The sequence below is a fragment of the Vulpes vulpes genome, chromosome 10 (assembly GCF_048418805.1).
Source record: "Vulpes vulpes isolate BD-2025 chromosome 10, VulVul3, whole genome shotgun sequence".
NCBI lineage: Eukaryota > Metazoa > Chordata > Mammalia > Carnivora > Canidae > Vulpes > Vulpes vulpes.
The window spans coordinates 19,835,878-19,896,825 of NC_132789.1; the positions used below are offsets into that span (position 1 = coordinate 19,835,878).

The 60,948-nt window shown below is 40.1% G+C and overlaps 1 protein-coding gene across 1 annotated transcript; it reads left to right on the plus strand.

The window, feature by feature from the left end:
• The first annotated feature begins 34,416 nt into the window (after positions 1-34,416).
• Positions 34,417-56,943, plus strand: LOC140594088 (piwi-like protein 1). Its single transcript, XM_072722458.1, has 19 exons — positions 34,417-34,452; positions 35,039-35,198; positions 35,793-36,007; positions 36,767-36,885; positions 37,515-37,595; positions 37,905-38,102; positions 40,163-40,274; positions 43,319-43,439; positions 43,652-43,769; positions 44,146-44,260; positions 44,735-44,922; positions 46,079-46,151; positions 48,265-48,465; positions 48,605-48,708; positions 51,357-51,427; positions 51,826-51,982; positions 52,640-52,765; positions 53,846-53,993; positions 54,145-56,943. The coding sequence occupies exons 1-19, from the start codon at positions 34,417-34,419 to the stop codon at positions 54,259-54,261; spliced, it is 2,460 nt and encodes an 819-aa protein (XP_072578559.1). The 3' UTR covers positions 54,262-56,943.
• Positions 56,944-60,948: the final 4,005 nt, after the last annotated feature.

The window sequence follows — 60,948 nt, forward strand, 5'->3', positions numbered from 1 at the left end:
ACGAAATAGAGATATAACTTCAATACTTTCAGGTCAAATCACAGCATCAGGAAAAGGTTGAATATAAATTAAGGATAAAATCCAATATATTTGGGTGGGACTACATTTTCTTCTTGAGAAATCATAGAAGGACACATTAATTATACTTGGTATGAAATTTCTCAAGTAAAACAGAAAATCCTGACTTTGCTAAGGACACACATAACCAAAGCACTGGCTTATTCTATGTTTTATTTTAAACTTTTGGAAATAATTTTGATTAAGGGATTAAATGGCATTGTGCCTATTCTGAAGGATATATGACAGAGAAAGGATTTTATGAGGGACCAGGCATGTAAGAATATTCATTCTTCAAAAAAACAAACAAAAAAAGCAAAACAAAACAAAACAAAACAAAGATTCATTCTTTAACATGTTCAATGCAGACTTCTTGAGGGTAAAGTGTGCACCACCCAGTGCCAGTCACTGGGCTACTGACCAAATAAGAGCTCATTTTGGAACTCCCCAATTAGTGAAAGGGAAGGACATGTGGATACGTAAATTAGCCTGACAACACTAAGATTTGTTGAGCATGCATGATGTACCAGGAAATGTGCTAAATCCTTTACAATGATTATTTATTTTAATCCTTATAGTATCCCCGAGAGAGGGACTGTTGCTTATTGCAGTAAAATTGAGATTAAGATATGAAACTCGCTCAAGGTTTCACAGCCAGAGAGGTGTACCAGAGATGATAGATCGTATTAGAAGGATATGAAACAAATGTTATAGGAGAGGCCAGGGTAATAATAAGTGCCTGTGGGAGTCAATGAAAGTGTCCTACCTCACAGATAGAAAATTTGAACTAGATCTTAAAGAGAGAATACGAGGTTTGCTAGTAGTGAAGGCAGATAAGGGGAATGTTTCCATCTAATAAGATTTTCTAGAACTATAGCCTTCTGGTCTTCATTTTATCATTTATAATATGTGATAGTGGAATAATCTGATTTCTAAGTTTTTTTGAGTTCTGGAATTTTAGGATGATGTTTTGTTTACTCTACATAAAAATAAAAGAGACTTCTGAGTAAATGCTGAAACATCTGAGACTTTTGACAATATATCACTGACCCTCCAGAAAGAAGAAAGATTTCTTTTATCCTGCACATGGATAAAACATCATCTGTTTTCTTCAAAGATAGCTAGTTACATGTGGAACTTCTCCTCCCTTAAAAGAGATGGGAGAAAGTACGATATGACATATGGGGGGACAGCCTAGCCAGTCTGTAGTAGCTGATAATTAGGGTTCTGTATTCCATAAACCCAACTGCTTCTGGTTAGGGCTCTCTTATCTTTTTTTCTAGTTACTTTAGGAAAACTTAATGTTTTAGACCTCAAAGGATTTCCTTTTGTTGTATGAGAAAAGCCAGGATATTCCTGGCCCCTAGAGAGGTGTTGCACAGTGCTGGGGGGTGACAGCCACTTAAACTCCCAGGAAAAGCCAATGGAGATGGGAAGATAGCAAAGGAAACACATACAAAATGGCCTTGATTGTACATAGTTTCTGAGAAGGGGAAACTGGACAGTCAAAATGTAATACTTCTTTTTTTCATAGTCAGCATCAGTGACTTTAACTGAAACAAAAATGATTTTAAAATATTGCTAGCCAAGTGTGTTTCACTCATTCATTTGAAGCCCTATGATCTTCCTAGAGAAAATAATCATGTAACTGAAGACACACACAATATTCTGATATAATTTTTAAAAGTTATCCTATGGAACTATACTCAACATACCCATGTGTTTTCATACACCAATAATTGAATTTGTGGTTTGAAATGACAAACCACATGTCATGCTGTCTTACTTCTACTATATGAAGCAGTTTATTTCATCTATAAAAAACAAGCAGTGAGAAATATTCAGGAAACTCTTTTACAAATTTAAAGAAATAAAAATATTTATTATATTGTCACATTGTCATTTAAATGCTCAAATTTTCAGAGAAGAGTGACAAAATTGTCTTCTTACCCATAAACCCTGTCCTTTATGATTTCTGTACTATATTACGATATTTTTCTTCTAAAATTAGGATATAGGAGGGAAAGAAAAGATGAATAAGCAATACATTTATTAGTATTTAGTAACATGTAATACAAGGAATCCAGAATGACGATCAAAAATCACAAAAGGAAGAGTCAGCCACAGGTTTCTGGTGAGTTATTCAAGTGAGTGCAGTGCTCCCACAATCATCTCCGTCCAGGTTGAACTGTTGCGAAGGGCAATTAATTCCATTTCCCACTTTTAGTTTTTCTTATGTTAAATTTAGAAGGCAGCCTGCCAGCTATGATTAAGATTTTCTCAGAAAATAGTTTCTAGAACCTAATACAAGACTGTTAAACCACTGCGTAAGCATAATGGTTTAGATCAGTTGTATGCAACTTCCATGTGCACATTTCCCAAAGCAAGCTTATGAAAGCACACATTTCCAGGTACCCATACCATCCAAGGTGTCTGATTTGGTAAGATCTAGAGTAAAACCTCGGAAGTGAAATTTTCATCAAGCGTCCCAAGAGGATTCTGACACAGATTTGTGTTTAGAATACCGTTTGGGAAATTGTTTTGGAGCAGAATGAAGAACAAAGTATATTTTTATATGTAAGCACAATGGGAAGGAAACAAGGAATTTAAAACATGAAGGAGGAAAAGGGGACTCTCGTATTGTACATAGTTAAAAGTCTGTGATTCTCAGATAATCATAACTTTTCCATATGTTACCAGCATGATAGCCTCCAAAGCTTATGCTGTCTTCACTATACCAAATGAAGCTTAAGGAGTGAGTGAGACGGGGAAAAAGAAATTATTTAAGCAATAGCTCAGGGAGAAGCTAACGAGTTTTTGTTAGCGTCCAAAAAGGCAAGTGCCCATAGTATGGTCAGGAATAAGAAACGGGGGGTGGGGGGGGGCGAAAATAGACAAGAAAAAAGCAAAAGAATGTAATTGTTCGTGTGACCCATTGTGTGCATGTGTACACACACGTACCACAACATGCCACCTACCACAACATACCACTTACCACAGCACACTACAACCCTTCACCACCTGGAAGCTGATGGCTACAGTACAGTCATTATGTGCATTATGTCATGCTCCCAGAGGTTTTCCTAAATCCAGTGTTATGTACTTTCTCTTTAACACTTTGCACACATAATGCCAACAAATCCAGCTCCTTAGGAAGTGCTCACCTTGATATTCTGAATATTTTATACAAAAAATACTTTTATTTATTTTTTTAAGACACTTTTATTTTGACCAAAGTTTCCATTTATATTCACATGGTGAATTACATGTTGAGCTACTTAGCCAATGATCATGAGTCAATTATGGTTTATGGAAATTCACTTGGAATTGTCTATCTGAGAATTATGAAACTTTAAAAATTGTCACTTCCAATTGCCTGAATTTAGAATGGGGAAAACTGAGGCTTCTGCTGTTCTACTTCTCTTCTATTCTTCTTTTGAACTTGTAAACCTCTTCTTTGTAGAAATTTATTAACAAGTACCGTTATATAATGCTTTCTCCAATAAATGAGAAATACACACACATACACTCACACACACCTTTTCATTTCTATTATCCATGGCAAAATTTTATCTTGGGTAGTATACTTACTTCCTGGTATCCTCTTTCCCCACATCCTCCTCTCTGCACTCTTATCTAGTAGTAGGTGTTAGAATATTGCTACTTGATGATTAATATTTTCAATGAAAGAGATTAAAGTTGGAAATCTTGCAGAGCTTTTGTATTTATATTTCTATTCTGAGATTTTGGAAATAGACACAAATTCTCAAGTTTCATTTGAAAAACGTTTTAATCATGGAATAAAGACAAGTGTATCTGAGATTATGGTCTTACTATTCAGTAATAAGAATACTCTTAACTATCTGATGGATGAAAACTAGTATTCTAACTCAACATATTTATAGTACAGAGTTTTACTTATTTCTTTACTGATCGCTATGCCAAATCCTGAACTCTGTTCCAGTTGTTTTACTGTGTAATGACTCTTAACCTTTCTACTAATTGGACTGGCTCATATGCTTTTTAGCCTGTCTTCCCTCAGATCCTCATAGCACACTTTTGGAAGCCTGACACTAACAGAGGTCATGTAAAATATGTTAGGTAACTGGTGGTGATATAATCCTGCATAGCCAAACTGAACAATACGTAGAAAAAATGGAATTTAACTTCAATTACCATTTATGAAAATCTGGTTCATTGATGTTTACTTATAAAATACCTCCTCCAAATCCTTTAGTCTGAATATGGACAATCACCTTTTTACACCTTTAAATAGATTCTTCCTATCTGGATAGCTCACACCTAATTCTGATTAAAAAAATTATCCATCTGTGAATTCTACAGGTGTAACTTTTAATACTTACCCTTTATTATTTAATACTTACCCTATATTATTTCCAGCAGTCTCCTCCCTGCTCCCAACGTGTCAGAAACAAGTAATTTAGTTGCTATGACTTTTCCATTTGTCTAAAGGCAAACCTATCAACCCCTATAAACATGTGTGTTTTATCTTGCTCCCTGTTTGGTATACCATGGATATGTGGGAGAATCAAGATTAGACTTTTGTTGATCTGACTTCTTGATAATAAGGTGTTAGGAAAGCAATAAATGTATTGGAAAAAGAACTTTAAATCATATTTAAGCTTACTAAAGCCTTTCAATAGAACATATTTAATTCTGGTAGTAATAAACTGGATGGGATTTCATTGTAAAGCAGAGCAGAATTCAGCATATACTGTGTCAGCTTTACATGACAGATTATTAATAAACTGCCACTGTTACCACTCGATGCCAGTCTTTGGTGTTGGCATTTTTTTAAACTTGAAACTCAAATGTATTTTTTTAATCTTATTAAAAGATTAGATGTATTTTTTAATCTTATTTTTAAAAGATGTATTTTTTAATCTTATTTTATGAACCAGTTTCTTCTTTTCAATACATTTTTTTCTCTTCTCTGTAGAATTATTGTGTGATTCAATTAATGGTTCCAATTTCATTATACTTATATGTTCTAAAAAACCCTAAGGCATTGTATAACTTCACATAGATCAACTTTAGTTATTTGTTTGTTTGTTTGTTTGTTTTCATTTGATGAAGGTGAAGACAAGGCAGAGTAAGAATTAAGAAAGAGGATGTACTTTCAACTTGGTACCTAACAAAAATGAGCCATTTGGTAGAATTCATTTTCTCAACTAACTTTCCCCAGTATGTTTGCCTTTTTCTCTCTTTTCTTCTCCTATCCCTGTTCTAGATACACTTTTTTAAAAGATTTTATTCATTTATTCATGAGAGACACAAGAGAGAGAGAGAGGCAGAGACACAGGCAGAGGGAGAAGCAGGCTCCATGCAGGGAGCCCAACTTGGGACTCTATCCCGGGTCTCCAGGATCACGCCCTGGGCTGAAGGCGGCACTAAACCACTGAACCACCCAGGGACCCCCGATACACATTTTATATTGTCCATTAATTCAACAAAACACTTAAATATTTGTATGAAATAGTCATTTTGCTAGTGTTGGAAAAATAATAAGTAGTGGGCAAAGCCTACAGGAAATAGACAGTTCAAGAGAGCTTATAGGGTCTAAGGTTATCCTTTAGATACAAAAGGGCCATTTTGTATCTAAAATTTTTTATGCTTTACAACTCCTTGTCACTCCATCAAAACTTTAGCTATCTATCAGAGAGAAGTTAAGAGTTACTTTAAAATAAGTTGCAATCAGTGGGTTAAAGGACATAGCATCTGATGATGGGGTAAAAAGTGTGTATAATGTCATAGAGAGGGCAAAATGAATAGCAAAACATGCAGGTGATGCGCTGAGTTTTATCTAAGTAGTATATATTATCCTCATTGTCTTAATTGGACGGGTAATGTCAAACCTTTGGACAAAGCTGAAAAAGATTCATACCTAGTAAGGTATGCACTGGTATTTACTGGAAATAAAAGAAATAGAGACTAGAAGAACAATAAAAAATGATCAATCAATGAAACTAAGAGCTGGTTTTTCAAAAAGATAAAACAGGCGTGTCTGGCTGGCTCCATCAGTAAAGCATATGACTATTAATCTTGGGGTCATGAGTTTGAGTCCCACATTGGACATACATATTACATACATAAATAAACATATATATATATATCAGGGCACCTGGGTAGTATAGTCAGTTAAGCCTTTGACTCTTGGTTTCAGCTCAGGTCATGATCTCAAGGTCATGAGTGCAGAGCCTGCTTGAGATTCTCTCTCCTCCCACCTGTGTGCTCTCTCTCTCTCTTTCTCTCTCAAAACAAATCTTTAAAATGTACGTGTATTTTTGAAAGATAAAACTCTCAAACCTTTAGCTACACTAAACAAGACAAAAAGATTTCAATAAATAAAATTAGAAACTAAAGGAGCCATTACAACTGACACTACAGGAATGCATATGATCAGAAAATAACTGCCATATACAATTATATGCCACCAAATTTGATAACCTAGAAGAAATGAATACATTTCTAGAAGCATAAAACCTACCAAGAATGAATCAAAAAGAATAAATAATATGAATAGGCACCAATGTGTTACACATTAATACTCCATAATGAACAGTGGGCACTGGCTCAAATGTCCCATACTGGTTTTTGCCTTTGAGTCATTCTACATGGTGTTCCTTCTGCCTTATAGGGTTTACCACTTCCCAGCAGTGGGTCCTGGGCAAGTTTCTCAGGCTCATTGACCTCAACTATCTCCCATAGAGAATGGGAAACACATTGGTTGTGATGCTTACCTCATAAGGACATCACAAGGATCAGATGATGTGTGAAAGCATTTTACAAACTGCCAAGTCCTCTGCCCATATGAGCTAATAGAATATAAAACAATGGATGCCAAGGAGTTAAGACAGGGAGGGAACTTAGAAGATAGAAATAACTGCTGTGTGGAAATGGTAGACGTGATTTTTGCTCAACATTCTGGCAAGAGAAACTTTATAAAAGTACAAATTAATTAATAGAGCAAATTGGGGTAAGGGATAGGGAAGAAGGTAATTGAGAAGGGGAGGCCTGGATGTGTTTGGATCCTCTGAAGTCTAGAGAGAGGAAAGTGTTTGTTATCCAGCAGACAATTCCTGCAAGCAACCTGGAGCAATTTTTGCCTGACCCAGACAGATTCAAATCTGGCCTGTGCCGTTTTGACATTAAGATTCAGTTTCCTCACCTGTAAAGTGGACATAATAATGGTACCAACCTCAGAGCATTGTGGAGATACTTTAATTCATTTTTTTTGTCACTCAAAAAGATTTCTTAATAATACGGCATTGGACTATAACCAAAATATGAAATAAATATACACAAGTTTATATTGATATAAACAAATGAACAAATAGGGGAGAAAAGGCTAATTTTGCTTTAATAGAATTCCAGATAGGGGCACCTGGCTCAGTGGTTGAATAACTGCCTTTGGCTCAGGTCATGATGCTGGGGTCCTGGGATTGAGTTCTGCATCAGGCTCCCCACGGGGAACTGGCTTCTCCCTCTGCATATGTTTCTGTATCTCTCATGAATGAATAAATAAAATCTTAAAAAATAAAAAATAAAAGAATTCCTAATAATAGACTCCTCACTTCAGGAGGTGAAGGAAAATCCTCCCCACCCCCTACCCCAAAGGTGGGGTAGATTTAGAGCACACTTCTAAACAACAGAGTGTAGAGAGAGGGAAACAGTGACTTGGGGCAGCAGACTGGCACACACAACTTTAACTGAGTGACAAAAGTCAGTGATGAAAGTCAGCAGTAATGCTGTGTGAATCTCATGCACCCCCAACTGAGATGGGATGGAAAGGCACAGAAGCACTTCACCACTGTGGTAGTCTTTCCAAAATTCCATATTCCCAGCCTACTCATGACAGAAATATCAGACACACCCAAATTGAGGCTCCTGCAACAAAGTAGCTGACCATGGGATCCCTGGGTGGCGCAGCGGTTTGGCGCCTGCCTTTGGCCCAGGGCGCGATCCTGGAGACCCGGGATCGAATCCCACGTCGGGCTCCCGGTGCATGGAGCCTGCTTCTCCCTCTGCCTGTCTCTGCCTCTCTCTCTCTCTCTGGGTGTGACTATCATAGATAAATAAAAAAATAATTAAAAAAAAAAACAAAATAGCTGACCAACACATCCCTTCAAAACTGTCTATCGAGGTCACGGAAAACAAGAATGAGAAGCTGTCCCGCACAAGGCTGGTTCAACACTTGTAAAACAATCGATGTGATTCATCATATCAGCAAGAGAAAAACCAAGAACCATATGATCCTCTCATTAGATGCAGAGAAAGCATTTGACAAAAATACAGCATCCATTCCTGATCAAAACTCTTCAGAGTGTAGGGATAGGGGAACATTCCTCGACATCTTAAGCGCCATCTACGAAAAGCCCACAGCAAATATCATTCTCAATGGGGAAGCACTGGGAGCCTTTTCCCTAAGATCAGGAACAAGACAGGGATGTCCACTCTCACCACTGCTATTCAACATAGTACTGGAAGTCCTCGCCTCAGCAATCAGACAACAAAAAGACATTAAAGGCATTCAAATTGGCAAAGAAGAAGTCAAACTCTCCCTCTTCGCCGATGACATACTCTACATAGAAAACCCAAAAGCCTCCACCCCAAGATTGCGAGAACTCATACAGCAATTTGGTAGCGTGGCAGGATACAAAATCAATGCCCAGAAATCAATGGCATTTCTATACACTAACAATGAGACTGAAGAAAGAGAAATTAAGGAGTCAATCCCATTTACAACTGCACCCAAAAGCATAAGATACCTAGGAATAAACCTAACCAAAGAGGTAAAGGATCTATACCCTAAAAACGATAGAACACTTCTGAAAGAAATTGAGGAAGACACAAAGAGATGGAAAAATATTCCATGCTCATGGATTGGAAGAATTAATATTGTGAAAATGTCCATGCTACCCAGGGCAATTTACACATTTCATGCAATCCCTATCAAAATACCATGGACTTTCTTCAGAGAGTTGGAACAAACCATCTTAAGATTTGTGTGGAATCAGAAAAGACCCCAAATAGCCAGGGGAATATTAAGAAAGAAAACCATAGCTGGGGGCATCACAATGCAAGATTTCAGGTTGTACTACAAAGCTGTGGTCATCAAGACAGTGTGGTACTGGCACAAAAACAGACCCATAGATCAATGGAACAGAATAGAGAATCCAGAAGTGGACCCTCAACTTTATGGTCAACTAATATTCGACAAAGCAGGAAGACTCTCCCTGGAAAAAAGACAGTCTCTTCAATAAATGGTGCTGGGAAAATTGGACATCCAAATACAGAAGAATCAAACTAGACCATTCTCTGATACCATACACAAAGATGAACTCAAAATGGATGAAAGACCTAAATGTGAGACAAGATTCCATCAAAATCCTAGAGGAGAACACAGGCAACACCATTTTTGAACTTGGCCACAGCAACTTATTGCAAGATACATCCATGAAAGCAAGAGAAACAAAAGCAAAAATGAATTATTGGGACTTCATCAAGATAAGAAGCTTCTGCACAGCAAAAGAAACAGTCCACAAAAGTAAAAGACAACCTACAGAATGGGAAAAGTTATTTGCAAATGACCTCTCAGATAAAGGGCTAGTATCTGAGGTCTATAAAGAGCTTATTAAACTCAACAGCAAAGAAACAATCCAATCATGAAATGGGCAAAAGACATGAACAGAAATCATACAGAGGAAGACATAGATATGACCAACAAGCGCCGCATCACTGGCCATCAGGGAAATATAAAACCAAACCACAATGAGATACCACCTCACACCAGTGAGAATTGGGGAAAAGTCACAAGACAGGAAACAACAAATGTTGGAGAGAATGTGGACAAAGGGGAACCCTCTTACTCCGTCAGTGGGGATGTGAACTGGTGCAGCCACTCTGGAGAACTGTGTGGAGTTTCCTCAAAGAGTTAAAAATAGACCTGCCCTACGACCCAGCAATTGCACTGTTGGGGATTTACCTCAAAGATACAGATGCAGTGAAACGCTGGGACACCTACACCCCAGTGTTTATGGGAGCAACGTCCACAATAGCCAAACTGGGGAAGGAGCTTCGGCGTCCATCAAAAGATGAATGGATAAAGAAACCGTGGTCTGTGTATACTATGGAATATTACTCAGCCTTGAGAAACGACAAAGACCCACCATTTGCTTCGACGTGGATGGACCAGGAGGGTATTATGCTGAGTGAAATAAGTCAATCAGAAAAGGACAAACATTATGTGGTCTCATTCATTTGGGGAATATAAAAAGTAGTGAAAGGGAATAAAGGGAAAAAGAAAAAAAATGAGTGGGAAATATCAGAAAGGGGACAGAACATGAGAGTCTGCTAACTCTGGGAAACGAACAAAGGGTGGTAGAAAGGGAGGTGGGCAGGGGTGGGGGTGACTGGGTGACGGGCAGTGAGGGGGGCACTTGATGGGATGAGCACTGGGTGTTGTTCTATATGTTGGCAAATTTAACACCAATAAAAAATAAAATAAATAAATAAATCATCCTTTTGTTCCAAGGATGGAACACACACACACACACACACACACACACACACACACACAAAAGGACAAACATTATATGGTCTCATTAAGTTGGGGAATATGAAAATAGTTAAAGGGCATGAAGGGGAAAGGAGAGAAAATGAGTGGGGAAATATCAGAGAGGGCAAGAGAACATGAGAGACTGCTAACTCTGGGAAACGAAGAAGGGGTGGTGGAAAGGGAGGTGGGTGTGGGGGTTGGGGTGACTGGGTGATGGGACCTGAGGGGGGGCACTTGATGGGATGAACACTGGGTGTTATGCTATATGTTGGCAAATTGAACTCCAATAAAAAGAAATTAAAAAAATAAACAAACGAAACAAAAGAAAAAAAACCAAACAGCAGGTTTCCCTTTTTAATGGCTGAATAATATTCATATATTTTTTCTTTATTCATCTATTTGTTTATGTATAGTATGTTGTTTCCATGTCTTAGCTATTGTAAATAATGCTTCAATAAACATGGAAATACAGAAATCTCTTTCAGAGAGGGATTTTATTTTATTTTGGTTATGTAACCATAGGGTGGTTGCTGGATCATATGGAGTTCTATTTTTAATTTTTTGAGGAACCTCCATCCTCCATATTGCCTTCCATAGTACCCATATTGAATTACATTCCCAACCAACTTGCACAAGGATTCCCTTAACTTCAAATCCTTGCCACCAGCACTTGTTATCACTTATCTTCCTGATAGCCATTCTGACAAGTATGAGGTAACATTCACTGTGATTTTGATTTGCACTTTTGTGATGATCAGTAATGTTAAGGACATTTTCATGTACATATTGGCCATTTGCATATCTTCTTCAGGGAAAACAGTCTATTCAAATCTTTTACCCATTTTAAATCAGATTGTTTTTTGCTGTTGAATTTTCTTATATATTTTAGATGTTAAGTGCTGTTTGCAAATACCGTTTTCCTTGCCATGGGTTGCTTTTCATTTTGTTGTGCAAGAGTATTTTAAGTTGATATTATCTCACTTTTTTTTGGTTTTATTGCTTATAATTTTGGTGTCATATATAATGCGTCATTGCAAAGACCAATATCAGGGATATTTTTTCCCTGTTTTTTTCTAAAACTCTTACGGTTTTAGGTCTTCATGTAATTGTTAATCACCTGAAACTAACTGGAATTTAAATAAAACCTTTAAGAAAAGATACCCAAAAAACGAAGCTTGTTTTAAGATATATGTTTCAAGAAATTCGTTTAAGGAAAGTGCAAGTGAGGGACGCCTGGGTGGCTCGGCGGTTGAGTGTCTGCCTTCAGCTCAGGGCGTGACCCAGGGTCCCGGAATCGAGTCCCTCATCGGGCTCCCTGCGGGGAGCCTGCTTCTCCCTCTGTGTCTGTGCCCCTCTCTCTCGCTCTCGAATAAGTAAATGAAATCTTTTTTTAAAAAGGAAAGTGCAAGTGAGAAACACCATTAAATAAATAAATAAATAAATAAATAAATAAATAAATAAATAAATGTTTAATTATGTCAGCACGTTGATGTTATCCATAGTTCTCCACATTTAAATTTTAGCAATATTGTAGCTAATATAAAAGACTAGGTGGGCATATTGCAACTCTACCCCTTAATGGGTGTGTGACCATATAGAAGCTGCTTAATTACTCATGTGTTTCTTTTTCTGTATGAACAAAACATGAAAATAGACATCTACATTCTATACCTTAGTAGGAATGAAATAGCATAGGTAATATTTACATGAAATAACATAGGTGAGAGCCCCTTCCCCTCCCTATACTGATAGTACTTGGCACAAGCAGGTAGTAAGTAATTGATATATTGTTCCCCTTTGTCTTCTTATGCTCTGTGTCAGAAAAAAACACTCATTGAAGAAAAGTTGTGTTGAGAGAAAGGATCTTTTCAGCAGTATGAGTTTTAGGTAAGACTTTTGTTATACTGTTGGAACTGCAATTAGTGGATGAGAAGGGCTCATACGTACTTAGCTAGTACCGGGCCATCTCTACACCATACTACTGTCTTCTCCACACAATTCCATAACTGCCTCAAAAAAGGAAAGGATATGCCAAACTTTTCTCTTGCTATGAAAAAGTTTTTTTTTTTTAAGATTTATTTATTTATTCATGATACACATGGGGGCGGGGGCGTGCAGAGACACAGGCAGAGGGAGAAGCAGGCTCCATGCCGGGAGCCCAATGCGGGACCCGATCCCGGAATTCCAGGATCACGCCCTGGGCAAAAGGCAGGCACCAAACTGCTGAGCCACCCAGGGATCCCCTGAAAAAGTTTTAATTGAAAACCAGGATTCTGGGCTGAATACAGCTTCAGCAGATTCCCCATTAAATTAGAAGGGGTTTTTCATTTAAGTCCTAGTGTTGATATGTCACTATGCTCTGTCACTTTGAAAAGCGATAGTGCTTTGTTATCAGCACTGAGCCCTGACAGGCTTTTGATGTAGACTTAGACTAAAATAGATTGCCAGAATGATGAAGGCGCTGCTTACCTTCTAACACCTCCAGGCTGTGGATGTGGGCAAAGGTGCTGACCTATTGCTCTGTCCAGCCCAGTGGGTTTGATCATCTCCAGCTGAATATTTTCACATTTTAGATTGTAAGTTGAAATTGTAGAAGGGTTGATAGGTTTTCAACAGAAGCATGAATGTTACTGATAGCATATGATTTATGCCATCTAGAGACTTAATTTCTTAGGCAAATTGTTAATAATTAATTCTTGCCCTTTAACTTATACATTCTATTTAGAAAGTCTTTAAAGAAAGAAAACCGTACTTGGTGAGTTATAGAGGAAGTTGGCCTGCCAAAAAACATAGTCATTCCTTGAATTAAACACCATGTGCCAACCTTCTGCCAAGCACTGAGTTAGGTGTTGCAAACAGAAAGACAATTAAGAGTACCCGTCCTCAAGCAGAGAGATATATACAGAGGTAGATACTTATAAAATAATGCAGCAAGTGAAATATTATGCATAGAATATTACTGAAGCACAAAAAGCAATTATCTTGATATCTCTTAGGAAACAGGTAACAGAAATAGTGCATGTGTAACCAGTATCCTTGTTCCTAATGACCAGATCAGCACATTCAATGTATAGCTGAATGTTTAGATTGATATGACATTACCTTTCTTGGCTAGGAACAAGATTTCTCTTAGGAGAGGCTGAACACGCATATTCAAATAGAGTTTGCTATCAGAAAAGTGGAAAGGTTTTTGAGGGCTCAGAATTAGTATTTCTTCTTACATTTGCCACCCCACCCCCAGACACGCACACAGTTTAACTCTCTGTACACCATAGTGTCCCATGCCTTTCTGCTGTTGGCCATATAGAAAATAAATACTTTTTGAAAAAGCTTTGCTCTATAACATTTCCAGGCTCCTTCATGTGGGCTCACTTTTCTACTCAGCATGTTTCTCTACATTAAACTCTGGTAGATATGATAAGCAAGTAGCTAAAGAGCATTTAAAAGAGTTTACACTGTGAATGGAAAAATACAGATTTTACTGCCTTTGTTGCCTTTTAAAACTAAACCTCTTCTTGAATGTATTTGTATAGGATTTTCATAGCCCTCCCCTCTGGAGCAATGTTTTAGCAATGCTGCTCTGAGTTTTAATCACTGGATATTTGGTTTTTTCTTCCACACTAATTTCAAATCACAAACTAACATTCAAATTGAAAACAGTAATAGGTTTACAGTCTTTCAATTTACTTTTAACTTCATGCTATCTAAAAAAAAAAAAAAAAAACTTCATGCTATCTTTTCAGAGCATCTGATCAAGTTTAACACCATTGGATAGTTTAAAACTCAGTTTGCAGTAATCCACAGCCCTCAGAAATATTTGACTTCTACCTAAAAGTAAATAAAGGTAAAAAGTCTCTACATCTTCAATAAAAGTTTTCAAAAATGAATCAGCCACATGTTTTGAGTCCCATCTCTGTGAGCAAATTTCCAGAATAAATCATTTCTGGGCTTGGCTGAATTCCAGAGCACTGCAGGTCTCAGTCCAGAGGGCTGCATATATATGCAGATTGGCCATTCAAAGTTAAGGAAATACCTGCTTTCTATATTTATAGATGCTGCCACTTATATTTTGCATTTTATATGATCATTTCCTTGTCTACCTTAAACTATTAAGTTCATGAGTATGGGAATCTCTTCATTGTATTTCCAGCCATAGCTCACTCAGTACCTAGACCAACAGTAGGCACTCAAGGAATACCTGCTAAATCGCCAAATCCCGTGTTTAGGACTGTGAGTGAATAATGGGAACAGAGTTGTACTCAGATGTTAAAGATGACTTCGTATATATTGATCCCTAGATATATGAAGTCAAAAATAACAACAATAAGGAGGGCTTAGATAACTAAAAGTGTTCCTAGAGTAGTATAGCAAATAGGTTCCAGGGAGCTTCATGGACGCTTTCCCCTACCTCACTTATTAACTGGCATTAAGGTAGGAATGTATAGCACAATGCTTCCTTTAAGCAACAAACTTTCAGAAGTATTGCTCCAAGACACAACTCACATAGCAAATAAAGTATAATGTCTTAGAATGGTCTTTAGGACCTGAATTTCTAATTGAGATCTTGTTTTAACATTTTCCTAACTCACACACACACACACACACACACAAACAGGGCATATGCAATATATACTTCTGTGTGTGTAGGTATATATATAAGAAATAGCAATGCTATCTATATACAATTGATACATATACTAATATATATGAGTAACTATATATTTATACATTATATAAGTAACATGTTTGTAATATTTAAATATTACATATGTGATATCTATGTAATACAAACTTATTTATTATAGAAGTCATAACTAAGTTATTAAGCTGTTATCCCTTTTGACAATAAATATCATCTCTCTTGGTCTTACTTACTCTCTATTTCCCAGTTGGGCTTTTAGGCATTTGATGGTGAGAGAATGAGTTAATTTTACCTCTCTAAACAAAGCCAACTGGGAAATGGCTTGGATGCCACCATGGAGGTAATAGAAGATGCCCAATTTTGGTAAATAAAAAACATGTGACTAGATGTCTCCTCATTATTTCAATATTGTATAAATAATACTCTTAAAAATATCAAACAGATCATAAGAATATCTTATAATATTTCAACTCCAATTTTATAGAGAAACACAAACTGTAGCTGTCAGAATGATCCTCTTTCCTAAGCAAAACAACTAACGTAGCAACAAGGTGTATGAGGAGATCAGCAATTTATAAAAGGACTACCTTTTGCTTCTAGTTTTAAATTCTTCACTGGGTCAAACTGTGACTTCATGGCTACTTATTTAATGTGTGTTTGTGTGCATAGGTCTGTGTTTTCTTTCCAGTTATGTTGCCAGTTTATTCAGCAATTTTACCATTTTGACAAAGCTTATGGATTTAAGACGTTTTATAGCAGAATTATTTATTATGAACAAAGTTTCATCTTAATAAAGATGTACTTGTATGGACAAGTACATTTTAATTTTTTCAAGATACATTAATGAAAAAATATTCTGGATCTGTTTTCATTCTTTCTTTTATTCTACACTCCTTCCCCACAAAAAAGTATGCACATATACATAATTATTTTTTACATAATTATTAAGACAAAATTAATATGATTCAGTCAGAGTTCAGGTATGACATTTGTTAATTCATATGGCTAGTGCTCGAAAGGAAATATTATTTATATAAAGGTAGTCTTATAGGGCTAAGCAACAAAAGAAAACCGAATTGAATATGGCAAATAACATGGAATTAAGTACTGTTTCAAGCGTAATTTTTTTTTAAATGTGGTCATTCTGCACTGTTATTCATTCTGTTCAAAGAAAAAGCAACCTTGAGTAATGTATTTTTAAAATCAGCAACTTAATTAGAGGAAAATTTTTAAACAGGCAAAACAAAACAAAACACCCAGAGTATGAAAATCAAAACAGGAAATTACGTTACAATAAGAGGTAATCAAATCATTCCTTTAAGAAGCGTAGAGGCGGCGGCCAAATGGCAGCGCCTGAGGAGCCGGATATAACCCAGGAGCAGACAGAGAAACTGCTGCAGTTTCAGGATCTAACTGGCATAGCAACTATGGATCAATGCTGCCATCCCTTGGAACAGCATTACTGGGACATAGAGGCTGCTGTACAGGACCGATTGAATGAACAAGAGGGTGTGCCAGATGTTTTCAACCCACCTCCATCCTGACCCCTGCAAGTTAATACAGTTGAGCACAGGCTCTACAGTTAGGCTATTGCAAGACCACAGCCAAGGGGGCTGCCTGGATGGGGTTATTACTTAATAATGCTTCCATTCCGATTTACCTACACAATACTTGATATATTTAGGTTTGCCCCTCGCAGCTGGGTCACTGACCCCGTTGGGGACATTGTTTCATTTATGCTCTCTTTTGAAGAGAAATATGGGAGGGCACACCCTGCCTTCCACCAGGGAACGTACAGCCAGGCACTTAACGATGCCAAGCGGGAGCTTTGGTTGCTTTTGGGTTGTCTTCATGGAGATGATCCCCAGGACTCCGATGAGTTCTGTTGCAACACACTCTGGGCCCTGAAGTTATTTCCCTAATAAACACTAGGATGCTTCGCTGGGCATGCTCCGCAAATAAACCTGAGGGATATAGGGTCTTGCAGGGTTTAGGAGGGAACACCTATCCATTCCTGGCCTTGATTATGCTGAAGGATCAGAGAACGACTGCAGTGGGACCCGATGACCTTATTAACCAGCTGACATGTATCATGGATGCAAACCAGACTTACCTCGTGTCAGAACGCCTTGAAAGGGAAGAACGAAATCAGACCCAGGTCCTGCGACAACAGAAAGACGAGGCCTATCTGGCCTCTCTCAGGGCTGACCAGGAGAAGGAAAGGAAGACACGGGAGGAGCCAGAGCTGAAGGGGCGCAAGGAGGAGGAGGAGGTGCAACAGCAAAAGTTGGCAGAGGAGAGAGGTGCGCGGAATCTACAAGAGGAAAAGGAGGGGAAGCTGGAGTATCTGCCCCCAGAGCCTTCCCCTGATGACCCTGAAAGTGTCAAGATCATTTTCAAATTAGCCAATGATTCTCGAGTAGAGAGATGATTCCACTTTTCGCAGTCTCTAACAGTAATCCATGACTACTTCTTCTCCTTGAAAGAAAGCCCTGAAAAGTTTCAGATTGAAGCCAACTTTCCCCGGCGGGTGCTGCCTTGCATCCCTTCAGAGGAGTGGCCCAACACCCCCACACTTCAGGAGGCCAGACTTAGCCACACAGAAGTTCTCTGTTCAGGACCTGAAAGATGAATGACATTTTTCTTCCCTCTCCCCTCCTAATCCCTAAAAGAAATGGAGAAACAAACAAACAAACAAAAACCGAGAGAGAAATTCATATTATTATTATAATACAATATTTTTTTTTAAGATTGCTGTATCCTAAGGGAGGATCAGAAACCATGCAGCCCAAAAGAGTCACCACCTGTGTGTGTGTGTGCGAAGGTCAGCAGTGAACGTTCCCACTGGCAAGCCCACCCTTCCCTACTGCCTCTGCACCACACACCTTCCAAAGAAAGGTCGAAGGACTTCGACCCAGTCATTGTCCCAACTGGGGAAGGGGACATTCCCACTAGTTCTCATTCATCCTTGCTTTTATGAAAAATAAAAGTGGAAAAAAACATCTATCAACCAGCTACTACTGCAGCATCTCCTGACGACTTGCTTCTCCCACCACCAGAGAAGAGGCACAGAAGAGAGATGTTCCTTGAACTTCCCACATTTTATGAATAACTTCTAAATGTTTTTTGTTGCTTTGTAATGACCAAAGGAATGAGACTGACAATGTTGTGCCCCTAAGTAATAAGCAGGTCAGCACAAGGTGGGTGCAGCCCAAAATAGTCAGTCCTGCTCTGCTTGTCCAGGGGTAGGGGGTTTTGTTAAATTTCCTGAGTCCCACAACATAGCTGGGTTTTTTTTTTTTAACTTTATTTGATAAAGAGCCAATTCTTAAGCCCATGAATTCATGCTCTGGGCTCCTTAGCCCACAAGAGTGTAATAAAGGTGACCTGGGCTGGTTTGTGCTTATTTTTGCCATTGTCCCTCTCACATTCCTAGAGAGGTTGTTCTTTTTGGTCCAACTCTTGCTGTCCTTTCTTACCATCTATGCGCCTCGCTTGGAGTATTGGGAGAAATCTGGAGTTCATTGCCCCACAAAGTCTCTGTACAGATATCCCCATATATGCAGTGTGAACTCTGTGTATACTCATTAACTGCAGTTGTCCCTTGGAATCTGTACTAGATGGTTACTATGCAATCTGAACCAAAGGATAGCAGCTCTTCATTCCTCTTCTGATGTGTACGTGCTCTTCCTGCCCAGCCCCGAGTGTTCCTGAATTGCCAATCTTGGTGCCTTATCAAAGGACTAGCAGGGTCAATGGTAGAACCAGCAGAACCCCATGATGGTGCCCTGCCTGTATCAGTGGGAGAAGTGGGTGGTGGTGGTGGTGGTGGTGGTTCAAGGATAGAACTAGAAACCTTGAAGGGAGCCAAGACAGAACTCCAGGTGTGTGTAAACTGCTGGAAGGTACAGTTAGTTTCTGATATAGCCACCTGCTGGAGGCAGGTTTTAATCCTCTCCCTCTATTGCTGTTTTGAGGTAATAGGGGTTTTTTAACCTCTGGATGGATGTCCCTTCTTTGGTTGAGTTTATGGTAATGGGTACATGGGTCATGCCATGTATTATTAACAGATGTCAGCATGAGCTGGCAAATATTCCAAAGTGTTCTATAGCTAGACTGGTGCAGACTTGTAACACAGCAACCTACTGAAGTAACTGGAGCCTAGCATGCTTTGAGGCCAGGCTTCATATCAAGATAAAACATAACGTGGTAGATTTGCAGTCTCCAAAGGCTTTCTCTCTTGCTTCCCTAAAATCTAAGGGCAACTCTTTCTCTTTTAGGTAGCAGTGATGTACGTGGCTTCTCCTCTGCATCCCACAGTGGTTGGGGTAAACATGGGTAAGGGACAGAATAAGGAACCTCACAAGGCACCACCTAGGGAGCCCGGGAATTACCCAGTGGTCTTGGCACAGATGTCTAAAACACCATCTCTAGGAAAATTTAATTTAATTCTGCTCCTCGCTGCCGATTATTCCATTTTGTTTACTGCTGCCTCAAGGCCAGATGAGTGGGAAGTCACTGTCTATTGGCATGAAAGGTAACTGGAATGGATACCAGGATAAAGCATGTTCTCTATTCAGCCTTATGTGAAGTCTGCTTCATGCTTACAACCATGCAAAGAGGAATTTTCCCACATAACTTTGAGTCTCCCTCCCTGTCAAACTCATAGCTATTTCCCCGGCAGTACACAGAAGGGCAGGATATTAAGGGCCTTCTCTAGGTTGGGTATTGTTTTGGGTGTTTTGCCCACACATCTTTGGGAAGTTGTAAAACTTTTTCCTTAATTTAGTCTGCATCTTATTCTACAACGTGCACCTTATGTCTCTTGGCCTTTCAATACTTGTTCAGGGAAGGAGGTCAGATGCCAGACTGTTAAGAAAAAGTGTATGTCGGTACGGTTCTTGGGATGGCCTACCCATTTACTTTAGGTCTCAGGAAGTTTTATCTGAAGCACATGTTCCTTCCTAGTCCATGTGGAAACAAGCCTGCTTTGCTCAGACCCCATTCCTGTCTCCTTACCGTAGGGCTGCTGCATAGGTGTCATCTCCCTTCCTCCTCCAGGAAGGATGCACATTTTGTCACTTAAAGCCAGTACAATCTGTTACTCCCAAGGACCTCGGAACTCCATGGGACCTGCAAGGGAGAAAATACTGAGAAGCCGATGATCTGCAAGGATTCGCTCATTTCCAGATCACCTCCGGGTTATTTCAGCTGTTTATCAAACAGCAAGCCATCAGCCTAAAAAAAAAAAAAAAAAAAAACACTTGTTTCAAGTTCTCTTCTGCATCCCAAAACTGACGTTGTAGATTCAACTGAATGACATGGGAAATGACCAAGCAAAGACACCCAGTTGGAGTCCGTTGAATTTCTGCAGTTAGTGGGGCATTTCTGGTCTTTTCTTCCACTTCTGCAGAATTTCCTGCAGCAAATACTTCTTTTGTCCTTGCTTGCCTCCACTGTGATGTTTGGATAAAAAATGATCAGAGAATATCTCTTAAAAAATAATAAGGAACCTAGAATCTTCAGCTGAGCAGTCATTATGAAAATTGCTAATGGTGCCAAGGCCAAGGAAAGAGTTTCAGAAAATGACTGTGGGAGGAAAGAGTGATAACCCCCAGAATGCAAAATCAGGGGAGTATTACCTGGTGCTTGAACAAGGAGCTCCACTTTGCAACTGTTTCCTTTTTTTTTTTTTTTTTTTTAGGACTTGTGAGGAATGCAGCAAACAGGAAATCCCTCCACAAAAGATGCAGTGTCCCAACTTGGTACTGCACCTGAATAGTTTACGTGATAATTTACTGAAGAAATCTAGTGTACTTTAAATTTTTTTCATAAAAGTTCCCATTGTGTTGTAGGTTAACATTAAATGTTTTATACAAAAAAATCATTTTTAATCATTAATGATTAAATCATTCTGGTAAAAGATTAATATCAATGTAGTATGAATAAGCCCATTATAAATAGCATGTTGTCTGAAAATGGAAAGAAGAGTTTAGATACATGAACCTGAAAGTCATCACTAGAAACCATTAAGATACCTAGAATTTTCATCTGAATTCACTCATTCTTAATTGATCATTTATCTATCACCAGTAGGTTGGACTTTTGTGGGGTTTGGGATAAAAAAAGAAAAAAGAAAAAAAACCAAACTCTCCTTAAGTAACTTTCATTCAATCAAGAGAAAGAAAAAATATAAACAGGTAATAGCAACATTCTCTATCTGTATACAAAATGCTTATAGATGCTACTTATTTATTATATGCCCATGTCAGAATTTGTTTTTTTTTAATTTTTTTAAATTTTTATTTATTTATGATAGTCACACACAGAGAGAGAGAGAGGCAGAGACATAGGCAGAGGGAGAAGCAGGCTCCATGTACCGGGAGCCCGACGTGGGATTCGATCCTGGGTCTCCAGGATTGCGCCCTGGGTGTAAGGAAGGCGCTAAACCACTGCGCCACCCAGGGTTCCCCCATGTCAGAATTTGTATACATAAACCAAGTCAGGGATGCTGGCCACCTCTTTGAAGTTTTTCACCATTTTACCCAACTCTTCATTCTTGTTTGATAGTTATTAAACACCTGAGGGGAAGAATCTAGTAAAACCAAAATATTTAAATAGTCACACAATGGTCATTTTGACAGAGATGTTGCTGGTCATAAACCAGTCATGTGGGGATCCCTGGATGGCTCAGCGGTTTAGTGCCTGCCCTTGGCCTAGGGCGTGGTCCTGGAGTCCCGGGATCGAGTCCTGCGTCGGGCTCCTGGCATGGAGCCTGCTTCTCCCTCTGCCTGTGTCTCCGCCTCTCTCTCTCTTGTCTCTGTCTCTGTCTCTAATGAATAAATAAAATCTTAAAAAATAAATAAATAAACCAGTCATGTGAATTACACCAAGTTATTTTGCAGCTGATTATACAGCTGTAAGTACTTCTTTTAGTGATTGCATCAAGAGTACTAATATATACATCTGGATTGGAAGACTGAGATGCAGTATTGAGGTGGAAGGCTTATTTGAAATCCATCTGCTATGGATTTTAACTTCACCAGGGTGGTAAAATGATCTGAACCACCTAATCTACTCTAGTATCTTCTCCTAGTTTCATAGGGAACAGCAGGAGAGATACAAAGTTGCGAGAAATCCAAAGTTGGAAACCTTTTCATGTAGTGTTCCTGAATCTCAAGGAAATCCAGCTTATTAGTTTCAAAAGAATCTTTCAGCCACTACTGCATCTGTGCTTCCATCTGGGTGGGGACCTAACTGAAATGTGATTCCATGTTGGAAACCAGTATACAGAAAAGTCAGTTCCCAGCTTCAGAGGAGATTGGCAGAATACAGTTTGGATCCAGGTTCAGTAAGTACAATTTGCTAGTTTATTTTAGTTTCCAAAGCCATCCAACTTTCATTTGCCCTGGCTCTTGATTTTTTAGAAACTTGGCAATAGAATGATCTTATTAAATAGATCCTCCCCTCATATAAGCATCTTCAGATTGAAAGGCCACATAAATTTTGTTTTTCAATTCTAAACGCATACAAGATTTTTATCTGTCCCATTATGGATCAGACTTACCTTTCGTTTCTCCCTAGCTCTCCTGTATTTTTTTCTGTATTCATTTAGATTTAATTTTTTTAAGGCAAGAACCATGTATAAGGTGACTTATTCATGTTCAAAATCTTAGTACTTAATACAAAATCTGGCATATAGTCATTAATCAATAGCATTATAGTTAATAATACATATTATGAGGAAAACATTTTCTATTAACATAGATTACTTTTCAGGCCTATCATATATGACATATATATGTATATACACATGTATACACATATCTGTGATACATATCTCTCTATATGTTACAGTAATAATTGGTATGTGAAGTTGTACCTGCACATATATATATAATCTCTATCAGATTCCCTAGCCATAATATCAACACAGCAAAGAATACATCTTAATAGAAAGATTTATGATTAGTAAATTAAACAGAGAATGGCAATATGACCCAGCAATTTCACTCCTAGGTATCTGCTCAAAAGAATGAAAACTATTACTCAAACAAAAAATTGTATGTAGATGTTCATAGCAAAATTCACAATAGCCAAAAGGTAGAAAGGATGCAAATATCCACCAACTGAGGAACAGATAAACAGAATGTGACATAATACATACAAAGAATATTATTCAGCCATAGAAATAATGAAGTCCTAGCACATGCTACAACACGGATCAAGCTTGAAAACTTTATAATGAGGGAAAGAAACCAGTCATAAAAGTTACATATTATATGATTCCATTTATATCAAAAATCCACCCTGACACATACATAGAGACAGGAAGAAGATCTGTGGTTGCCAGGGGCTGGGCTGGGCACGAAGTGATGGGAAGATAATAGTTGGTTTCTTTCGGGGTTGATAGAAATGTTTGGAGCTAGATAGAAGTGATGGTTTTCACACATTGTGAATGTAAAGTAAATGCTAAATTTCACATTTGAAAGTGGTTAAAATGGTAAATTGTATGTGTATTTTACCATAACAAAAATATTTGTGCCAGAATTGCTGTTTAATCAAACTACATTTTAAAAATTAAAAATCTTGAATTCATTATTTTTTTCTAGAATTATATAGCAGTTATAGCTCACCTGACTTACTTGACTAAAATCATCTTTTTTTTTTAATTTTTATTTATTTATGATAGTCACAGAGAGAGAGAGGCAGAGACACAGGCAGAGGGAGAAGCAGGCTCCATGCACCGGGAGCCCGACGTGGGATTCGATCCTGGGTCTCCAGGATCACTCCCTGGGCCAAAGGCAGGCGCCAAACCCCTGCGCCACCCAGGGTTCCCTTCTTTTTTTTTTTAAGGAAACTTCAGTCTATTGAAATCTCTGTTCTCTATCGATGAAAATATATCAAAATCATTAATTATTTTAGTTCAAATGATTGATTGTTATCCATAGTTCACCTACTCTTTTCTTTTCCATTATAATAACTAATTCAATGCTGTTCCTTTGAGAAAAAGGCAGGTTTTTTTAAATTAAATACTGAAAATCTAAATATTTTTGTGGATACAATTAATTTTTTCAAAGAAAATTATTTTAAAAGTTTTACCTGCCATTGCTTTGTAGTTCATAATCATTAGAATTCATAACATAATCATTACTTTACTGTCTTATGTCACTGGATAGAGATCATCAATATGTAAATTATATATATAATAGATGGAGTTATAAACACTAAAAGTATCGAGTCAATGGAATAATATTACGAAGGAGAGATGATGTTGAAATTATGGTGGTGTAGATGAGCTTCACTGAAAAATATAAACTTTCACATGCATCTAGAAAAATTGATAGGATTTGATAGTTTACCATAGCAGGAGAGAATGATGAACATTCCAGGTGTCCAGGCAAGACAGAAGATGCTTCAGGATTTCAATATCTCCATTGTAAATGATTGAAAATGCCTTGCCACTATTTCCCAGCGTGTAACTGCATCCACTCATACGTGTCCTGTACACTCTGGGATGAGAGATCTTTCTAAAAGACAAATCTATTTGGCCTAATAATTACAATAGCATGCATTTATGCAGTGGTTACTTTGTCCCAGACACTGTTGTGTCTTCACAGTTAAACACTTAATCATCATAACAATTGTGCAAGATTTTTCCTTACCCTGTCAAAATACTTATAAATATTACAAGAAAATCAGATTCTGAATCCTACCATGAGCTGCCTGTATCTTCTGACTCAATGTTCAAACCAAATGACTCAAATACAAGAGAAACAGTAACTTATCCAATTATCTAATAGGTACTTACTGAATGCCACGTCCTCTCACCCCTCCATATGTCTTTGTCTGTGTGATGTCTGTGGACTCAAATGTTCCCTACTACCTTCTTATTTCCTCTGCCTTTTGTATGAATGTACATTCCCTCTCACCTTTGAGCAGTATTCTCTGATGTAAAAATAGTTACACTTTGTTTTTATGCCCAGGTTTTGGCTATTATTTATAAAGCTGTGTTAAAGATTCAAATATAGTTCTTTGTGTAAACATATATTTTCATTTTTGTTGGGTAAGTGCCTATAAGAGGAATTGCTGGATCATTAGGAAAGTCAAGTTTAACTTTCTGAGAAACTGCCAAACCACTCTCCAAAGTGCAGTGGCACATTTCATTTCTTACAATCATTTTGTCCCTCATCTTCAACAAAACTTAGTATTATTGGTTTTATTAATTTCAGCCATTCTGCTGAGCATGTAGTGCTATCATATGTGATCTGGTTTGTGTTTTCCTAATGACTAATGATGTTGAGCGTCCTTTCCTGTGTATTTTCCGTTCGTTTATCTTCTATGGTGAAATGTATGATAAAATCAAAACCCCATTTTAATTAAGTTACTTGGTTTCATACTAAGGAGTAGTAAGATTATTTAGATATTCAACTTACATGTCCTTTATCACATATATGTGTTACAAATATTTCACTTGAATTTACAACCCTGAGGTCAGGAGTCCCTCGCTCCACTGACTGAGCCAGCCAGGCTCCGTAGCCTGCTTTACTTTTTTATACTACTTTGGACTCTTATTTTTCCTGAATCTGTGTGTATATACTTTTTAGCAACTTGGGAAAATTCTGGCTATTTGTTATTCAAATATTTTGTTCTTACTCTGTGTCCTTCATTTTCTAGCAATCCAATTACATGAATGTATGCTCTGTTAATATACCAAGTCCTTTGTTTTTAAGCTTGGTAAGAAAAGTCTTGGGAAATTTTTATACTTAATTTAGCTTCAAAACTAAGGCAGTATCGTGAGGACTCTACTTAATGCCCTGTGTATCACTAGATCTTTCCACACTGGCAAGTGGACACATGAGTTATCCTCAGCCCTGTGAGAGCTCCAGGAACTTTTCTACTCCTTTCCTGTAGCTCTTTCCAAGGCTTCTGGTATTTTCTTCTCATGAAATGTACAGAGCAATACTCAGTGACAGAATTGGGAGATTCTTTGAGGTTTTACAGAGTTGTGTGTCTCTGCAACTACCCACTCCGCTCTCTTATTCTGACCTGTCAAATCTAGTTTTCTTGACTGCTCCCAAAATTTGGTCTCTATCTCTGCAACTTGGCAAGATGGCTTGATTCCATTACAGCTAACCCTCCTTTGTTGTTTGGTACAATTGAAGGGCTCATCTTTTTTGTGGTTCACTTATGCCAGGGGTCATAGTCCTATGTTGCTTGTTGTCCAGTATTTGAAAAATGTTACTTATGTTTTGTCTGCTGTCTAATTGTTTAACACAGAAGAGGTTTTTTTGTTTTGTTTTGTTTTTGTTATTTCCTCCTAACCAAGGTTGAAGTTCTAGTCCAATTCCACATGTTGAGTTTAAGGAATTGATGAAACATATAGCAAGGTGTCAAAACAGGCAAACATGGCCTTAGAAAGGAGCTTATTTTTATATTAAATTTCCCAATTATTTTTTAAGTATAAAATTGAAAGTAGAGAAATAAGTGATTCATTGGGAATTACTATATATTATATTCAAAAAGCAGAAGACTAAAGATGTAATTCTTGGGGAGTCATATGTAAGAGAAGAAAGATTTATAAAAGTAAAGTTATATGTTAAATAAAAGCAGACACAATTTTAAGAAATTTGGAGTTATTCTGAAAATTGATTGGTACTTAAAGGAAGAACCATGTTCTGATGTTTTCCCCTAAAATTTCAGCAAGTTCTAAAAAAAAATAAACATAAAAATAAAATAAAATTTCAGCAAGTTCTTGATTGAAAAATTTTAAAGGGATATTATTTTCCAATGAAATGACAGTTGGTATCAGACATTTGTGCCTGCTGACAAGACAGTGACATGGTACCACAACAAGTGCCTACGATTCAAATGGTGTCTAGACAGGAGGGATCATTTTAAACTTCTTATTTTTCACTGTCATCAAATTCTGTACCATACATTTTCTTTTATGCACAGTGATTAGACATAGATTTTACATAAAAGGAACATAGAGGGGACAATACTGTTGTATACTGTAAATAATTAGAGGAGTCAGTTTATTTAAGTAGATTGTTCAAGTTAAGTAGATGTTCAAGAGTATAGTCTATAGCTCTCTCATGAAGATAAAATCAAAACACTGAACTGTGACTTAATTCTTTGATATATACATGTACACATGCGTGCATATGTAAATGATTGAGATATGATACCAAATTAAATCATCTGTCAATCTAAAATAATTCTAGTAGACTAATTTATTGACTATTCTATTTCACTTCGCTTGATAAATATTGTTAGAGTTGTAAAACTAGAACCTTTAGTTTTATAATTACATTAAAATATATCCTTGACTCTATCTTTGATTGGTAGTTCCCTGGGAGATGAAGGAATTTTGTGATAAAAATATAAGTGAACATCTGAATTTAAAGAAACTTGTGGATTTCTAGAGAATTATAAATTATCCTTAAATTACCAAACTTTAAGTGATCAGAAATCATATAGAGCTAATCATGTCAGCTATTCTGAAAAAGTTGAATAATTTCCTAGTTAAGCCCATTTGGAAATGCACAGAGAAAAAATTTTAAATGCTTTAAATAATTTATTATATCTTTTCGGAAAGAAATTTCTGGGGTAAGTACAGTACATTTCAAAGACATAAGAATCATAAACATGAGTGGGAAATATCAGAAAGGGAGACAGAACATGAGAGACTCCTAACTCTGGGAAACGAACAAGGGGTGGTAGAATGGGAGGTGGGCAAGGGGTGGGGGTGACTGGGTGACGGGCACTGAGCGGGACACTTGATGGGATGAGCACTGGGTGTTATGCTATATGTGGGCAAATTGAACACCAATAAAAAATAAATAAACAAATAAAAAACAAAGACATAAGAATCAAATGATCACGTCTTTACTAATTTATTTTGGCATTAAAACCATGTTCATTGTGCGGAATCAGAAAAGACCCCGAATAGCCAGGGGAATTTTAAAAAAGAAAACCATAGCTGGGGGCATCACAATGCCAGATTTCAGGTTGTACTACAAAGCTGTGGTCATCAAGACAGTGTGGTACTGGCACAAAAATAGACACATAGATCAATGGAACAGAATAGAGAACCCAGAAGTGGACCCTGAAATGTATGGTCATCTAATATTCGATAAAGGAGGAAAGACTATCCATTGGAAGAAAGACAGTCTCTTCAATAAATGGTGTTCAATTTACCAACATACAGAAAAAAATTGGGAAAATTGGGAAAAAAGTTGGGAAAATTGGACATCTACATGCAGAAGAATGAAACTGGACCACTCTCTTTCACATACACAAAGATAAACTCAAAATGGATGAGAGATCTAAATGTGAGACAAGAGTCCATCAAAATCCTAGAGGAGAACACAGGCAACACCCTTTTTGAACTCGGCCACAGTAACTTCTTGCAAGATACATCAACAAAGGCAAAAGAAACAAAAGCAAAAATGAACTATTGGGACTTCATCAAGATAAGAAGCTTTTGCACAGCAAAGGATACAGTCAAAAAAACTAAAAGACAACCTACAGAATGGGAGAGGATATTTGCAAACGACATATCAGATAAAGGGCAAGTTTCCAAAATCTATAAAGAACTTATTAAACTCAACACCAAAGAAACAAACAATCCAATCATGAAATGGGCAAAAGACATGAAGAGAAATCTCACAGAGCAAGACATGGACATGGCCAACATGCACATGAGAAAATGCTCTGCATCACTTGCCATCAGGGAAATACAAATCAAAACCACAATGAGATACCACCTCACACCAGTGAGAATGGGGAAAATTAACAAGGCAGGAAACCACAAATGTTGGAGAGGACGCGGACAAAGGGGAACCCTCTTACACTGTTGGTGGGAATGTGAACTGGTGCAGCCACTCTGGAAAACTGTGTGGAGGTTCCTCAAAGAGTTAAAAATAGACCTGCCCTACGACCCAGCAATTGCACTGTTGGGGATTTACCCCAAAGATTCAGATGCAACGAAACGTCGGGACACCTGCACCCCGATGTTTCTATCAGCAATGGCCACAATAGCCAAACTGTGGAAGGAGCCTCGGTGTCCATCGAAAGATGAATGGATAAAGAAGATGTGGTTTATGTATACAATGGAATATTACTCAGCGATTAGAAACGACAAATACCCACCATTTGCTTCAACGTGGATGGAACTGGAGGGTATTATGCTGAGTGAAATAAGTCAATCGGAGAAGGACAAGCAGTGTATGTTCTCATTCATTTGGGGAATATAAATAATAGTGAAAGGGAATATAAAGGAAGGGAGAAGAAATGTTGGGAAATATCAGGAAGGGAGACAGAACATAAAGACTCCTAACTCGGGGAAACGAACTAGGGGTGGTGGAAGGGGGGAGGAGGGCGGGTGTTGGAGGGGAATGGGTGACGGGCACTGAGGTGGACACTTGACGGGATGAGCACTGGGTGTTTTTCTGTATGTTGGTAAATTGAACACCAATAAAAATTAATTTAAAAAAAAAACATGTTCAATTATGGATCAACTTTGTATACATATTCCTAAGAACTATCCATCATTCCACAAGTTTAGATTAACTTTTAGTAAAATATATACAAAGAAACTGTAGTCTGTATTTTAAAGTTTTTTCCCCAAACCTATAGTAATTTTATTTATGAAGCAAAAATAAAACATTTATCTTTAAATTAAATAGCGTCATAATACCAACATTTTGGGAAGCACTTTATTCTTAATCTACGTAGGACTGGAATAAACATAAACTGTGACCTACTGTATCTTAACCCCTGAGAAACTCATATCCGCATGTACCCAAATGTATGTATAATTTTCAGAAAAGCATTGTTCAAAATAGTTTGACAGTAGGGAGTAATATCCAAACATTTTTCAACAACAGAATGCATAGAGTGTGGTATTATCATTACAATATTATAATTAAGACCTATAACAATAATTTAACCACAACCACACTCAAGAACATAACTGCATCTTATGATAAATTGTGATAAAGATGTAAGACATAGAAATACATATAATGTGATTTTTGGGGGGTAGTTAAGAACAGGTAAATCTAAACTTCATTCTTTGGGATGTACACCTGATAGTAAAACAAACAGAATAAGGAAATTATTACTAAGTTATGATAGGGTTCTTGCAGAATGATGGAAAGTGATTGCTTGAGGGTTTCTTGAGTAAGGCAATGTTCTTTTTCTTGGCCTAGATGTTGTTTATAGGATCACATACATTTTAAATGTTTGCTAAACAATTGTTTGTCAAAGCTGTGTTTGATGCACTTGTGTCTAATAACAAAAAAATTTTAAATATAAAATTTCAGAAATGACCGACCTAACAATATTTGGTATATAACAGGTTTTCAAGCTCTTTACAAGTTTCTGTACAAATGACTTTTTCTCTATGTCAGTTTTATCATTTGCTATGTAAATACTAAGTATCCTCTTCATATTTCTAAGCAGATTAATCTATGATTTAATCTTTTTATTTGAACAAACTTTGTTTAACCGGTGCAGCCCTGTCAATTTCCCCATATGTTGCTTTCATATTTCACTATGAACAATTTATCCCTCTCAAGTTAATATGGAAAAACATGGATTTTATTGATGATACATCTTGTGTTTAATTGTGAAGCACCACTGTGACTAATGAGACTTGTGTTCTTGTTATTTACTTGTAATTTATTAAGATCTGTCTTTGGAAAGGGGCAAATAGAACACATTATGTTGTTGATGACAATATTTGATAGTCAATAATCATTACCTGATTAAAATATAAGAATCAGGGATGGGATACTTATATCTTTTGTAAGTAAAAGCAGGAATATAGGCTGCAGAGAGAAAAAGGACAGAAAATCCAGGCCTATGAGATACTTGGAGATGGATGTCTGAGAGATCCAGATACCCAGATTCACAAAAAACAGTGACATATGGATTATGTGCCATATGTAATTTCTGAAAGAATTCCTATCTACTAAGTATCAATCCAAAAAGCAGTAATTGATGAATAGGATTGAAGTTCTTTCAATAGCCTGCTTTAAATATAGATGGTATAAAATCTGTTTCGTGAGAAACAAGATAATCTGATAGAAAACTAGCTATATGATATTAAGTAAATGGTTCTTATTTCTTCATATAAAAAGCACGTTACCGCCATGTAAAGCAAGTGATTCTTAGGTTGAAAACCTCAACATGCCTGGTTCTTGATGTACAGAATCCTTTCTGCATGAAAGAAAGACCTTGGATCTTTTGGGGTTTTTATTTGAGGATTCCAGTGTTCAGTATATTAGGAGAAAGTCTACCAGTGTAGCTGACGCAATAAGTTCACAATCTCATGTAGGCAGCTGCATCTCTGGGATGGCCAGCCCCAGGCTAATTGCCAACCAAGCAAAGAGTTCATTTTTGCCTGCGTTCTTCCAATGAGGATACAACTAGAATGAGTGCTGGTGTTGGGGGAGGCTAAACTCCACATCTACGCATCTTAGGTTCTCCCCGGGGGGACTCATTACCAAGAGGATATCATCAAAAGAAAAAATTTATAAAGGTTTGCAGTGCACATCACACCGAAGAAATCAAAAATAAAGAGGAACTCAAAGCAGCAGCTTAAAACTGCCGGCTTTATAGCGTCTTCAGCAAAGAACAATAATACATTTGTAGAAAAAATGATAGCCTAAAGAAAAGCAATTTTAGACTATCAAGGGCGGCATACTGGAAAGGTAAATATATGGGAAGACATTAACACTAAGATTTGTTTCTGGATTCCTCTTCCCAAAAATATATATACATATATATTTTGGGGTGGCATATCCCAGCTTCCTTCACAAGGCTTTATGCCTCGCTCTAAGGAATCCCTGCTGAGCCAAGCTCTAGTTATTGGTATTTGAGTTAAATTACAGTTATAGGTGGAATGGGTTTATGAGTCATTTCATTAGAATGTTTTCAAAAGATGTGCCCTTAGTCTCTTCTTTGACCAAAAGTGTGTGCAGAAGCCCCATCCTCTAAGGGATTGTACAGAATGTCTGGAGCTCTGTAGAGTTGGTTTTTTCCCCCCTCCTGAGGAAAGCAAGATTACTCTTTAACAGTTAAAAGCGTTGTTCCTATTAGGGATAATGTAACACCACGTCATCCTTCCTATATAGTACAATCATTATGCATACACTATAAAAACAGACTGCATGGTGACTAATTTTCAAATAAACCCATAGACTAAATCACAGCATATATAAATCATTTCTATCTCAACTGCTCACTTAAACCTGAACAAATTTTCTGGAAGCATGTTAATTTTCCTATGATACTCCTTAATATTTCTTGCAGAGCTGGTTTGGTGGTCACATATTCTTGCAGTTTCTGCCTATCTTGGAAGCTCTTTATCTCTCCTTCTATTCTGAATGAGAGCCTTGCTGTCCTTCTCTGATTGACTTATTTCACTCAGCATAATACCAGAGAAGGACAAGCAGTGTATGTTCTCATTCATTTGGGGAATATAAATAATAGTGAAAGGGAATATAAAGGAAGGGAGAAGAAATGTTGGGAAATATCAGGAAGGGAGACAGAACATAAAGACTCCTAACTCGGGGAAACGAACTAGGGGTGGTGGAAGGGGGGAGGAGGGCGGGTGTGGGAGGGGAATGGGTGACGGGCACCGAGGTGGACACTTGACGGGATGAGCACTGGGTGTTTTTCTGTATGTTGGTAAATTGAACACCAATAAAAATTAATTAAAAAAAAAAAAAAAATGAGAGCCTTGCTGGATAGAGTTTTCTTGCCTGCATGTTCTTCTCATCTAGGACCCTGAATCAATCCCGCCAGCCCTTTCTGGCCTCCCAGGTCTCTGAGGAGAGGTCTGCTATTAATGTAACAATTCTCCCCATATTCGTTAAGAATCTGCTGCCTCTATCTACTTTACAGATTTTCTCTTTTTCTATAGAATTTGCAAGTTTCACTATTAAGTGTTGAGGTGTTGAACGGTTTTTATTGATTTGGGGGGAGGACCACTCTATCTCCTGGGTCTGAGTGCCTATTCCCCTCCTGAATTAGGGAAGCTCTCAGCTTGGATTTGTTTAAATATGCTTTCTGGCCCTCTGTCCTTCTGGGTGCTCTCTGGAACCCCAGTGATACGTAATTCTTCCTTCTGAAGCTGTCATGTATTTCCCTTAACCTTTCCTCGTGGTCCTTTCATTGTTTTTCTCTGTTTTCCTCAGCTTCCTTCCTTGCCATCAAGGAGTCTTCTGTGTTGCTCATTCTTTCTTCCAGCACCTTATGCCTTGCCATTAGGACCCCCAATTTGGATTGCACCTCATTTAATTGATTTTTAACTTCAGCCTGATGAGATCTTAATTCTGCAGTTGTGAAGCCTCCACCCGCCCCGGGGGGAGGCAGGACCTCGGCCGTGTCCCCCGGGCCCTGGGCTCCGGGGCCTGTGCTGCCTGCACCGCGCTCCCGGGGCCTTGGCGGGCGCCCGAAGGCAGCAGGTGCAGCGCCCCGCCCGCCCGGAGCCCCCGCCTGCCCCCCTGCTTCTCCCTGAGGCCCCGCCGCCTGCGGCTCCAGCGCTGTCCCGAGCTGGGCCCGCGGGCCTGGGGCGCTCTGCCCCGGGCGTGCCTCGTCTGCTAGTGACCCCAGGAACCTGGGGGCTCCGCCGCCCCTCCTGGGGTTCAGCCCGACACCCCTCCTCTCCGGGGCTGGGCTCTAGGGGCGCCCAGGCTTTCCCGCCAGGCTGGAGCCATCTCCTCTGGCCTGCAGCTCCCCACCCCCCCACCTGCCCCAGGCTTCTTCCTTCCTTTCCCTTTCCCTTTCCTTTTCCCTTTCCCTTTCCCTTTCCCTTTCCTTTTCCCTTTCCCTTTCCCTTTCCCTTTCCCTTTCCCTTTCCTTTTCCCTTTCCCTTTCCCTTTCCTTTTCCCCCTTTCCTCCTTTCCCCTTTTCCCCCTTTCTCCTTTTCCCCCTTTCCCCCTTTCCCCCTTTCCCCCTTTCCCCTTTTCCCCCTTTCCCCCTTTCTCCCTTTTCCCCTTTCCCTTTCTCCCTTTCCCTTTCCCCCTTCCTGTCTTGTCTTGTTAGAAGCCAAAACTTTTCTCTCTGTAGAGTTCCGGCTGTTCTCTCTTTAAATCTCAGGTCACATTCGTAGGTGTTCAGGATGGTTTGGAAGTTCTGTAGGGAAGTTGGGGACCTGGTGAGGTGAGGACCCTACTCCTCCATCTTCATAAATCCCCTCTTTCAGGGTATTTGAAAGACTGCTTTGTCTTGTCCTCCAAATGGTGCCTCGTAAAGTCTGTACGCATATTTCAATGTAATTAAAAAATAGAGCCTTTTCCAGTAGCTGTTAAAAAGAACATCTCAGTTATTTTGTATCAAAGGCAATTTCATGCACTTTTTTTTTTATAAACTGCTTATTCAGTCAGCATTTTCCAGTGCTCCTGAGAGGGCAGTGAGGTGCCAAGTGATTGGCCTATAAAGCTGCTGGCTAAGGACAAAGTTTCTGCTTGCACTCCGGACAAGTGTCTGGCGCAAAAGCAGATTCCATGGGGATGGATGTGGGGCTGGCCAGGCCGGCCACTGATGTGGGGTGGGCTCTTGTTCAGAGGGGTTTCCAGGTCCCATTCCCCCTTTCTGGTGACCAATGACTGAAATACCCTTTGGATTGTTGGACAGTCCTAACTTTCCTAACTCCAGCGACCTCAACTTAGTTTTACTTAATAGCTGGTGTTTAATATTGTCCTTTGTGGTTTTATGTTTCCTCCCTTTTTTTATTGTATAAGACTCATGGCTTTCACATCCGTTTCCATGTAGAGGAACTCCAGCTGGCGACTAGACTGCGGGCAACCTCACTGAAGGAGAGAAAGCATTTTGGGGGCATTTTTCGAGACCATGTGGTGGATACCCGACAGTACTTGGAACATGTTAGAGAGTCCACGACAGGTATGCTGGCCATTAACGACCCAGCCTGAGGGAATTGTTCACGTGAAACCTGTGCATGTTTGTGTTTAAGAGTGTGTGTAAAACTTCATCCCATCACTGTGAGTGGAGGTAACCTCCCAATCTGCTTACGTTGTTGTAATGGCACCTGATTTTGCAGAAACAGAGACTATTAGAGAGTCCTAGATGGACTCTCCATTTTTCTCTTCCTTTTATAGCCACTAAGACAGAATGACCCAGCTCTTTGAATGCACTGAGACTTTAGATAAAAGAAACCTAAGCATAATTACAACATTTACATTATTCTGGCTCCCCACCCACTCCCCCTGTTGGAAGCCTTGTGTTAGAGATCTTTCTTCTGATCTCTTGTTAAATATTTTAATCTTCTATTTTAACTCTCTAAATGTCTGCTTGAGTGAGGACTCCTCTAAATGGATGATACATACTCTGGACATCAGCTGTATGTAAATGTTTATGTGTTTGGTGGTTAATATCCTTGTTTGGCCTAACTTTGGCTTTCAGTATTGGGATGTCCACATTATTTAGGTACAGTCAGTCTGCTTGTTTCATTATTGACACGTGAATTCATTTTTGCAGGCACGCTGGGTAGACCTGTAAAGCTATTCACAAACCATTTCCGAGTGACGTCCCGCCCCCAGCAGGTCACATATAAGTACAACATTGACTACATGCCAGACATCGAGGATGGAAAAGTTCGTTCAGAATTGCTTTTGCAGCATAAAGCATTTATTGGAGAGTGCCATATATTTGATGGGAGCTCTTTATTATTACCTCACAAGCTACTGTTGCCGGTTAAGTACTGTTATTGGATGTTTTCTTTTTAAATTTTATTTACTTGATAGAGCAAGAGAGAATGAGCAAGAGGGCGGAGGAACAGGGAGAAGCAGTCTCCCCACTGAGCAGGGAGCACAACTCGGGGCTCAATCCCAGGACCTGGGATCACTACCTGAGCCAAAGGCAGATGCTTAACAAATTGAACCACCCAGTCACCCTAGACATTTTCTTGACCTTTGTTCTCTTCCTCTCACATCTTCACTGTTTTAAAGCAAATACCATTTTTGTACAACGATTTGAGGAGACCTGAAGATCTCTTGCCCATGGGATTTGTAACACCCACGTGCCATGTGTGCTTATCACTGATGTTCCCTCCTGCCTCATGTCAGTGCTTTTTTTTATGTCAGTGCTTAAAATGAATCTGAGAGCAAAATATATACATGTTTTTACATTTTCAAAGGCAAATATGGGTCAAGTGCTGATGAAGTATTGAATAGTTTTTATCTTTCAGCAAAAACATTAGAAGGACTTAATATTTTTTCAATAAACATCTATTTACCAAATGGATAATCTACAGGAGCTCATTTAAGTTAAAAAAAAGTAGTTGTAAATGTTTAATTCTGACTCCTCACTTTAGCCTTATAAGTCTTGTATTGTCCCTGCATGTGTCACACTGGTGTGTTTTATACCCAGGTGACCTATTGATTTGTGGTTCAATAATGAGCTTATTGTCTTCGGAAGGACTGCTAGACCCTCTTGTTTTTTCTTTATCTCAGAAAACGGAATTGGTCAGCCTACTGAAAAACCAGGTTGTGAAGCTGACCATTGAATTCATCAGCGAACTCTCACCCAACTCACCAGACTGCTTACGCTATTACAACATTCTCTTTAGAAGGTGTGTTTATAAGCTTTAGTTTCCTTGAGATATGACTGTGTTCATGTGTCAGTGGCATTGAACATAGACATTTGCTCCTAGAATTTCATGTTCTTGACACCTCCTCATCCTGAGAGGGCAACGGATCTTGGGGATGAAATGGGACTTGACCCTCACCTAGACATGCTTAAGTTCTGTGGCCTATCCTCAGTATTCTCCCTGCCTACCCCCATATCCTGTGCCTGGACCTGCCTGGAAGGAGGAGCATACATCGAGTATGCATGCCTATGCATATTTCTCCCTAGAGCAAATGCACTGGTTTTTTATTTTGTAGTAACAGTGGTGGACAAATATCCCAAATTGGAGGCACGTCATCTGCAAAAGATGTTTTGGTTCATTTCTGGGAATGGAGGATATCCTAATGGTCTTTCCATGACAGTTTGTTGTATATAAGGGAAAGGAGGGGAAAACAGAGGATAAATGGACCTTAATATCTACCTCACAATATAATTTACTTGTACCAGGTACATCTGTTTATTATGTGTAATACAAAGTTGCTGGCAGATTTTTCCCCCTAATGTATCCTCATGTGTATTACCAAATGCTTAATATTCATACTATTTCAACAAAACTTATTCTTCAATTTTTAGAATTTTGAAGCAGATGAATTTGAAGCAAGTTGGTCGCAACTATTATAACAAGCAAGAGGCCACTGAGTTCTTCGATCACAAGTTGGTATAAAATAGTTTCATGTAATGTTTGTAATGTATACATCTAAATCCCATAGATTCTCACATGCATACATATGTAGGTATATATGTGTAAGCCTGTGGTTGATGATAAAATGGTTTAACAAAAATTAGGTATAACTAGCACAGCAGGTAAATCTCTATTGGAAAGGTCCTTCAAAAGACCATTTCTTATTAAAAATAAGAGATGAAACGGCTTGACTCTCAAGTGCCTTTTTAGGGCCCTGTGACACTTGCTCTATACTCAGAGCTTGGAGTTTGATAATCCCATCTAACGTGTTCTATTTGCAGGCTGGTCATCTGGCCTGGATACGTTACTTCTATTTTTGAGTATGAAACCAGCATTACCCTCTGTGCTGATGTGAACCATAAACTGCTCCGAATGCAAACAGCTTATGATTTAATAACAGGTCTTCGTGATCCACAAACCAGAAAGGAAGATGTTGAGCAAGTTTCTAAAGAATTAATCGGGTCAATTGTTTTTACACTGTAAGTCTGCTTAAAAAAAAAAAAAAAACAACAAACCTATCCCATTACTTTGATCACCACCCCCACCCCGAGAAGATGTTCCCATAGTTCTCAAACCACTCAGTAGTTAAAGTTCAGAAGCTGACCTGGCATGGCAATGGCCAAGTCAGTCCATGCTTTTCTCATCTAGGTCTATTGCATGAGAGAGGGATACGTGTCATTTGTAGACTTCGCTGTTCTTAATTCCTAATGCTGATCCAGTCATCTTGTGGAACCCTGTCCTGCACATAACAGAATATATTCCTTCCAAATTTCTTTTGCTTTGTGTCTAACTAGTTAAAAAAAAATCAGGGCTTAATTAGATAGAACCTATGGGCAAATTTCCACTTGAAGTTAGTTTTTTCCTCTCCCTTTAAACCAGACACTTTGAGTGTGGATTGAAAGTTGTTTAGCAACATCATCTTAAGAGTAAAGTTGAGGACTTTTGCTCCCTAATTTCAAAACATATAAAGCTAGTAATCAAGACAGTGGCAAAAGGACAGATGAAAAGATTGATGGAATAGAATTGAGTCCCAAAGTCAGTTTATAGTCAGTTTCTTTTTTTCAACAAGAGTGTCAAGACAGTTTAGAGAAGGAATACTCTTTCAGCAAATATTGCTGTGACCACTGGGTATCCACCTGGCCCTTCCTGACACAATATACAAAATTAACTCCAATTTCACTCCAAGATAAACTCAAAATAGACCTCAATGTAAGTGTTAAAAGTTTAAAAGTCTTTGAAGAAACTATAGGAGTAAATCTTCTTTAGGTGAGCAAAACCCTTATAGGACACCAACAGAGAAGGGATGACAAAAGAAAAGTATAAATTGTACTTCATCAAATTAAACACGTTTGTTCTTCAAAGTCAAAAGTGAAAAACAATGGATAGAAAGGTGATTTGCAATTGTTTTCTCTCAATCTCATAACTTGCATCTATTTAAGTAAAGAACAGGTACAAGTCAAAAGATAACTTTTAAAAAATGGGTAAAGGATCTGAATCAACATTTCTCTGAACAAAATATAAAAATGATCCATAATCACATGAAAATATACTCAATGTTATTAGCCATGAGGGAAATGCAGAGTAAAACCACAGTGAAATAGCACTTCGTACCCACTAGGATGGCTAAAATTAAGAAAGCAGATACTAGGGATCCCTGGGTGGCGCAGAGGTTTGGCGCCTGCCTTTGGCCCAGGGCGCGATCCTGGAGACCCGGGATCGAATCCCACGTCGGGCTCCCGCTGCATGGAGCCTGTTTCTCCCTCTGCCTATGTCTCTGCCTCTCTCTCTCTGTGTGACTATCATAAATAATAAATAAAAAATTTAAAAAAAAAAAAAAAAAGCAGATACTAAATGTTGGCAAGGATGTGAAAAATCTGAACCAACCCTCAAACGTTGCTGGTATAAATGTGAAATGGTATGATCTCCTTGGAAAACAGTATGGCACTTCCTCAACATGCTAAATATAGTGTGGCCATGTGATCCAGCAGTTCTATTCCTGGTTATGTACCCAAGAAAAATGAAAACTTATGGCCAATGTACCAATTTTGTAGACCTGACAGCATTATTCATAATAGCTTAAGAGTGTAAACAACTTGAATGTTCATCCGCTGAAACATATATCCCATTATAGATATGCTATGTTTTTATTTGGCAATAAGTAGGAATTAAGTACAAGTATATGCTATAGCAGGAATGAATCTCGAAAGACATTATGCTGAGTGGGAGAAGGCAGTCAGGAAGGGTCACATATCGTATGACTCAATTCCTATGCAACAGGTCAGGTAGGCAAACGTATAGGATGGACTTTAAACTAGCAGTTATCTAAGGACTGGGGAAGTTGAGTGGACATGAGGAGTGACTGCTCGTGGTTGTGGTGTTTGGGTTGTGTTGAAGAGTGTACAACTCGGTGAATATATTGAATATAATAAAGCTGATATATCCTGCAATTACCTGTAGGATTTAAAGCCTATTAATTCTTGCCTGATCCCATGCTATGAATACATTAGGAATAATACCATATATTGTGAATATTCCACAGGTATAACAACAAAACCTATAGGGTGGATGCTATTAATGGGGAGGATAATCCCAGAACCAAATTTAAGAAATCAGGTGGTGCTGAAATCACCTTTGTAGACTACTACAGGGAGGTATGCAATCTTTTATTTCAGTATGTCTAAATATTTTTTCTTATTTAATCAAATATGTCTCCTATGTATAACTGATAGTCACATGTTAGATCATAAGTCAAAATCTATATATTACAGGGTTTCTCTTGGAGGGTATTATAACTTACATGAATTTGTCCATGTATTTGGGTACCTTGTATATATGTTACATAATTAGAATGGCTCCAATAAGACCTCTTTAATGAGTCTTGGACATGGCTATGATAGTTTTAAACATGTTGATGGATTGGTGGGTTGAAAATAAAATATGGCAAAATTTCAGATATGAGGACTTCACCTATGTAGAAGTTTCAGCTCTCTAGGACTTGGTTCAAAATGAAAAAGTGAAAAATTACTATCAGAAATTATGTCACTTGTGTGCTAAATCTCATAACTCATGGATTCCTCAATCTTTTTTTTTTATTTTTTTATTTTTATTTTTTTTTAATTTATTTATGATAGAGAGAGAGAGAGAGGCAGAGACATAGGCAGAGGGAGAAGCAGGCTCCATGCACCGGGAGCCCGATGTGGGATTCGATCCCGGGTCTCCAGGATCGCGCCCTGGGCCAAAGGCAGGCGCCAAACCGCTGCGCCACCCAGGGATCCCGGATTCCTCAATCTTTATTCACAAAGAAACAAGTAAACTTCATGAACAAAGATGCACTAGGTGGTGAGGTTGGTTCTCTAGCTTTGGCAGTTAAGAGAGAATTCAAGGAGTTAGAGATATTTATAGCAAACGGAAAGAACTTAGAAAAGTATAAGCTGGGGTTTTTTTTTCTCTAAATTTTATTAGGAATCCAAAACCTAGCTACTTGGAAGCACTGAGAGTACACAGCCATTCAAGGGTATGGTGCTATTATGGCATCATCCCCACTTGTGCTCCACGCTTAGTACTTACTTGTTTAACCTGAAAGCATGTAATGAGTGCTCATTATACAACTTGGGTATACATTGGTAAGACTACTGAGTTCTCTGTTCTTAAGGAACTTGCATCCTTGTAGCAGGAAGAGAGATGGCAGACAAGAAGAAAGCATGTATTGGGGGAAATCTATGCAGATAATCAAGAGGTGTTATGGAGAATGTCTGGTGGCTTAGACTGCTGGTCATAGAAAGCTCTGAGTAGCTGGCATGTGACTGTCAGAAAGGAGCAAGCTGTGTGCAGATTGGTGAGAAGAATTGTCTCTTACACCACTTTCAGGATGGGCATGATGTATCCAGATCCCAAACAAGGCTAGAGTGTCCTGTCAAGAAATAAACCCAGTTGTGGGTGGGACGTGTACAGGGTTGCAGGATATGACGTCAGAGGAGGACGTGGGAGCCACACTGTATAAAGTTCTATCCACCTACACACATTGGATTTTACCGTTAAGTGAGACTATACAGATAGATGAAATGGGGCACTTTATTTTACAGATGTGGGTCTAATGTACAGGGAATGTATGGGTACAGGGAATATGCGGGTAAAAAGGGAGGCAGGGACACCAGTAGGGAGGTGCTTAAGTCCATTTAGATCAGTGATAATGGTAACCTGGATTAGAAAGGGAATGGATGGGGCAGACAAGAGGACTTTTGATGGCTCAAATGTAGTGAGTAATGGTAAGAGGAGTCTCTGGCTTTATCTGAGGAAGTGAGTGGAGGCTGGCATCACTTATTGCAATGGGAGATTCTGTGTGAGGAGCTGGCTTGGGGATTGTTGGGTTGACATAGCCTATGATGGAGTTGCAGACAGGGATATCAGGCTGATATTTGCTTGCTCATTCTCCAGATTTTACTTCAAAAGTCATTGGTTTAGGTGACCTTTGAAATGACTTGAGTAGTCTTGGGATGTCCTGGTGGGAACTCAGTATAATAACAGATGGCAATCTAGTTGTGTTGTCATGAGATCTAGAAAAATCCTGAAATCCATAGATGAGCCCTTAAAAGGAAAGCACAATCCTGGCTTGCAGAAAAGCTTTCATAGTAATGCAAAGTGGGACAAGGAAATTCCTGTGGAGATGCAGAAGTTGGTGTTGTAGGAGATCCGTCTGGGATATCACAGGACAGCCATGAGAATTAATAGTGTGTTTCTCAAAGTTCTCGACAGAACAGCTTGTACAAAGGCTGTGCTAGTCTCAGTGGTGGGAGTGGTGATTGAGGCCCTAAAATGATGCCATGATTCCGCACACATGTATATACATATACTTGCACAAGCTCCTGCCTTAAGACTCTAGAAGCAGGGGAACGGAGGTGAATCCCAGCTGCCTTTCAAATAACTACAGAGAATTAAAAGTAGTAGTTCAGCTCCAGAGGTAAAGCACCATGAACACTGGATTTGAAGTCTTCTTGTCTCTGGAACTCCTTTGACATTCTCAAGATACTTAACCAATCCCACCAGAATTCATGTGGCTAACTGGTGACTGATGAGGATCTCACTGGTCAGCATGGAAGGATCTATGACAGACCATCACTTTATGTGGGAGAGGAAAGGCACTTTATTGTACAGGAATTGCAGCCTAGGGATAGGAGCTTCTGGATAGATGTCTTGGCAAATGCCTTTTCCTGGCGGAAAAGTTTCGATGATGCAGGAGGCATGTTTGGAATAGCTGTAGTATTGCAGCTGCAAGGAGTGACCAGGTTTGTCGTCCCCCATTAATGTGGGAATCCTCTTCAAAGTTCTTAATTACATCCTTAATTTTTTAAGGCAGTACTATAGTGAGAAATATGTAATTCAAGGCTTGGTCCTGCATTTACCTATAGCAAGTCAAAGAAGGCTGGTACAGTGACCCCAACACAATGTTTATGAGAGTCTTGTTCTCCTGGGCCATGTGTGCTTACAAGGAAAAAAGAGGTCATCCCTGGGACATCTAAATTAAGAGACTATTAAGAGTATCTTTAACGTGTTCTTAAACTTGGGGAAATAGTCTTCCTAGCACACCCCTGGGCCTCTGTTGGTGATCCAGACTTTTTTGTACCTATTTAGGTGACTTGACTAGGCTTTGCTGACAGTCACACCAGTGTTCTTTCTCACCTCTTTTGAGCAGCAGTAGAATACAGAGGTTACTGACCTAACTCAGCCACTGTTGATCAGCAAAGGCAAATGGAAAAAGAGCCAACAGGACACACCCCATAAGCCTATAATGCTGGTTCCTGAGCTATGCTACCTGACAGGTACTTCAGATTTATGCAGTCCTCATAGAAGACCACCCCTTTCAAGCCCCAGATGTTATGATGTAGAAGTACATGCTTTTCACAGTACTCCATAATGACCCAGAGCTGTGTTCTCTCCATTGGCTCTTCCTCTTCCAGATAAAATCATCAAGGCTTCTTCACATACATATTTATTCTTGCTTGTTTAGCTATATCTTCTTAACTTTTTAAAGGTCTATCAGATAAAATGCGAAAAGACTACAGGGTGATGAGAGACTTGGCTCTTCATATGAGGTTGGATCCAGAAAGAAGGCAGCACGAATTACGGAAACTGATGAATACTATACAAACGTAAGTCCTATTCTTCTCTCTGTGTCTTTGTGTGTGTGTCCTGAAGATGAGACCCGTGCAGAACTCTTGATATCTCAGATTCTCCAACTAAAAAACAACAGGTTGGAAGAAAACGACCTCTTGTGGGAACAACTCTATTTGTTCCATTGATGCAAAGTTAGAGGAGGTCTGGAGGGGAAGAACAAAATAGAAAGACCCTAAGCACAAATGTGAGAGTAAGGACATGATTTCAGAGTACTAGAAACCCTCTCTCTGCAACATGTCAATACAGAAGACAAACAACAAGGCATCTTAGATTAACTAGAATTTTGCAAATGGATCATCATTTTTGCTTATTTCCTTTGGTTCTATTCTGTGGAAATATTTTAACTTTCAGAAATAGGGAGGTACAACGGGAACTTCAACTCTGGGATTTGAAATTTGATACCAACTTCGTGTCCTTCTCGGGAAGGATCTTGAAAGAAGTAAGAATTTTTCAAGGAAGAAGAGCGGTAAGACAGCTTCAAAATGGTCATGTTCTAGTTACTCTTGCAGTCATTTGGGGCCAAATGAATAATAATGCAGAGGACCTAAGTCAGGTCAGTAACTCACTGCTCTCTCTTCTTGGGCTGTTTGTCCTTTCTCTAGGGGAGAGCGAGCAGGTGTTCAGTTAGAAAGCATGTAACATCCTTGGCATATAGTAAACTCTATAGTTTACCATGTTTGGAGTTGTGGACATCTCTCGTGGCAAAACAATCTGCCAAGTATATCCTTAAGAGTCAAATAGCTAGAATCCAAACAATCCAGAGTAACCCATGATAGAATCCCAGTATTACTTACCACTATCTTAAGGGAAGAGTATGTAATTCAGTTATGACCAAAGTTTAAAATTGTAACGTTTCAGTAGGAAGTAGCAAGAATTTGCAATAGAAAGGCTCTTTGTCGGTATTTCTTTAAAAATTGAAGTCTTATACTATGTCTTCCAGTTTGACTCCCATCCACAGTTTGCAGATTGGTCGAGAGAGACCAGAAGTGGACCCTTACTCAATGTGAAGTCACTAGATCATTGGCTAATACTCTATCCTACGAGAAATTATGGAGCGGCCTCATCCTTAGTACAGAGTCTACGGAAAGTCACACCCACCATGGGCATAGCTATGAGAGAGGCAAAAATGTAAGTAGAGCTGAAATTAAGATCTATAACAACCGATCTTCAAATCGGAGGTAAAGTGGAGTCAGATTATATTAAATTATAGGAATTGGTCACTGTATTAAAACCCTGGAGGTTTGTAAACAAAAAAGCCTAATCTATTCCAATTAACTGTAAAATAGGCTTTGGGGATATATAGTTTGTGGCTATTGGGATACATGCTGAGGAAGCCAAACATTGAACTTATTTTTGTTTTAAGAACAAACTTATCAGGGTACTTGGGTGGCTCAGTCAGTTAAGCATCTGACTCTTGGTTTTGGCTCAGATCCAGCTGGGTGCTCAGTGGAGAGTATGCTTAAGATTCACTCTCTGCCCCTCCCCTTATGTGTGCATTTTACCCCTACGCAAATAAGCTCAGGAGTTATGGAAACTGTCTGATGTACAGGCAGCAGGGCAAGATTTCTAACACGTGCTCAGACCTCCAACAGGACATGGGGTCATAAGAAAGAGCAATTACTGTTTGGTTGCTTTCTAACTATAATGGAAGATCCACGAAGTATTATTTCTAACATGATGATGCTTCTAGGAAGATTTTTTGGGGATAATCCTCAATCAGACTAGGGAAATTCCTTTCTCATTTTAAAAATTTCTTTTCACATGAATGAATGTGGAATTCTATCAAATGCATTTTGTACTTTTTTTTTTTTTTACATTTAATCTGCAATTATTTTTCCTATAATTCACCACACTAACTGTTTCTTTTTCTGAAGATTGCATTTCAGGCTTACTGTCACCCTAGGCCCATGGTATTCTACTTTTTTTTTTTATGATTTTTAATTTACTTATCTGATAGAGAATGAGAGTTATCACAGGAGGAGAGAAAGAGAAAGAGGCACTGAGCAGGGAGCCTGATATTCTAATATCATTGCTACTTTCAAGTTATTCTTTGGTTTTTGAACGTATATGATTTAATGATTTTACTCTGTCAATGGGACACCTGAGTGGCTCAGCGGTTTAGCTCTCGCTCAAATAAGTAAATCTTTCATGACCATTAGTTAAAAGTAGTTTTTTTTTTTTTTTTAACATTGTACCTTGTTTTTATGTGGTGCTCCATTGGCTGCATAAAACGTTTGTTACATACTTAACTTTTGAATACAGATGATATATACTTATTTTCTAGGCTTGAAGTAAGTGATACAGTCCAGTCCTATACAACCGTCTTAGAAAATCATGTTTCCTCCAAAACACAGATGGTAAGTTTCTATTTGATAGCACTTACTTTTTTTTTTTAAGATTTTATTTATTTATTCATACAGATGCAGATAGAGAGAGGCAGAGACACAGGCAGAGGGAGAAGCAGGCTCCATGCAGAGAGCACGACGTGGGACTCGATCCAGGGTCTCCAGGATCACACCCTGGGCTGCAGGCGGTGCTAAACCGTTACACCACCGGGGCTGCCCCCACCCTTTTTTTTTTTTTTTACAAAGATTTTATTTATTCATGAAAGAGACAGGAGAGACAGAAGCAGGCTCCATGCAGGGAGCCCGATGTAGGACTCCAGGATCATGCCCTGGGCCAAAGGCAGGTGCTAAACCGCTGAGCCACTCAGGTGTCCCATTGACAGCAGCTTCCTGTCTTACCTTGTAGTGTTATAAATCTCATCTGTTAGATCTTGAGTGTCTACCACTCAAAATTAATCTCAAGTGCCCTTTCTTTGGCAGGGACTTGTCTTCAATTTCTGTCCTTTCCTGTCTCTGAGGCTGTCAGCCTGTTCATGGTCTCTGACCTTTCAGCCATGTTCACTGGAGAGTGGGCAAACACTTTGGGAGAAAGTGGCCTCAATTGCTGAGATCATCTCTCTGGGTCCCTACTTCTTTCCTGTCTTAACCTAATAACTCTTTATGACCTTGTTAGACTGCCTGAGCCCCAAACAGGCACAGTCCCTGTGTTTTCATCAGTTTGAACAGCTCTTCTTAGGAGGAGACTGGCCTATGCTATTCCAGAAGCTGAAATTGTAGGATGCATTAGCTGACCACTCTCTGAATACTCAGAAATCATCACAGAAAAAATTAGAATCTAGATTTTGCAATTGTACTTAAAAGCCTGACTTATTGAGCTATTGAAATATACATAAATACGTATATTTATATATGTGTATATATAAATAAATGGAGGTGTGTGTGTGTGTAATCTGTACCCAAAAGATTAGGTGCTTTAAGAAAAGCATATCTATAAGTTAGTTTAGCCTTCATCTTTAAGTGATCCCAACAGGCATGGAGAAATCCTAAGCCAATAATGGATTGGTGTCCTTTCAAACACACACATTGACTGCAGTCTATTACAATTAGAAATCATTAAATCATATACATTCAAAAACCAAAGAATAACTTGAAAGTAGCAATGATATTAGAATATCAGGCTCCCTGCTCAGTGCCTCTTTCTCTTTCTCTCCTCCTGTGATAACTCTCATTCTCTATCAGATAAGTAAATTAAAAATCATAAAAAAAAAAGTAGAATACCATGGGCCTAGGGTGACAGTAAGCCTGAAATGCAATCTTCAGAAAAAGAAACAGTGTGGTGAATTATAGGAAAAATAATTGCAGATTAAATGTAAAAAAAAAAAAGTACAAAATGCATTTGATAGAATTCCACATTCATTCATGTGAAATTTTTAAAATGAGAAAGGAATTTCCCTAGTCTGATTGAGGATTATCCCCAAAAAATCTTCCTAGAAGCATCATCATGTTAGAAATAATACATTGAGGATCTTCCATTATAGTTAGAAAGCAACCAAACAGTAATTGCTCTTTCTTATGACCCCATGTCCTGTTGGAGGTCTGAGCACGTGTTAGAAATCTTGCCCTGCTGCCTGTACATCAGACAGTTTCCATAACTCCTGAGCTTATTTGCTTAGGGGTAAAATGGGGATACTAGTCTTGATCTCAGTAGGTTATTGAAGAATTAACTGAGTCAAGTACAATGCTTGGCAAGTGCTCTCACATAGCACCCATCATGTAAGGGGTGACGTTCCTGATGATGGTACGTTTCAGTCTGTGCTTGTTAACCCTCTGTGTCAACTTCATGATAAACTCCTAGAAACAGAATAGCCAGGACGTAAAGACTTTGCAAGTGCAAGTGATTCATGCATATTGCCCATGCCTGGCTCCTAGGCTCTTTCCTCTTCCATATGCTCACCTTCGCCATTATTGAATGGAATGGGATTCCAGACCCTTTACCCTCCTGGGCCAGCTGTGGATTGAATGAACAGACTCTGTTCCTCCACCTAGGTAGTTTGCTTGACGTGACATCCACTTCTCCCATTACTGTGGTTTCATGTCCTCGGTAGTCTTGTTGCTTTCTTTCAAGGTCCTTTGCGTGCTGTCCAGTGAAAAGAAAGACCTGTATGATGGCATAAAACAATACCTGTGTGTCAAGTGTCCGACCCCAAGCCAGTGTGTCGTGGCACGGACCTTAGACAAACCCCAGACGCTGATGACCATTGCGACAAAGATTGCCCAGCAGATGAACTGCAAGATGGGAGGAGCCCTCTGGAAGGTGGAGACAGGAGTACGTTGGATTTCATTGCCTTCTCTTTATTTCACTTGTGTTCAGTGGAATTTAAGACTCAACCATCTTAAACGCAGTTGCTTAATTGTGCTTCTATTGTGTTCTAACTCAATGTCTTACCTTTTTTAAAAAATTTCAGTTACAGAATGCGATGTTCATTGGTATCGACTGTTTCCATGATATTGTAAATCGGCGGAAGTCAATTGCAGGCTTCGTGTCCAGCATCAATCAGGAATTGACGCAGTGAGTGGGCGTAGGCAGACATTGTGTAGATGGCAACTAGCTGTAGACCAAACAGGAGAGGTGGGCCTAACTAATGTTTGTTGACGAGGGCCATGGGCAGGGTATTCTCTTCCTCTTCTGGCAAAGTTATGCTCCAAATACATTTGATGTGGAAGGGTCTATATCATTTTTCTGTTGCTGCTTAACAGATGACGACAAACATGGCAGCTTAAGAGGACACTCCTGTGTCTGCGCGAAGGTCTGTCAGGCAGCCATCAGGTTGGCCATGTTGGCCAAGCCACATTCTCCTCTGGAGGCTTGAGGTCCTATTGCAAGTGCACATCCTTGTGGTAGAATCTTTTTTTTGTTTTGTTTTTGTTTTTGGTAGATGAAGGACAGAGGTCCCCCTTTCCTTGCTGGCTGCCAGCTACAGGCCTGTTTCAGCTCCTGGGACTTCATCCATATTCCTTCTTGAATGCCCTGCTCCCCCAGAGCACACAGTCCTTGTTCTGCTTCAAATCTCTCTTCCCCCTTCTGCTATCTTGCTTTTTCAGGGGGTTATGAAATTAGATAAGGTCCATCTGGAAAATCTTCCCTAAAGCCAACTGTGACATAGGACATAATCACAGGGGCGATACAATAGTCACAGATTCCAAGCGTTAGATTTCTGCTCACTGGGGGCTCTGATGATCAGTGAGTCTCCCCATTAACACACGGGGAAGGACTCAGGCCCCACATGGGGAAGACAGACCTAGGAATACAATCAGAAGCCTATAGGTACAGGATCTGCTCTTCACAGATCTATATGTAATGGATCTGCCGAAGAACATATGCTTCCATATCTCATGCTTCTCCCTTGCTCCAGGGATACTTTTGTTTTCTGTGCTTAGAGTAGAACCTACCTTCAAAGGAGTTTGCACATTCTTCAGTTTAGTTTCTTGAGCATTAGCATGTGTATGACCATCACCAATCACTGTTATGCTTCCTGAGGATTTACTAGCCCCCTTGGTATAATTACAGAGTATTCTTTAAGGGGGTCCATTTTTATTTTCATGAATGGCATCAATTATTCCAGTCTAGTTCCAGTTCTAGTTTAATATAATATTGGTTTGCTTTTATGGTGGGAGGGCATGTGGAAAATAATGTTTCAATCATGGAAAGAAATTAAGCTCTCATTCGGTTCATTTTTAAATTTTTAATTCTTTTAAATTGGAGTTCAATTTGCCAACATAGAACACCCAGTGCTCATCCCGCCAAGTGTCCCCTCAGTGCCCATCACCCAGTCACCCCAACCCCCACCCACCTCCCTTTCCACTACCCCTCGTTTCCCAGAGTTAGGTGTCTCTCATGTTTTGTCACCCTCACTGAGATTTTCACTCATTTTCTCTCCTTTCCCTTTATTCCCTTTCATTAATTTTTATATTTCCCAAATGATTTCATTCAGTTCATAAATAATTTTGAACCCTTGCTTTTTTTTTTTTTTTTTTTTTTTTTGCTTTTTTTTATGGTGAAAAAATTTATATTTAGATTTATAGTTGGCTGGACTCAGTTTAGATGATCCCAATTTTGTTGGCAACATCCAAAGCTCATAATCAGGAGCCAGTCGAACATATGCTTTCTTCTCTCCATCAGACCTGATCAAGGTGTTGACCTTCGCCACATCAGTGTCATAGAGCTTCTTTACAGCCTGTTTTATCTGGTGCTTATTGGCCTTGACATCCACAATGAGCACAAGTGTATTGTTGTCTTCTATTTTCTTCATGGCTGACTCAGTAGTTAAGGGGAACTTGATGGCATAGTGATCAAGCTTGTTTCTCCTGGGGGCTCTCTTTCGAGGATATTTGGGCTGCCTTTGGAGACACGGGGTCTTGGGTCATCGGAATGTAGGTGACGTGCAGATCTTTTTTTTTTTTTTTTGTGACTGCTCGCCTTTCACCACTTTCTTAGCTTTCAAAGCCTTTTCTTTGGCTTCAGCTTTGGGAGGGGCAGGGGCTTCCTTCTTCACCTTCGGCGCCATCTTCATGAAAGGGCGAACCCTTGCTTTTTGGCACAACGTTTCCGCTGCTCTGTTCTCAGCATTTGAACATACCATGATTTCATCTTGTAGACTGTAAATTCTGGGGAAAAAAAGCAGACAAATGTATTATATCATGTCAGGTCATTGCAATAGTTTGAAGCAATTAAAAAAACAGGGGATAGAAACTTGAGACCAGTATTGCTTGATCTGTTGGGAAGTGGTCAAGTAAAAATTACTGCTCCAAAGCAGGTGGTTCCCATAAAGCATGATTATGGATGAACCATTTTTTTAAGACCTCAGCTTGGAAGCAGGAATCTCCAGGAACACTGGCTATTTATTTTGGGTGTCCACCATGAGACGGCAGTAGTCCTGCACATTGAAAGTGCGTGTAATTTGTACCAATGTTAGTGAATGCTTCCATATTCCTATTTGTGTGCATTCACAATTTTAATAAATGCCTAGGGTACTGGAAGAGACCAATGCTTCGATCTCTGCAGAGGCATCAAAGAATGGATTCCTGATTGGATCTTCAGCTACTCATAGTGACTCCCCCCTCCCCGCCACCAGAGGTCCTAGATTAACTCAGGATGAAAAATAAGGGAATTTTTAAGACTCCTATCTCAAACTGACAGCTTATTTTTCTCCAAACAAGGTGGTTCTCTCAGTGCATTTTCCAGGAATCGGGGCAGGAGCTTGTGAACGGGCTTAAAACCTGCTTGGAAGGTTAGTGTCCCATCAAGATTGGTGTGCCTGACTCCATCTGGGTAGTTGTCTGCAAGTGAACACACTGTCCCCCCGGAGACGTCTGGCAATGCCTAGAGATGCGCTCCATTGTAACAGCTGGGATGGAGGTGCTACTGGCCTCCAACTAGCGGGTAGAGACCAGGCATGCTACAGAAGACAGCAACACCCATTCTGCCCCCACAAAGAATTATCTGGCTCAGAATTTCTGTAGTGGTGCTGTTGAGAAATGCTGAGCTCACGTGAAGACCAAAAGGCAGTGAACGTGTCCTGGAGGCTACAGGATTGAAAGAACATGAACCTAGAAGTTGTTACAAATAGCAGTGGCCAGTTGGTTCTGAGTTACGGCTTATTCACCCGTGTTTCTGGTTTCCTTCCAGCTGCCCTGAAGCTCTGGTGTAAACATAATCAGTTTCTACCACAAGCTATCATTGTGTATCGGGATGGAGTTGGGGATGGTCAGCTTCAAGCACTGATGGATCATGAAGTCCCACAGATTGAGTCCTCCTTAAGATCTGTGTACCCTAAAGACTCTGGGTATATAAATTGTAAAGTGCAGATTTTCTAAACTCTACATTTCAGTCTTTGAAAGGAATATCACAGTTATGATCTGTGAATTAAGAGAGAGAGCATGGCACAGAGGGCATCAGTTGCTGGATGGGGAATTCATTCTTTGACTTTCTGGTCCACACCCAAGTCAGAGGACAGAGCAGAACTAGAATGTTCCTGATTGTATCCTCCCCAGGGAACCCCTAAGAACCTGTAACTTTTTTCTAATCTCCCTGGAAGCCTTGATGTAGGAGGGCTTGTTAAGCTCAGGTACTTATTAAAATCCATAAACACAGCCTGGTGATGGTTTGTGTTTAGGCAACTTCTTTATTCTGGAGTTTTGTAGGTCCTGGGGCTGGGGAATGCCTCTCCTCTGCCTCCTCTGCTTGTCACTGGGGCCTGGTTCCCACCACAGATAGGAGCAGCCCCAACCTTGTGAGGAAGTTCTTCCCCCTAAGATATGAGTGGCTGTGAATAGAAACCTCTCTTACTGCTTAGGTCAGGCTCATGGAGCTAGGACAGTAAAGTTGGTGTGTGGGGGGACTATACCTTCCACAGATTCTTCTTAAGGAATCCTGTGTGTGTGTGGTGCTTCAATACTCTGAATGCCTCTAGGACAACAGTACATCTGTCATTACTTTTAAGGGTCAAACTAACTTTCATTGTGGTGAAGAAACGAATAAACACCAGATTTTTTGTGGAGTCTCAAGGAAGACTTCAAAACCCACTTCCAGGAACAGTTATTGATGTGGAGGTGACCAAGAGGCAATGGTAAGCCCCCCCCCCCACTTTTATTTAGAGATTCTCTTTTATTCAAATAGAAATAGAAACTTTTTAAAAAAGGTTTGCGTGGTTTGGTGGAGAATAGATTGACCTAAAGACGGTTTAAAAATTACACGAACAGATACACATGGGATTCTAGAGGTTTCTATCTTCCTTTTTCTCTTAGAATTTAAGCCTATATTGTAAACATACTGAGATTCTTCAGTTGTTAGGAGCAATGGTAGAACTTCTGGTCAAGCAGAGATTTGTCGATTGTGCAAATGAATTAATGTAGAACCCTGGATGGGAAATGAAACAGGACCCCTTCATACCAGCAGACAGGGAGCAAGGAAGGAAAGACAAGCATCGATCAATCTAGTAGAAGACAGGAAAGGGATAAAGGAAAAAGCAGGTGGGAAAGTAGGATTAACATAAAGCATAGCCTAATACACATAAGAAATCCGGTATCTAGGGAACCCTGGATGGCACAGCGGTTTAGCACCTGCCTTTGGCCCAGGGTGCGATCCTGGAGACCCGGGATCGAATCCCATGTCTGGCTCCTGGTGCATGGAGCCTGCTTCTCCCTCTGCCTATGTCTCTGCCTGTGTGTGTGTGTGTGTGTGTGTGTGTGTGTGTGTGTGTGTGTGTGACTATCATAAATAAATAAAAATTTAAAAAAAGGCCGGTATCTACAAGAACCTGGTGGATCTTGCCAATTCTATTAGGGGGTTTGAATGGGTTCCGTTGATCCTCCGGGAGGGGCATAAAACATCCATCCCTAGAACTCTGAGTTGAGTTTCCCTGTGGCCAGATCCAATGTGTCAGTTTCAAGTTTCTGCATCAAGGCGTCAGCGCAGATGCTTCTATAGAAATCTCATGAGCATTATTACATGGGTCAGTGGTTGCATTGCCCTTTATGGACTTGCTTTCCCAAATCCTCCCCCCACAGTTAAGCAGGCTTCTAAGTATAAAGGAAACTCTGTACAATGGATTTCTGTCCATTTGTCTCACATCAGATAGTAGGTTTGCAATGTTCTTTTTCTTCTGAAAATAAGCTATAGTCTATATTCATGTGTTCTGTGATTCCAGGTATGATTTCTTTATCGTGAGTCAGTCTGTGAAAGACGGTACTGTCACTCCCACTCATTATAATGTCATCCACGACACGGTTTGCTTCACCCCAGATAGGATACAGTATCTCACTTACAGACTATGCCACATGTATTATAATTTGCCGGTAAGTATTTTTATATGGATTTCCCTTTAGATCTCAAAGATTGTTCAACATTAAATCTATACTTTTTGAGCCTTCTGAATTGATATCTCTGAAACATTAAATTTAGATGGAAAGTTTAAAGAAATCCTTGTTGTTGTTCTTTCTGCTGAAGGGTGTCATTCGAGTTCCTGCTCCTTGTCACTATGCCCACAAACTGGCTTACCTTGTGGGCCAGAGTATTCATCAAGAACCACACCATTCCCTGGCAAGCCGTCTCTTTTACCTGTGACCAAGAGAAGAAAGCCTGATGACATGTTGAAAACCAGCATTTGTAAACTTTTTCTTTTTAAGCTGTACTGAAATGCCTTCCTAGATGCATAGTTATATATATATATGTATATATAAATTTTTTTTTGAGAGAGAGAATGAATAAACTGGGAGGGGCAGAGAGTGAGGGGGGATCAGATAGAATCCCAAGCAGGCTCCCACTCTTAGCTTGGAGCCCAATATGCGGCTTGATCTTATAACCCCATGATCATGACCTGAGCGGAAATCAAGAGTTGGACGCTCAACTGACTGAGCCACCCAGGTGCCCCAAGATGCATAGTTTTAAATTCTAATCATTCTTGATAGCACATGGAAATTCAGAGTGGTGTGTCACTACTACCACTGACTTAACATAACCCTTCTAGTTTCCAAGCAGGAAAATGGACCACGAAGGCTGTGTCTTTCAACTCAACCTTTGAAATGTGTTACCATGACTATGATTGACCACACTTGAACATGTGGCACTTAGAGCAAGCTACTCCACTCATCGTTGAGATTGGGCATTAGTCTCATGAACAAGTAGACTGGAAAAATGACATCTTTTTTTTTTTTTTTTTTTGAAAAATGACATCTTTATGAAACCTTCATGTTTAAAGGGACAACAATGCTCTAAAAGGCAAAATGAAATGATTTATTTGCTACCTAAAACTTTGTAGGAAAGGAATAACCTATGTATGTAGTATTGGTTATTCTTCAGGGTAGGGTGGAAATTTGCACGTTATCTTTGGTGGAGCTGTAATAAGGAGAGCCTTGCAATTTAAGAATTGGCAGTTCTTGGAACACTGAAATTTCACTTTTTCTACAAAGAAGGGAAATGTAGAGTTCTATTAGCACTTCTGTTTCATTCATTCTCTTGTGTGTGTTTCAAATGTGACGTTACTGTTAGTGCCATAATCAGAAGAGTCTTGGATAATTTGTTAAAATGCAGCTGTTAGGTTTTCTGAAAACTGATACTTCCCCCCCCCCCTCACTTTTTAAAACTATCTTTAAATAGATTCAGGAAACAAGATGTAAACCTTTGTTTTCTTACACTCCCAAATAAAATAGTATTTTGGTGACTGGCAGGGAGTAGATCAGCTTCAGGGATCCCAAAAAGGGTATGTTTATAAACAGTATAATTGTTTTGATAAGTCAGTCAATTTAGGTTTGCAATTTGAACTAGCCTTATGAGAAATAAAAACAAGTCATTTAAAAACATAATGTAATCCAGGTAACTTCTTAACTACCAGAACTGGCCTCATAATGATAAATGGAATACTGATGGATCCATAATTAAAGATAAGGCAACATGTTCTTTTCTGAATTTAACTTGTGATAATATATTCCTAGAGATATATAAAGAAATAGGAACAAATTCGGGATACCTGAGTGGCTCAGTGGTTGAGCGTCTGCCGTTGGCTTAGGGTGTAATCCCGGAGTCCTGGGAACGAGTCCCACATCGGGCTCCCTGCATGGAGCCTGCTTCTCCCTCTGCCTGTATCTCTGCCTCTCTTTGTCTCTCATAAAGAAAGAGAGAGAGAGAGAGAGAGAGAAAGAGAGAACAAATTAAAAATGGTTACTAAAACTTTCTGAAGGTTTCCCATATGTACAATATAAATCATTAACACTATACAAAAACTTCTAGATTTACAAATTTATAATGATGATGTGATTCAATGAAGGTCTTCATGTTAAAAATAATTGAATCAGGTCTTGTTATTTTAAAAACCTATTCTGGTCTTCAGTCTCCTTAATCTACAGACTAGGAAAAAAACACTGTTGGTTTTCTAAGATACATGGAAATATTTTTGTGACTAAAGCACTATCTGAATTTATTCCCCCCTTACTAGCACTTTATAAATTAGGAGAAGGTGGCTGATAGTCAACATTTCTAGGAGAGAGCCTGATCGTCCCAAAGGCTTATAAACTATATGTCTATAATGTATCATAGTGCCTAGTTTCACATTGCTTGAGTAGGTTGAGAAACTAATTTTTTTTTCAAGATTTTAATTTATTCATGAGAGAGAGACAGACAGACAGACACAGGCAGAGGGAGAAGCAGGCTCCATGCAGGGAGCCTGACGCCGGACCTGATCTCAGGTCTTCAGGATCACACCCTGGGCCGAAAGTGGCACTAAACCACTGAGCCACCTGGGCTGCCCTGTTGAACTAATTAAAGATCTTTCAGGAATGGATTTGGCCAAACTAGCAATGGATTATATAAGAAAATTGAACTTCCTGACTCTGGCAGTTGTGAATATATATATATATATATATATATATATATATATATATATATATATAAATTTATCAAACCTCCTACTGATAAGCACAGTTCAGAGACCAGGACAAAATTCCAGAAAAGGATGTTGAACAGCTTTGAAGATAGGGCGAGGCACAGAAGAACATAGCACCAATATCTAGTGTAAGGAAATCTAGAGCGATGACCCTGTTTGTTACGATCTTTACCAACTGCTGTTGGAAATAATGTTGGCTTTCATCACTGTCATGTTAACTGCAGATTCTAAGAGTCCATCATTGGGTTGACAGTCTTAATTTTTATTTTACTGAGAGTCTTTATCATGAATGGATGTTGAATTTTGCCAAATGCTTTTTCTCTCTCTGTTGAAATGATGGTGATAATTCAAGTCTAGCACTATGGCAATGCCTGTATCAGTTTTCTTTGCTGCTGTAACTGATTACCATGAACCTAGCAACTGCGGACCTCACAAATGTAATATCTTAGTTTTGCAGGTTAGAGGTCTGGCGTGGGATAAACAGGTCAGCAGTGTGTTTCTTTCTGGAGGTGCCGGGAGAGAATGCGTCTCCTTGCATTTTCCACCTTCTAGAGGCTGGCTGTATTCCTTGCCCCGTGGCCCCTTCCACCCTCAAAGCCGGCAGTGGCTGATTAATTCCCCTGTCCTTTCTAACACTGGCCCTTCTTCCCCACTTTTTCTTTTTTTCTTTAAAGATTTTATTTATTTATGAGAGAGAGAGAGAGAGAGAGAGAGAGAGAGAGAGAGAGAGAAAGGCGGAGACAGGCAGAGGGAGAAGCAGGCACCACGCAGGGAGCCCGACGTGGGACTCAATCCCGGGGCTCCGGGATCACGCCCTGAGCTGAAGGCAGACACTCAACACTGAGCCACCCGGGTGTCCCCTTCCCCACTTCTTTTAATGACCCTTGTGATGATGGTGGGAACACTTGGATAAGCCAGGATCATGTCCCTATTTTGTTAGGTGATGCGCAACCTTAGGTCCATCCGCAATTTTTCTTTTTAAGAAAGGCAGATTGCCACACGAAGTGCTTCGTTTGGACGTGTCTGGAGTCTTGGAAGAACACAGGAAGGACTACCCTGTGATCTCTTGCAGAGGGACCCTGTGATCTTGTTTGGAGGTTCTAGCGGGGGAGCACAGCTACTCCTATACCCTCTTTTTTTTTTTTTCTACTCCTGTAGCCTTGCTGAAAGAACAGTCCTCCATGGGGGAAGGTCGTCCTCTCCCACCAAGCGCACAGCTTCCCTAGGGATGCATATGGAGCAGTGCGGCTGGAAGGGGGCACCTGCCTAGCCAGCCAGATCAGGGGAATCATCAACCCTGGATCAATGGGTGACAGAGGTCCCAGCCAGATTGCCCTCACAGCCCAATCTGCAACTTTATTTATTTTTTTAGAAAGATTTTGACACAAAGAGAACACAAGTAGGCAGAGGAAGAATCAGGCTTCCCGCTAAGCAGGGAGCCCAATGTGGGGCTCAGTCCCAGGACCCTGGGATCATGACCTGAGCCGAAGTAAGCCTAACCAGTTGGTTAGCGACCTGGTTGGCCACTCTTGTGCCTCCCACCCCCAAATCTGCAACTTTAATTATCCTTCCTCATGTAAGGCAACATCTGGGCAGATTCTAAGGATTAGAACAGGAGCATCTTTTGGGGAAGGTGGGGAGGGGCAGAGGCATTATTCTGCCTCTCAGACCTTGCCCAGGAGTGTCAGGGTGCAAGGACCTACATATTTGAATGTAGGAACCCCTCCCTCCATAGGGATCTAGGGAGAGAAGAGAGACTTGGGGGAGCCCCCTGCTGGAGGCTCAGAGGACGGAATCCTTAAGTGCCTGCACTGGGTCCAGAGCTCCTTCCCCCCTTGTCCCCTTCACTCTGCACTGGTGACAGCTGAGCTGCCCCAGGTGGAAGATTTGTGGGAGACCCCTCAGCTCTGCTCCACTCCCTCACTCACCCAGGTGTCTGTTCCAGCCGTTCCTTCCCCTGCTGGGGTCTGTGGCCCAGGCAAGGGCTGACTCAGCTACCCCCAGTGTCCAAGAGCCCAGGACAGATGGCCACCATCGCTGGCACTGGAAACAGCAACGGCATGGGCAATCAGGGAGCACCTTGGCTGCAGCCACCCCCCGGGGCAGTGTTCCCAAATTGCTGATCCACAGAATTGCAACGGACTCCTAGGGATCTCAGAATGATTCTTGGGTTCCAGGTCATGCAGCCTGGGCTCTTTGGGTTCTAGTCTGGCAATGAGGTTGGTTGTTACCTCTCGTGTCCAGACAGCTGCTTGGTGTCTGCGTTTTGCTTGAGGCCCACAGGAGAAAAAGACAAAAAACCTGTGGGCTGCTCGTACTTCCTGCCCACAGCCTATCTCATCCCCATCGCTCAGTGGGCAAGTGGTGGCTGCTGAGTTCAGGGGAAGTGTGGGGGGGTGGGTGGCGTGTCATGCTTGGCCTTCTGGTCCCCTGGCACAGGGTGTGTTGCTGCACCCCCTTTCCTAAGGTCCTGAGCATGATCTGCTGACTCAGTGGTCCTCACCGCCTGGGGCTCTTGCTCAGAGGATCGCTCCTTCCAGCCCTGGAAGCATTGGTGTGGATTATTATGTTAGTTCCTGAAACCAGCTTCTCTCATGGAAAAACTTCAGGAACCCTCTCCCCTTGCTCATCCCCAGGCTCCGGATTCTATACTTGCACCCTTCCCCAAACTATAGACTCATCAATCCCTGGTTCCCTGGGTCCAATCTTAGGCTGAGAGTAATGGGCTTGTTCCAAGGAGGGCTCCAGTGGAACATCCACCGGACTTGCAGAGCCCCCCCCCCCCCCACGCCGCTTTCCCTCCTGGGTGAGAGGACCACTGTGCATTGTCTCTCTGCCCCCCAGAGAGGAAGGAACCACGGGGTGAGGTGAAGACCCGCCCCCCACCACAATAGGAAGCTGGTAGGTTTGGCTGGTCTGTCACCTGTCCCTGCTCTTTGTCCTTGGGACATTGTGAATCTGAATCTGCATCAGAATGTTCTCTGAGCTTGGGATCCCTCTGGGGACCTCTATGGGGATCAATGTGGAGGAAGAAGCTGGGCTATGGAGGCCACTTCATTGAGCTCAGGGCTTCACTGTGGAAAAGAGGTTGCATCCTGATAGGCTCCTGGGCAGAAAGGAAACCCCCGTCTGGGAGGAGGGAGCAGCGGAAGGGAGCATGGGGTGCAGTTCTCTCTCTCCAGGGTCCCCTTTCTGTAAGAGCCTCTGGCCCTCAGGAAGCAGGGGGAGCACCCTCCTGGGGCACAGCTTCTACTGGTTCTCGGCCCCCTACCCCCACCCACCTTGGAGCTCAAGTGCAGGACAAGAGAGATGTGCTGACTCCCCCACTCTCCCATTGAGTGGAGCAAGTGGGAAGCAGAGCTCCAGGGGTTTGTCCATCACAGCCTCGACCCCTCCCCCACCTCCTCCCTCTCTGCTCAGGTAATCTGCTGTCAAGGCATCAGGGGAGGCCTTGCCATTTCCTTCTTGTAGGAGGGGCATCACATGACAGTGACTCAGACTCCCCACTTTTGTGTCTCTCTCCCCTTATTTCAGGACGCCCAGCACAGTGTGTACTGTCTCGGGAATCTCAGGGTTGGGGTATCCTGGACAGAGAGGTACCTGCCTTGCACTGGGCAGGTCAGCACTTTTGGATCAGGAGGTCCAGGCTGGTATCAACAGCTCCCTGGAGCTGCCCCCAGAACTGTGATGCCCAGAAGTTCTTGGCGCCCACCTCATTCCACTATTATGGTTATATTTGCCTCTTTAATTAGTTGTGGAATGAACCAACCGTCTTCTATTCAATGGAAAACTGAGTCTATTTAGAATGATCTGTTCGCTGAACAGATGCAGGAAGTGACCTCTAAGGGTTCCGTGTGATTTCTATTCCTTGGGAAGTTGTCTTGATGACTCATCCCATGTCTTCAGTGACTGTAGGACTAGCCATGATTTTCTGCCTGGCTTCGGACAAGTAACCTAACCCCTCTGAAGGCAGCTGCATGCAGAGGTGACTAAACTCACTTTATACGTTTGGGCCAAATGGACAAAGCCTGGTTAGGTGCTTGGGATACGTGGGGGAGTGTGGAGGATGGGGGGTTCTTTGGAAGGACCTGTGAGGCTGCACAATGAGTGTGCCAGGAGGGCAGTGACACGGCAACACTGCTGTATATCCCACATGCCCTAGATTCTGGTAGAGACAGCCAGCCCCTAGACATCTATGTTTTAAGAAAAAATGGCAGGGGGATCCCTGGGTGGCACAGCGGTTTGGCGCCGGCCTTTGGCCCAGGGCGCGATCCTGGAGACCCCGGATCGAATCCCACATCAGGTTCCCGGTGCATGGAGCCTGCCTTCTCACTCTGCCTGAATCTCTGCCTCTCTCTCTCTCTCTCTCTCTC

Excerpts from the sequence above, each read along its gene's own strand:
- LOC140594088 (XM_072722458.1), top strand. The coding sequence starts at position 34,417 with ATGGTTTGGAAGTTCTGTAGGGAAGTTGGGGACCTG. Across the intron at positions 35,199-35,792 it reads TGTTAGAGAGTCCACGACAG|GCACGCTGGGTAGACCTGTA; the intron begins GTATGCTGGCCA and ends TCATTTTTGCAG. Across the intron at positions 43,440-43,651 it reads TGAGCTATGCTACCTGACAG|GTCTATCAGATAAAATGCGA; the intron begins GTACTTCAGATT and ends AACTTTTTAAAG.